We start from the raw sequence: 72,089 nt of genomic DNA, 5'->3' as shown, positions 1-72,089 counted from the left end.
ACATGTATGTTTAATATTTACATACATTTGTCGGCGTGTGTGCACAGGAACAAGGCTCCTTTCAGGTCGTTTACATTATAACACTGTTGTCGTCATTGTATTTCAAAATGGCCAAAATGGTTACCTATTCTCTTACTTCCTTTGCTTTGCCAGTCCTTTGTTTATTTCACATTACGGAGTCATTACAGCTCCGGGCACTTGGTTTTGTTGCATGTGATGCGTCATGGAAAATAAACAGATTGTTACACACCTTACCTGGCCCTGAGAGTGTGTTGTGTATGGTGACGTACATTTATTCATATATATATATATCTATATTCACTTATTCACTGAAAAATCACAGGTTTCAGGGTCGTTATAGTTAGTTGGACATTTCACTCATACAAAACCAGAGAAATTCGGCCGTTATAGTTAGTTGAGCTAACTGTAACGTGCACCTCCGCAATGCACTGCTGATGACTTCACATATTGCATCACTCATGACATGGTCAGAGACATCACTGATAACATCTCAAATGACATCACTGGTGACATCACTGATGACATCATCCAGAGACTAGGTGATTTTGAAAAGTTTAAGAATGTTATACATAGATACGCAAAGGTGTATTGAAGAATGAGTGGTTGTATGAGTGTCTGAATGGATGATTGAGTGGGTGCCTGACTGACTGTATAAGTGAGTGATTAAACATTTCTTAGTGAATGCATGGGTGAATGACTAATCTTTGTGAATGTCTGTATCAGTCTGTCAGTTGGTATGTAAGTGGCTGCATGGGTTGGTGAGTAGCTGCATGAGTGTTTATATGGGTTAATGATTGGTTGTCCGAGTACCTATATGGGTGCCTGAGTGTCTGTGTGGGTGAGTGGGGGTGTGTAACTCCCTGCATGGATGTGTGAGCGGGTGATTCAGTGGGTGTATGGGTTCATGAGTGCATCTGTGAGGGTCTGTATGGGTGAGTGAGTGTGCGTATGGCTATGTTGGTGAGTGAATGGATGTCTCAGTGGTATATGTGTGAGTAACTACATATGTGAAAGGCAGTATATGTGAGTGTTGGAGTATATAACTGACTATATGTGAGAGTGAGTGATTGTGAGTGTGGCTGTATGGATGAGTGTGTGCTTGTGTCAGTGATTGTATAAGATAGTAAGTATGTTTTAGTATATGTAAGAATAAGTGAGGTGGTGTTTATATAACTATAGTTGAGTAAAAGGCAGTGTTATTAATTCTTTGAGTGACTGACTAGGTGTGTGAGTAACTCTATGGGTGAGTGGCAGTATGTGAGTGTCTGTATGGGTGTATGAGTGCATATATTAGAGGCTGTATTGATGAGTGACTGCGTGTATGAGTGACTGTATCGGTGAGTGAGTGGATGTGTGTAGACCTATGAATCAGTGAGTGGGTATGTACTAACTGGTATTGGTGTGTCTATCGTTTCGAGAATGGTAGTCTGCATTTTAGAGTCGGTGTATGAAAGGTTATATTAGGGTGTGAGGAGGTGCATTAGATACTAAGCGGATGATGTTATCACTGATGTCATCAGTGATGTCATTTGACATGTCATCAGTGATGTCACTAACCATGTCATGAGTGATGTAATATGTGACGTCATCAGCAGTGCTTTGAGGGGGCGCAAGTTATGTTTAGCTCAACTAACTATAACAATTGCATTTCTCTGGTTTTGTATGAGTGAAATGTCCAACTAACTATAACGTCCCTGAAACCTGTGCTTTTTTCAGTGTATTTCAAAGGTTTTTTTGAATGCTAATTTCTAACTATAACGTCCCTGAAACCTCTGTTTCTTTCACTGAATTTCAAAAGTTTTTTAAATGCTAACTATAACTTCCCTGAAACCTATGGTTTTTTCCAGTGAATTTCAAAGTTTTTTTTAAAATGCTAATTACTAACTATAACGCCCCTGAAACCTATGTTTTTTTCAGTGAATTTCAAAGGTTTATTAAATGCTAATTACTAACTATAACGCTCCTGAAACCTATGTTTTTTTCAATGAATTTCCCAGGTTTTTTAAATAGTAATTACTAACTATAATGTAGTACTAGCGTTTGCAGAGTGGTGCAGAAAGGGGTCTGGGCCTCCAACCAGTGCTCAAAAATTCCGCTGCGTAGGACTCACAGGAGGTACCAGGAGGGCTTCTTGTCCCCCAAAGTCCCACAAGGAGTAAAGTGGACGATGAAGTCCCCCAACCCGTAGTGTGCCAGGAGGCGAGTTTGCAGAGTGGTGGAGAAAGGGGGCGTGGCCTTCGAAGACCTCTTAGCAATCCCACTGTGTGGGACTTACTGGAGGTAACAAGAGGAGTAATTGGCCCCCAAGGACAACCTTGGGGGGCAACTACTCCTCCTATTACCTCCAGTAAGTTCCACACAGCAGGATTGCTAAGTTCTTTTTTTTTTTTTTTTAATTTTTTTATTTGATGTTCCACATGTACATATATACAAAAACTAAAAGAACATAGAATACAGTTGACTTTTCCAACAACAGCTAAAGAAGAAAGAAGGAAAAAAACTAATCAGAAAGATAATCAATTAATGGTTGCCAAATAGCCATACCAAATTTCTTTTTACGCGTTTTTTTCAGCAAATACATACTGATTTCTAGATTATAGAGATTAAATAATTCGGCCCGCCATAAATCAAAACTCGGGGCCTCGGGTTGTAACCAAGCAGTAGCAATAGAAAGTCGCGTTACAGCCGCAATAATGAACAAAAAATATCGAAATTTACAAAGAGGTTGTCCCACAGATAAACCCCCATCGATCCCTAATAAAATCATACTTGAGGAAACAGAGATAGGTTTGCCTAAGATGTAAAACAAAAAGCTTTCAATTTGGTTAAAAAGAGGACGTAAAGAGGGACAGGAAAAGAAAATGTGTACTATATTGGTATTGCCTTCTTGACAACGAAAACATTCCCCAGATTTTGAAGCTTGTAGGGGATTGCCCCATTTCATGATAACCGCAGGAGTGTGATATAAATTAAATACAGTTTTAAAGTGCCGGGCTTTTAATGAAGCAGAATAAAAAATCTTATGAGCAATACTGATAGAATCTTCGATATGGATAGAGGGTGATGAAAGCCAAGTCCTCCATTTCGCATTTGTTTTATCGAGGTCATCTAATCTAGAATCCAATAATATGTGGTAGATGGAACCTATTCGCAGTTGAGATCTTACAGCATCTATAATACGAATAGAAACAAGGTGAGAAGTATGTTTCTGCAAGAAATCCCGAATCTGAAGGAATTTTAAAAATTGGATGTTGACTAAATCAAATTTCTTTTTAAGTTCATCAAAAGAAAGACAAACACCCTCTGTAGAAACTAAAGCCCCTAGCCGTGTAATCCCTTTGGTGCGCCATTGGCGCACTATTGAGTCACAAAATATTGGGGGTAACAAATGAGGTGCAGCAAGAGGAGTATAAACTGTGTATTTGGGAATATGAAACATCTTTTTAAGGCTTTTCCAAGCAGAAAAAGCTGAGGCAATAATTTTAAAACGTGTGCGTTTGTAATAACTGCCATCAACTTCAATTTGCAAACAATTCTTAGCAAAACAACCAAGAGCCATCTGGTAGATAGTAGGGACTTCTGCAGGGTTACCAGCTTCTTCCCCTGTAAGGAGGATGCGCATCTTTAAGAGTAAACATGACATTTGATATAACGTAAAATCAGGGACAGCCCATCCACCACGAGCAAATGGTAGCGTCATCAGACGGGAGGCTCTTCGAATCTTTCCAGGAGCCCACAGGTATTTTTCACATACTGACTGAAGCTGCCGAATCTGAGGCTTTTTGACTAGTAAGGGGACAGCATGAAAGAAATAAAGTACTCTTGGTAAAATAACCATTTTTAGCAGGTTGGATCTGCCCACAAGAGTAAGATGGAGACTCTGCCAAGAATCCAAGGTAGACTTAGTTTTATCCAAGATATCATTCCAGTTAACTGAAATCATGTTGTCCAAATTAGATCTAATCTTGATGCCAAGGTACACCACTTCCTCCACTACCCAAGGATTGGATGCTATGGCTGGATTCGTACAGAGGCATTGAGTCTTGGCAGTATTTAACTTATAACCAGAATATCTACCAAAGGAGTCGGCAAGCTGTTCGATAACCGGCAAGGCAGTATCAAGGTTGGAGGTAACCACAGTTATATCGTCCGCATGAGCAAAAACAATATAGGGCAAATTCTGAACAACAAAAGGGGGGATCTGGGTGTTTAGTTCCAGCATTTTCACAAGGGTAATAATATAAAACGCAAAAAGAAGAGGAGAGCAGGGACAGCCCTGACGAATCCCCCTACAGATCTGAACCACCTCCGATTTAATTCCCATTGCACATATCTTCGCAGTAGGAGCCTGATAGAAGACCTGAAGAGCACGGATGAAACCACCCCCAAACCCCATACGCACCATTATCTCCCAGAGAAAACTCCATGCAACCCGGTCAAAAGCCTTCTCGGCGTCGAGCAGGACGAGACCCAAGGACCGGAATTCGACCGGCGCGCCGTCGAGAAGAGCAACAACCCGGCCAACATGGTCAACTGTACCCCGGCCAGGAACAAACCCATGTTGCTGCGATGAAACCAATCCAGCGACAAGCGGGGCCATTCGATTGGCAAGGAGTTTGGCATCCAATTTACTGTCGCAATTAACCAGAGAGATGGGATGATAGGATCCCAGCTGGTCAGGAGGCTTCCCCTTTTTAGGAAATATAACGATATGCGCTTCGTCCCAAGAATGAGGTGGGGATCCCTGTCTAGCCGCCTCAAAAGTATTCAACATATCCTCTCGCAGTTCATGGAAAAATACCCTATAAACCTCCATAGGGAGGGTATCTGGCCCAGCAGCCTTACCCGAAGGCATTTTAAGTAATGCCTGATCAATTTCCTCAGAAGTGAACTGCATATCCATTTTCTCTGCATCTACAGGATCCAGCTGTTGCCAAGTCAATGCAGGTAGCCCCAGATCCAGAGGAAGGTCACCGATATTAGGTTGCTAAGTTCTAATAGCCGGCCACGCCCCCTTTGACCACCATTCTTCAAAAGCGTTCCCTGGCAAGCTCTTGGATGGGGATTAAAGTCCTCTTCGATGTTGGGGGTCCTTAGGGGCCAACTAGCCTACCCTTTACCTCCAGTAAGCCCCAGATAGTGAGATTGTTGAGAGGTGGACACAGGCAATGCCCCCTTTCTGCACCAATCTGCAAACGTGCCTCCTGGCTCACTCTTGGTTGGGGGATGAAGTCCACTTGCCTCCCGAGGGTCCCTGGGGGCCAACTAGACCTCCTGTTATCTCTAGTAAGCCCCACACTGCTGGATTGCTGAGAGTGGTCCGAGGCCACACCTCCTTTTTACACCACTCTGCAAATTTGCCTCCTGGCGCAGTGCTGCTCGGGGGATGAAGTCCACTTTACTTCTGAGGTCCTCAAGACACAAGAGGACCTCATCGCCCCACCAGCAGTGCGCCAAGAAGTGCGTTTGCAGAGTGGTGTAAAAGGGGTATGGCCTCGGACCAACCCTCAGCAATTCCACTGTGTAGGGCTTACTGGAGATACCTGGTGGGCTAGTTGGTTCATAAGAACCCTTAAGATTCTAGGGGACGCGTTTGTAGACTGGTGCAGGGAGGGGGCAGGGCCTCCAGAGAGATGCCGGCTTTAAAAAAAAAAAATAATTGGGACAGGGGGACAGTGTGGCCCCCTTCCCTTAATCATTTTTGGGCCTTGGGGACCCCATCCCCCAGGACCTGAGACATTTTTTTTTAAACCGGGAAGGGGGCAGCTCAGCCCCCCTCCCGAGTCCGATTTTGGTCCCGGGGACCCCATCCCCCAGGGCATGGACACATATTTCTATATTTTTTTAATATTCTTTTTAAAGGAGGGGGCCTCATTTAAAAAAATATATATATTTTATTGGGAGGCCACTTTTAGCCCCGAGGACCCCATCCACCAGGGCCGGCCCTCATGTTGGGGACCGTGGGGGGAGCCCCAATGCCCTGTGGTCCCTTTCAGGTCCCTGCCTCCTGTGGGAGCCAGCATTGCTTTTGGGCAAAGGGAGCTGCTGACATGCAGCTCCCTTTGCCCAAAATCAATTCCGCTTTGCTTTGTGGAAGCGAGAACAGGTTTCCTGCTCTTGCTTCCACAAAGCAAAGCAGAAGTTTGCTATGACAGGGTGGCGGTACCCAGGGCCAAGGAGGGCTCCAGTAGGGGGGCCACGCAGCCCTCCTCCCATCCTGTTTTAAGCCCTGGGGAGGTTGCGGTCTCTGGGGACAGGGGTCCGCAAGGGACCCCCGAACTTAATTTATGTAGGAGGTGATGTCCCCCCAGGCCATGTGGGGGGGGGCTCGAGCCCCCACACACTACCTTTTTTTAAAACAGAGCCTCGGGGAGGTTGAGGCCCCCGGGGCTGCCTGGGGGGGCATGAGCCCCCCCGCACCCATTTTAATAAGAAAACAACTCCAGCAGGTGGCGGTCCCCCACATGTAATCAGTATGGCCCCGGGGAGGTGGCGGTACCCCGCACTATGTTATGTGATTGCCCCTGGGACCTGGCCCACCCAGGGGCTTAATTAAACGAAGCGCAGGAGACCGCGCTTCGTTTTTAGTTTTATTTTCAGCAGGATAAGCTCACCCAGCTTGAATCCTGCTGATTGTTCTATTTTTTTAAATTATTTTTTGGGGCCCTGGGGGTCCCTGTGGGACCCCCTGAGCAGGCCTAGGGGGTCAGGGTGTTTCTACCCTGCCCCTTTTTCTTTGTTTTTATTGTTTTTTTACTGTTTTCTTGTGACTCAGTTCAGCCAAGTTACAAGATGGCTGCCAACACTTTTTGGTTTGGAGTGTTGGCAGCCAATCAGAATCAAGCCCATGAGCGGGAGGGTTTGCAGATCCACCGCGGTCACCAGATATCGATATTTTTTTAATATTGAATTTCTCAAAAACTACTGAATGGATTTACACCATTTAAAAAAAAGGTCGCTTTCTGAACTAAGAGCTACCTTTTTGCCAAATTTGGTGTAATTCTGTTCAGTAGTTCTGGCTGTAGCCTGTTCCAAACTTTCCTATGGAAATTAACATGGAGAAAACGCGTTTTGGGACCCCCCCTTTTTTCTCAGCCCCGCTTGATGAATCACCCCAAAACTTTCAAGACAGGAGCTGACTGGAGCTTGCATTAGTTTTGAAAATTTTGTGAAGCTTCGTCAAACGGCGCTAAAGATATTGCCAAATCAAAAAACGCTTTTCCTATGGAAACTAGGTCCTAAATATAACTACCTACTGGCGACCACCAGTAGGTTTCCATCACAGAGTTTCCATCACAGAGTACTGCCTAACAGATTCAGAGATCCCCTCCTGCCTGGTGGGGAGCTCCGTGCTTTCAGCGGAGCCGCCAGCTGAAGGTCAGGAAATAGGAAAAGGTATGAAGCAGTGGACCATCAGCGACAGTGGCGTAACGAAACTTATGAGGGCCCTTCTGCAGGTGCATGAAGGGGCCCCCTCCAAACTCAATCGGGAGCTCTCCCTCCAGGGTACTGTGCTGAGGGGGCCCCCTGGAGTTTGGGGGGCCTCTGCACCGCAGGGGCTACAGGGGCCTCTGTTAAGCACTGATCAGCGAGCAGGTGTATCGCACTTCATAGAGATTCACTGCAGCTTATGAAGCAAAAGGGTGAGGTTGCCCACTAGGAAGCCCTTGAAAACACTGTAAATCTTCTCATCACCCTCAAACACTGTCAAAGTGGCCATGAGGGAGATAGGGTGGCAGCAGACCAAAGGAGAAGATTAGCAGAGCAGAGGAGGCTTGGTGAAGGAGAAGAAAGGAATTAGTTAGGCTGACAGTCTAAATGAATGTAACGTAGAAACTCAATCAGGTGCGGGCATATATAATCATGTTACCTGTGGACACATATCTTGTCTTAGCCATTTCTTTCATAACTGGCATTAGGGAAACGCAAAGAAATTAATCCACCTCTTTTACCTGATCTATAAAAAGAGATGATGGGTGCAGAGTTCAATGGTGTATTTCTAAATCGTCTTCTTGTTTAGGCCTGCCAGGGTTATGATGCACATAGGACAATTCTCTTTTTTTGGGCGGGGGGTCATTTTATTAATACATTTTATGAGAATAAAAAACTTTGCAGTGCGAATGAAGAGCATTGTGAAGCAATAAATACATAGAGTCAAATCAGTAGTGGTACAGTTATAAATTAGTGCTAGCATAATCCACATCAGACGCCATTACATAGTCAGTACGGGCCTCTATCATAGACATGGACGAGTGCAGTCTCACCTTCCCCCTCTTTCTAATCTACAATTAGTGGGTGTGATTCGCTAGACTCGCCACTCATCTCCAGTCCATAATATCTCAGCCAGGGGCCCCAGATCTTGAAGAATTTCTTTGGGCACCATCTCGCTTTATATGTCACCTTTTCTGCCCCCATGTAGAGGTAAATGCCTGTTCTCCATTCATTAATTGTAGGGGTGTTTGAGGCACCCCAGTATTTAGCAATGTCCCTAGTGGCCACCACTAGCCCTAAGTTGCATAGTATGAGTGTATGTCTGGGCACATCAACTTATGAGGGTATACCCAATAGGGCATACTTGGTGTCCCTTGGTAACTGTGCCTCCACTAGGTTCCTCTAGTATTTTGGATCAGTATGACTGCATATGGGTGCATTCCCATTGACTATGAATGTATGTCCCTCTTTCCACTCTACAGCAGAGACACTTGGGGGTTACCACCCTCCCAGTTTTGCGGTGCTGGGTCCTATCAAAATATACTATGTGCACGATTTTGAATTGTATCAGCCATAATCTTAGTTTAATGGCCACCTTCCTCAGGTGCTTTAGGGCAGCTTCCCAGTCCACGTCTTCTAGTTCTCCTGTGATGGTTTCCCATTGGGTCCTAAGGCCTTTTAAATTATCTAGGATGTTACTTATTAGGGTCTTATACGTCCATGAGATGGCTTTGTCTGGTATTTATCTCAGGAGTAGTCTTCCATCCAGTGCTGCTTATTCGGGTATGTCAGATGTGTTTACACTCTCTGTCCTCCATGCGTGTTGTAGTTGCAGGTATTTATACCTCTGGGTATCGCTCAGCTGGAATTCCTGCTGAATGGAGCTGAATGTAATCAGGGACCCTTCCTCCAGGCCTCTATCGTCCTCTGGGTCACCGGTATTAGTTGTCTAAGACCCCTGCCTCTATAGAGGTCATGGTGATAAGTGTGTGATTGAAATTAGCGCCTTTCCAGGGTATATGTGTGGTGGTCCCCCAGCAGGTATCCCCGTTCGTTAGTAGCTATCAAGTGTGCTGTGCAGTAGTATGATCGTATGTCTGGGAGGGCAATCCCACCATTGTACTGACTACGCTGACGTGTCAAAAGCGCGACCCTCTGGTGGCCCCCATTCCATAATAGTGTAGGTACCTCATTATCAATTGTCCTAAGGATGTCTTCAGGTATCCCATAGTGTGTATTTTGAAGGATATTTAGCAGTTTCGGGAGTGTGATCATTTTGTACATAGTTGCCCTGCCTAGTAATGTCATGGGCAACATTCTTCATTGTTCAACGTCTCTATGGAATTCTACTACTACCCTCTGGATATTGTGAGCGAGGCTCACCAAGGTGTTAGTGGTTATGTAGAGGCCTAGGTACCTGAATCCTTCATTGTGAATGTGGAGGTGTCTGGGGAGATCTCATGCATCTATGTCTCCCCCTACTGGTTATAGACTAGATTTGTCCCAGTTAAATCTGTAACCCGCATGCAGTCCTTATTCCTCGAATATTTGAAGAAGGATTGGGAGCGTCATTGTGGGGTTGGTGACATATAGGAGGATGTCGTCAGCATAAAGTGAAATCCGTTCATCTCCACCTATCTCTCCATCGTCTGTGAATCGCCCTATATCTGGGTGGGCTCGGACTAGGCATACCAACTGTTCCTGTATTATTGCAAATAGCAGCGGGGACAGCGGGCAACCCTGTCTGGTGCCCCGTTCCACTAGGAACTCAGCTAACACTGCTCCATTGACCCGTACCCTAGCCTGCGGTGAAGTGTACAGTAGCTCTATCCATGCCAGGAAGACAGGCCCAAATCTGAACTTCCTAAGAGCCTGCCTCATAAATGGCCAGTGTACGGCATCAAATGCCTTCTCGGCACCAGGGGATAGAAATATATGTGGGTCGGTTCTGTCTTTGATCCTTTCTAGCCAGTTAGATAACCGATGAAGGTTAAACCTCGTCAACCTTTTTGGCATGAATCCTGACTGGTCGTAATGGATGAGGGAGGTAATGACTGCTAGGAGCCGAGCCGGCAGGATAGTGGCCAATATTTTAGATTCCACATTCAGTAGCGAAATTAGCCGGTAGGACCCGCACTCCATAGCAGGCTTCCTGGCTTTATGGATGACTACCACAGTAGCATTACGGCGATCTGGTGGGAGTGTGCCCTCTGCTTGTGCTTCCAGATACATCTTCAGTAGGTATGGGCTCAGTAATCCGGTATTCGCCTTAAAAAATTCTGCCGGCAGTACATTGGGTCCTGGGCTCTTCTAAACTTTTTGATTATCAATTGCTGTCGTGACTTCCTCTAGGGTAGGTACTTTTTCAAGGGCTTTTGATCCTCTGAGGACAGGGTGGGGGGAATTGATGGTGTGTAGGTAACTGTGAATCGGAGAGTCATCTGCCAGTTTTCTAGCCTGTTAGAGATCTTCATAGTAGCTCTCAGAGGTATCTCGAATGCCCTGTGCCGTCATAAACGTGACACCCTCCTGTTGAATGGCGGTCACCCATCTGGTTTCCCTCTCTTTCCTGCCTAACCATGCCAGGAGCCTCCCTGCTCTATCTCCTGCCTCCTATAGGTGGTGTTGTGTATCTAGAAGAAGTGATCTTGCCTCCTGGCAGGCCAATGCTTGGTATTTCTTGCGTGTGATGGCGATCTGGCGTAGGAGGATCTGATCAGCGTCTGGACCCATGTCTCTCTCCAGCTCTAGGAGCCTACCCTCCAGAGCTTCGATCTCCTGAACTTCTTTCTTACTTTTATGCAATATTATATTTTGTGCCCTATCTCGCAGTAGGTTTTGAAAGCTTCCTAAAGGACCACCGCTGAGGATACCGAGCCCTCATTTTCGTGGAAGTATAATTCAGAGTCTACTCTGATTTTGCAGGCAAGTTCCGCATCTCGTAGATCCCATGCGTTGAGCCTCCACCTGTTCTGTGTTTTACGGGTCGTCCTATTGTGAGCCACAAGGGGAAGTGTGCCGATAGGCCCCTAGAGAAATATTCCACTCTGTCTACCGTCCTTATTTCTCCTGCCGGGGCATGAAGGTAGTCCAGTCTGGAGAATACCTTGTGGGCACTAGAAAAGTAGTAGTATGTGTCGTCGTTAGGGTGGTGTTGGCACCAAAAGTCAGTCAGGCCTAGTGTATATATGAACCCAGACAGTGGTATTCCCTCATTGTCCGGGTATTGCACTCATGCAGTCCAAGCAGAAATCTACTACATCGTTAAAGTCCCCTCCCTCTATGTTTGACAAGGAGTCATATTCCAAAAATACCTCTGCTACCTTGTCAAGTGTTTGCTGTTGCAATTGTGGGGATGCGTAGACACTAACTAGGGTGAGTTTCCTTTGACTCCAGGTCCCTTATACCGCGACAAATGTGCCATTTGGGTCTACCCCCGTTTTGTGAGTATGAAAGAGTTCCGTCTTTCTAATAAGGATGGCGACCCCTCTGGATCCTCAGGAGAATCTGGCATGTGCGAGGGTTGTGTATGTGCCTTTCCCAAGGAAGGCGTATTGGGTACAGCGGGGGGGTGTTTTCTAAAGGAAGACTATATCAGGGTTCAATTTTTTTAGGTATTTGGCCACAAGTCCCCCTAGATCTTGTGAACAAGACCGTTGACGTTCCACGTCATTATAGTGTATCCTCCCTCACCCTGTGCATGTGGTGACACTGCTGCCGTGTCTCATGTGTGCATAGTGCCAGAAATGTGGGTTTACTTCTCTACTCGCACTTTCAATGTCCCTCCGTTCCATTTCAAACCATGAACTAACCCACCCCTGTATAATCTTATGGCTCTGCCTCCTCTCCCACCCATCACTCCCCACTCTCTCCCACTGCCGACGCACTTTTCCTCAACTGTCAACATGACAACTGTATCGCAGGTTAAGCTTGAGAGGGCTGTATCTTCCCCCACCCTTCTCCCTACCAATTACCCAACAAAATAAAAGGGTTTGTGACCTGAAACACAAAGACTTGACCCCTGCTAACTGCAGTCTATGAACCCCAAAGGCACCTGGTGCCGTCTCTCTGTCTTTTCAGCCTCTGTTGGGCCTGTGCATCTCATTCTTCCTCGCTTCCTTTGTGCATTGCTTCTAGCGGAACTTCTCGGGCGGCAATGTCTGAGCTTGGGGCCTCCAGTCGGGTAATCTTTTGCAGGAGGGGGTGGTCGCTGTCTACTTCTGCTGAGTATTCCGGCTCTGTCAGGTCTGGGGTAGCTTGTCGTCTAGTTCAGCCCTTGGGGTGATTCTTCCTGGATGTTGTCTGCATCCGTCCATCAATCGTATCTGAGGTTTGGGCCATTTCCTCTGGAATCCGATCTGGTTGTATGGGAGTGTCCCATCATGGCTTATTCGACCGGCCCGCTCGGCGTTTCGATTTTTTTTATCTCTGTGATTGGGGCCTGCTGCCTGTCAGTAGATCTGGGCAAGGGGTCCCCGCCGATTCGTTTCTATGCTTCAGAGGATGCATCCTCTGGCCTCTGGAAGAAGAATGATTTGCTCTGAAAGATAACCTTAAGTTTTGCTGGGAAGAGCAGCATGTATTGGATGTGGAGGTTTCAAACTTTTTCTTTGATGGAGTTGAAGGTTCTCCTGTGCTTCTGGACTTCCCGGGAGTAGTCTGGAAACATCATTATTTTGGTGTTGACAAGCTGGACCTTCCCAGTTTGTCTCATCTCGCAGAGTATAAAGTCCCAATCCTGGTAGTTTAAGAAGTGGGCGATTAGAGGCCGTGGAGGTGCTCCCACTGGAGGTCTGGAGCTGGGCATCCTTTGGGCACGTTCAATTACGAAGCATGATGAGAACTGAGCCTTCGGGAGGGAGTCTCTGAGCAATTTGCACCAAAAGGCTCCCACATCTGATTCTTCAATTCCCTCCAGGAAGCCTATGAAACATAGGTTATTCCTATGTGCACGATTTTCTGCATCCTTTACCTTCCAGGCGATCTCTCTCAGGGAGGTTATGAGATTTGTAACTTCCTGACGTATGGTGTGTGATACATCCTCGACCTTTAATATGCGCTGTTCCACCTGTGTAACGCTTTTGGAAACATTGCTTAGGTCTTGTCATAGTAGAGTCACGTCTGAGCGGACTTCCGCTATTCTTCTTTCCAGTGCTTCTCTGGAGGGCTGTATCGCCTGCAGGAGGGTCGCATTGTCTGGTGTGGGGGAGGTTTTTGCTCGCTGCCCCTGGAGGAGGGGCCATGACCTTCGCATACCTGTCCATTTTCCCCTGTTTCTGTGGCTTCGGCTCCTTGCCTCTGGCCATTGAAGGTGGCTATGATCAAGCGCCGCCTCATGCTGGTTGTATGTCTGGGCAATGTCTCATTGGGAACACTGTCTTTGAATATTGCCTGTTTATTTGACTGTGGACCAGTTTGGGTTCATGTAAAGGCCCGTTGTTCTCATTAGTTTCTGGAGTGGAAACCGGGGGCTTCTCCTGGGTTGGGTTTCTTTGTGGGGCTTCTGAGGTTTGTGGTACACTGCTCCTGTCCAGTCGGTGTCCGTCGTCTGGGGGTGTGTCACTCTCCTCCATGGCTCAACCCAGTTCTTGTCTCTGCCTCCCAGCTAGGGCTGTCACTTAGGGACTCTTAGTGCCTCGGATGCCTTGCTGTGGGCCTCTGGTGGGAGCCCCCTTTGCCTGAAACCATCGGGGGCGTTGTCATCCAAATCTTCAGGTCCCAACCTAGATCGGTCCAGTGCTCTTCTCTTTGGCTCCTGTGGTGTCTCACTGGCCCCTTTGGTGCCTTAGTTGAGTGTGGCTGCTGAACCAGGGGTTATTCCCCTGTTGCTGGGTCCCAGTAATGTTGAGGCCGTCTCTCTAGGTCCTTCTATCTGGCCATGAGCCCAACCTCCCGGTTTTCGCCAAGCCGGGCAAAATGGCTCCGCTCACTGGCCTCCGGGGCCCCCTGCTCTGTGTCGCAGCCTGTATTTTGTCTTGGGCTCTGTTGCGTTCTAGAGCGGAGTTCGGCTGCCCCCACTTATGGGTCTTCGGATCCTCTCCTGTGCAGACGCTCCCTCTCTGGCTTCTTCTGTGGGTGTCCAGGTCGCCCTCCCCTCTGGGTTGGTTGGGGTCCTCCTGATCCCCATGTCAGGGCTCTGGTACTACTCCACGTTGGTGTCCCCAGGTGATCCCAGCCTGTCCCCGCTCTCAGGTGACCACGTAGCTCCCTTCACCAGTGCGGACCCAGGCGGCTCCTTTGGATTCCCTGCTGTTATGGCAGCCAAAGAGAGCAGGACATCCGTCACAACTCTGACTGATGGGTCGCCCTGTACTTCTCTACTGCCTGGAGTGAGGCATAGGTATCGAATTTTGGGAGCCACTCGGAGCTTGGTTGAGGCTCCTGTCCTGCATGCAACCGGCTCTTCCCCTTCATGGGAACACCAATGGCTCCTCATACACAAGCATGCACAGTTGAAGCTCCTCACTCACACATACAAAGCACTGCACAAAAGAGACCTAGCCTGAATATATGACGCTACAACGCAACCAATTACAATGCATGCTTTTACAACGTGGTTTTTACATCGCAACACCATTACATTGCATGATTTTACAACGCATGCCATTAAAACGCATTTTAGAAAACTACCATTACAACGCATTCCATTACAACGCATACCATTACAACGCATAACTTTACAATGCATAATACTTTTAGGGCAACAGTAGGGTAAGTGTTGGATAGTGTATGGGTAAAAAGTACTATTCCCACTCCAGGGAGTGCACCAGTAGGGAAAGTGTTGGATAGTGTAGGGGTAAAAATTACTATTCCCATCTACCCCAAAACCCATACCCACCCTAAAACTAAAAAATCTCTATTACTTACCTTATAATGTGTTGTAATGGCATGCGTTGTAATGGTATGCATTGTAATGGCATGTGTTGTAGTGACATGCGTTGTAATGGCATGCGATGTAAAGGCAGTTGCGTTGTAACAGCTGCGTTGTATAAGCAGTGCGATGTAATGACTGCCTTGCAATGGATGTTTCCCACCTAGCCTACCTGAACAGCTGCATACCCTTCCACCAACTTTCCAGGCACCTCTGTTCAGCCGGACCCTTACTGGCATACATTCCACGCATACACAAAAACAGAGTCTTCTCGCACATGGCGCCTGAAGCATGGATCAACCTCCCACACCACATCAGAGACTCTTATGAATGACTACATTTTATTTGTATCACTTAATTAAAATTGATACAAATACTCACAATGAATCAGTTCAATTAAGATCAGATAAGAACATATGAACAGCAGTCCTGGAAATAGAACAAGCCTGTAAAATGTGACTCTGTAGCAACAACAGTAAAATAAATAAATGTAATTTAAAATAAACATCTTGCAGCAGTTTCGGAAATTGCGCTATTCAAGCCCTACGCTGTCTGATGGCGGTAAAAATGATGTTAACAAATTTCCTAAGGTGTGCCAAGTACATGGGGACGGTGATAGTCACACACAATTCCAGCGCATCATTACAGGTGAAGACCCCACTCAACTTAAACATTGGTTTTAATAAAGTGTGGTGTGCAGTTAGAAACTCTGGGCAACAGCATAGCAGGTGAATCATGGACTCTCTTCTGCTTCTGTACTCGCAGCATCGACAATGTCTGCTGCCGGATATTGCTGCCCCCTCCGATTGAAACTCATTGCGTGAAAGGACCATGAATCGCGTTCTAAACAAGCGGAGCCTGGTCTCCTTGCTGAGTGCTGACTTTAAGTGTGATTGCAATTGTCAGGATTTAGCCTTGGCGCCTGCCTGAACTACAATTCCCATGTACAACGGGCTTTTAACTACATTTCCCAGAAGCCATTGCGGAATGACCGGATATAGCGAGACACGGCTGTTGGGGAAGTGTTCGTGATTTTGTTGAACTCAGCGGGAGCGGCTGCTCTCGGTGCTGGAGTCTTTCCTGGCAGCGATTTTGCGGAGGAGCGTGTGCAGGATCCCAGCGTCCTGCCCTGGTATCGTTGTAGTTTTGGAGACCTAGTGCGCTTGAATCGTTCAAAGAGCGGATCGCTCTTGTATGTACTGGGGAGCCAGGCGGGAAGCCGCGGAGCTAGAGCGGCGTCCTGGCTGTTTGTTTCCGTTGGGAGGGAGACGCCTTGTTTCCTTCTTTTTTGGACTTTTGAGTTTTGTTTATGCAAGTGGCGGAGTGCTGGGGGAATCCTCCGCACTACCGTCATAAACATCTGACGTGGTAGTTGGTGGATTACAGGTGCCAAAGCGGGCGGCAGTAGTATAAGCACTACGCCCTACCGTGTTTAGTGGACCCTTGGTCTGGGAGGAGTTTTTGTTGCTATCGGTGCATATGACGTAATATACACCGGGGGCATTATGACATTACCAGGGCCGTGCATGTCTTATCATTACTAGTACTGCATTGGGTGGACTAAGGAACTAAGGATAATAGTCAAGACCTTGGCTATACGGATGAGTTCATTGAATGGAGTAGTTCCATGTTAGGGAGGGTACGTTACGTACATGAATAACACATACAGTGGCAGGAGTACGATACACACTAGGCTAGCTAACGGGTTTTCTTGTGTTGTGTAGGGGAAAGAAGACACAAGGAGAGAACCATCGCTTTGAAGCTGCTACTTAGCGTCAGCTCAGGTGACACGTCATTCCTTAGCGAGATATTACTGAGAGTAGGATGTAGTCAATGTACTAACCTATGTGTTTTGTTTTCCAGCTTCCCTTCCCTGCTGCCCCTTCCTTTCCCCTCCTGAGGTTTTTTTTCCCTTTGGGGTTTTTTCCCTCACCGTATCATTCGAATACCCTGTATAGATATATATTTCAGGGTGTTTGGAAGGTCCGGAGGTGGAGCTTATTACGGCGACTGGATCCTGCAGAGGGAAAACCTGACAGCAATCTTGTTTCAACCATATGATTTTATAATGCGGGCAGCAAATGTGATGGAATATACAGTTGCTAAATCGACCTTCTTCGAAACATGTGCGATCTGTTTCCCCAAGATTTACATTATAGACTCCTCCTCTCTTCTTGAATTCCACAAGAATCTGACAGCCTTGGGCCCTACCTACAACAAACTAACGCAGCACGGTGAATCAAGCCATTTGGCTGTGCCGCGCTGCGTTAGTTTGAAAGCAAAGGGATGCCTCATATCTACAACAATATGATGGATCCCTTTGCTCTCCCTGCGCTGGTGCACAATTGGCTGTCATGCGCCGACGCAGGCACCCTTGCACCATGGTGCAAGGATACCTGTGTCGAGGGGAAATTGTTTTGTGCGGGAAGGGACACCATCCTGCACAAAAACAATCACTGGAGGTGATTTCCTCTTTCCAGGCGTGCTGCAGAATGCTGCACGCATTGAAAAAGGGAAAAACGAGGAGAAATGTAAACATTTCTACTCATTGCACCTCACTTATTCTCCCCTGGGGTAGCGTAGCATTCTGACACATTTCCTGGTTTATGATTTATGGTAAATCTGGAAATGTGGCAGAATACATAGGTGTTGCGTGGGAACACCCACAGCAACACCCATGTCACTCACCTTTCACGCAAAGTGTTGCGTGAGAAGAGGCAATATTTGGAAGGACTCGTAAAGTAACACAGGGTGGCTTTATGTGTCCTTGTACATATTGAGCAGCAGGTTGCGCTCCGGTAAGTCACAACAAGCATTGGCATAGCCAATAGGTCTCGCCTTTGGGACCTTATAAGTGTTTAGCCATGCGACAGTTGCATAACTAAACACTTATAAGGCCCCAAAAGCGAGACCTATTGGCTATGCCAATGCTTGTTTTAACTTCTGCAATCTATTGAAGCCTTACGGAGAACATCAAAGCGGCCGTTCGGCCGCGAAAGTGTTTGCGATCGCGATCAAACATCAAAGCGGCCGCGAAAGTGAAAGTAATAGCGGTAAAGCGCGACGCGCGCACCAGCGCACATGCACTGTAGGTATAGGCTGGCCTGGTAGCACTTTTTGGAGCCCTCACAAAATGTCTCGCTAGACCAGCGCATGCGCAGGGTCAGGCGAGACCTAAAAAGTGACGTACTGGCGGCACAAGGGGCTTGTAAATATGCCCCTTAGCTCTTTGAGCAAGTGGCTAGCCTAACTCACCTGCGAAGTGCCAGGAGGCCCTCTGTGTGATAGATAGTAAGTTATAAAAATACACGTAACATGACCTACTCGTGTTACCCAGCTATGTTCACATTCTGCGTTTTCACGAGGGCGATCTACAATGCTGCTAGTGCTCAGACCCACCAGAAGGGCTTTTTTCCGTAGATCTGGCCTGGTTTGCCTCATGTGAGCTGCAGTCCTAGCGTCCGCCCGTGTTTCTTTCCTTGTGTACGCCAGTGTATCCCTGTAGCATACACGTGCCTCAGTGTTGCTAGGGGTGTGGCTGTCTGTGTCCCTCCAAGTTTATATTCATATGTTTAAATCTGGCTGTCTGTCCTTACATATTCCGATTAATATACGTGTATGTGTGGGCATGAGAATGTGTTTGTGTCTCTGCATACTCGCCCGCATTACTTCTCGGTGTTTTTACTAAATAAGTATTTTACTGTATACCTGCTGTGTGCATTGTGTACCCGTATTTATTGTGACTGTATGTGCAGTGCGTCTGTATCATGGGTGTGCGATGTCTCTATGGGCCTGCCCGCCCACCTGATGTGGTGGTTGCAGAGCAACTTCTATGTATAGGCCACCTTGACAGTCATCTATGTTTCCCCTGGTCAAGCGGGGAGGGTGAGGGTAGGGGGTTCGGGGTGGGGGGAGAAGGGCACCTACCAGCAACGCACGCCTGCTACAGACCTACAGTGTTTTGCAGCACGTTAGAGGCAACCCTTATGAGACAAAGGGGATGAAATTCATAAAAAGTGTCTTGGGGGGGGGGGGGGGGTAGTAAAATATAATTGAGGCGTCCTTGAGGCGCTAGTCAGAAATGAGGGTCCCCTGTCTAATGAAATGAAGGCGGAGAGTGGGCCCAGCGTGGCAGCCACAGCCATTGCTGTAAATGGGGAAAAATAAGTGCAAGTACTCATTAAAATGAGATAGAGGTGTAGTGAGGGGGCGGGGCTAGGGGCAAAGGGCAAGACATGATGATACTTAACAACTTCTATATTAGTTGCAGCACATACCAAAACACATGAGAAATGGGTTTATATCAACAAAGCAGATTAACTCATTACACAAAATGAAAGAGAAATGCGATTATATGTTAACATTTCCTTTTTTTGCAATAGTTGCGCCTTCTTAATGTCATACTGTTAATTGCTGTTTGGCCCTCAACCCTTTCACTCTTTTATTCCATCCACCCTTTCACTCAATCCCTCCTTTCTCTCTTCCATCATCCACCCTTTCATCCATCCACCTTTTCACTCAATCCCTCCTTTCACTCTTCCATCATCCACCCTTTCATCCATCCTCCCTACCTTTCATTCATCCATTCAATCTTTCACTTATCCACCCATCATCCGCCCTTTTATCCAATCATCCACCCTCTTTCACCCATGCATGCTTTCACTCATCCATCCATCTATTCATCCATCTATCATCTATACATCCACCCTTGCTCACTCATCCATCCACTCACTCATCCACTCACTAACTCACCCACCCACCCTCCCTTTTATATTAATAATGAATCTTTGTTGCCATGGAAACATGCACAAACAAAGTGCCACCCATTTTCTTTAAAATACCTCCTGAGAGTGTCTGGATTCTTTCTCTCAATTTTTTGTTACAAAAACAGGCATACACACAAACATAAGCAGACACACAAAATACTAGGGTATGAATAAAGCCATGCTATACTCTTCACCTACCATGGCTTTTTTAATTGCCACCAGGGCCGGGCTGGCTGTAGCCTGATGGCCACTGCCAGGGCACTGACATGATTCCTGTGCTTGCACGAACACACAGGATAGTGTGAATGTGATTGACAGCACAGGGCCTGAATGGACCGAGCTCTGTCAAGCACAGCGTGATGGTGAGTAGCCGGACATTATTCAAATGAGCCCTGCTGAATAGCTCAGCTGGGGCTCAGACCGGGGGGGCTGCAGAAGCGGTGCCTTGGCTGCCAGAGACACGTTCCACTCCTGCTCACCATCACAGGCAATGAGCCTTACTTTTCATGAGTACCGGTACTCTCCACAGCAGTAGAGAAGTGCTGGTACTCCGAACGATAAATCTAAGAAGTGCCGGTACTCAGTACCAGTGAGTACCGGCCCATTTAAAGCACTGGCCACAGCTTCTCCAAACCAGTCTCATTGGCCCATCGCCTAAACAAGCAGCACGCGCTGGCTATGACGTTCGCCCTGTATCGTCTCTTAGATTTGCCCACTGTGGAGAAATACGTTGTGTGATTAGGGACAACTCATGCATGGGGTCTTGTCTGAATGGATGTTGAATAATCAGAATGCACATTGCAATAAAATAATTACGGACCATGACCTGACCTACCTTTGCCCTGGACTCCTGGCAGCAGGCAATGTGACGTCAGAGCTCGACTGTAATAAGTTATTACAATGGAGTTCTGATGTAATTTCTTTATAATCAGCGACTGTGTGCATCACAAAGAAATAAAGAAATTAGAGACGCATTTTTAAACAGGAATTGCAGAGTCCCATGTATTGTATTGTACTTACTAACCCTGATGAAGGGTTTAAGCCCCTGTACACATTGCAATACAACAAAGATAGGTATCTGTAGCAATTCAGATTCTGCTGGAGTCTTAAACGAAGAAAACGTATTGCTTTCTTTATGTCTCGATTAAACACTTACGGGTCTATTAGGATGGCGATCCGCCCACCATTTCCGTCCGTCCGCCTAACATTTTCCCCCGCGCCATATTATGATGGCGGTGGGGACCCTCAGTTTTCCGCTGGTAGGCAATCCGCCCGATTGCCTACCGGGCAGAAAAGACCTGCATGGAAAGGCAGTCCGCCATGGAAAGGCATGCAGAGAATGCCTTTGGGGGCCTGTTGCAGGCCCCCAGGTGGTTGGGGGGTGGGTGGCTGCACTTGGGGGGTACTCATGGTACTCAATTGCTCTTCCTTGCGCTACGAATAATTGCATCAATTCAGCTTGCTCACCCGTTATATGTCCTGATGATGATCTCGAACAGTTGAGATTGAAACGCCGTTGACCCTTTACAACAAAACTCTTCCTATTCTATGTTGCTTGAGGAGTTTTCTACTATTGTTGTCAATCCGATGCCGTTATTTGAAACTTCACCATCACTCGGCACGTCACGCCTCTTTCACTTATTGTGTGAGCACCTGAATTCTATTGTTGTGGAAATAAATGTTTCACATGAACTGACTTATGTCCCTATGTACATTACTTTTTTTGCTCCTTTAAAATAATAAATCTTCAACTCTCTAACCATAAGTGCTCTCCTTAGGATCACTTTATTATTGGACCTTTTGGCCACATCCGAACCATTGTTTTTTTACCGCATATTTCACCCCAGGTTCACGTATTGGGGTACCCTTGTTTTTCTTAAAACTTTGTACAAGAGAGTCTAGTGCCCCTTGTACAAGCAAACCTAGTGCCCCTTGTACAAGAGAGCCTAGTGCCCTATGAGCAAGAGAGCCTAGTTCCCTCTGTATAAGAGACCATAGTGCCCTATGAACAAGAGAGCCAAAGGCCCTTTGTACAAGAGAGCCTAGTGCCCCTTGTACAAGAGAGCCCAGTGCCCCTTGTACAAGATAGCATGGTGCCATATGAACAAGAGAGCCTAGTGCCCCTTGTACAAGCAAGCCTAGTGCCCCTTGTACAAGAGACCCTAGTACCCTTTGTACAAGAGAGCCTAATACCCTATGGACAAGAGAGCCTAGTGCACTTTGTACAATAGAGCCCAGAGCCCCTTGTACAAGAGAGACTAGTGCCCTTTGTACAAGAGAGCCTAGTACCCGAGTGCCTTGTGCCCCTTGCACAAGAGAGCCTAGTGTCCCTTGTACAAGAGAGCATAGTGTCATATTAACAAGACAGCCTAGTGCCATATAAACAAGAGAGTCTAATGCCCTTTGTACAAGAGAGCCTAGTGCCCCTTGTACAAGCGAGCCTAGTGGCCCATATACTAGAGAGCCTAGTGCCCTTTGTACAAGAGAGCCTAGTGCGCTATGAGCAAGAGAGCCTATTTCCCTCTGTACAGGAGACCATAGTGCCCTATGAACAAGAGAGCCTAAGGCCCTTTGTACAAGAGAGCCTAGTGCCCCTTGTACGAGAGAGCCTAGTGCCCCTTGCACAAGAGAGCCTAGTGCCCCTTGTACAAGATAGCATAGTGCCATATGAACAAGAGAGCCTAGTGCCCCTTGTACAAGCAAGCCTAGTGCCCCTTGTAAAAGAGACCCTAGTACCCTTTGTACAAGAGAGCCTAATACCCCATGGACAAGAGAGCCTAGTGCCCTTTGTACAATAGAGCCCAGAGCCCCTTGTACAAGAGAGACTAGTGCCATTTGTACAAGAGAGGCTAGTACCCGAGAGCCTTGTGCCCCTTGTATAAGAGAGATTAGTGCCCTTTGTACAAGAGAGCCCAATACCCTCTGGACAAGAGAGCCTAATACCCTTTGGACAAGAGAGCCTAGTGCCCTTGGTACAAGAGAGCCTAGTACCCTTGGTACAAGAGAGCCTAGTACACTTTGTACAAGAGAGCATAATACCCTTTGGACAAGAGAGCCTAGTGCCCCTTATAAAAGAGAGCCTAGTGCCCTTTGTACAAGAGAGCATAATACCCTTTGGACAAGAGAGCCTAGTGCCCCTTGTAAAAGAGAGCCTAGTGCCCTTTGTACAAGAGAGCCTAATACCCTTTGGACAAGAGAGCCTAGTGCCCCTTGTAAAAGAGAGCCTAGTGTCCTTTGTACTAGAGAGCCTAATACCCTTTGGACAAGAGAGCCTAATACCCTTTGGACAAGAGAGCATTATACCCTTTGGACAAGAGAGCCTAGTGCCCTTTGGACAAGAGAGCCTAATACCCTTTGGACACGCGAGCCTAGTGCCCTTTGTATAAGAGAGCCTAGTGCCCTTTATACAAGAGTGCTTAGTGCCATTTGTACAAGAGAGCCTAAGATCTGAGAGCCTAGTTCCCCTTGTACAAGAGAACCTAGTGCCGTTTGTACAAGAGTGCCTAGTTCCTGAGAGCCTAGTGCCCCTTGTACAAGAGAGCCGAGTGCCCCTTGTACAAGAGAGCATAGTGTCATATGAGCAAGACAGCCTAGTGCCATATAAACAAGAGAGTCTAATGCCCTTTGTACAAGAGAGCCTAGTGCCCCTTGTACAAGCGAGCCTAGTGGCCCGTATACTAGAGAGCCTAGTGCCCTTTGTACAAGAGAGCCTAGTGCGCCATGAGCAAGAGAGCCTATTTCCCTCTGTACAGGAGACCATAGTGCCCTATGAACAAGAGAGCCTAAGGCCCTTTGTGCAAGAGAGCCTAGTGCCCCTTGTACGAGAGAGCCTAGTGCCCCTTGCACAAGAGAGCCTAGTGCCCCTTGTACAAGATAGCATAGTGCCATATGAACAAGAGAGCCTAGTGCCCTTGTACAAGCAAGCCTAGTGCCCCTTGTAAAAGAGACCCTAGTACCCTTTGTACAAGAGAGCCTAATACCCCATGGACAAGAGAGCCTAGTGCCCTTTGTACAATAGAGCCCAGAGCCCCTTGTACAAGAGAGACTAGTGCCATTTGTACAAGAGAGGCTAGTACCCGAGAGCCTTGTGCCCCTTGTATAAGAGAGCCTAGTGCCCTTTGTACAAGAGAGCCCAATACCCTCTGGACAAGAGAGCCTAATACCCTTTGGACAAGAGAGCCTAGTGCCCTTGGTACAAGAGAGCCTAGTACCCTTGGTACAAGAGAGCCTAGTACACTTTGTACAAGAGAGCATAATACCCTTTGGACAAGAGAGCCTAGTGCCCCTTGTAAAAGAGAGCCTAGTGCCCTTTGTACAAGAGAGCTTGTGGCGCCCGGGGCTATCCCTCAGATTGCCGCCCCTGGGGAGGGGGGTTGCAGGGGAAAAAGGACGGCGAGCACTTGAAAGAGGTCCGAGAGACACGTAGTATCGCCGCTAATAGTTACCTCGATCATGCAAGTTACATGCACATACATGACACGGTCCAAGGCTACACAGTTGAATACACCAGTGACTGGCAGTGACTGGCAGTACAAAAGAGAACACACAGACTGCATGATCTATCTGGGGACTCAGAAAAACCGCATGTGACATCCATCAGAGAGCTGCGTGAATAATTACATAGTAATCCCCTCAGCACAATGCAAACATGCTCATACATGACACTGTTCAGGGATCCATCATCTACAGCCGACATTAAATGACCATTCATCATGGTCCCCATATTAAAGCAGTGCACTTTGTGATCTGCATGGTACATGTTCTTTGCAGCATGCACATTAACCCTCTGTGCTACCTTTCCAGGAGTCAACCCTTCCATTAAACAAAACTCAGATCTCTCTCTAGGAAGAACATTAATCACCAAAGTTATCATGACATTTTTATTGTTTCTGAAAATTGCTGGAGGCCAGGAAGGAGGCAGCAAGTTTTTTTTAAACCATAATATACTTGCAAACACTACGCACCCACCCGAAATAGGTGCCCAGTGCGGTCACACCGTTCGCATTGCCCTAACCTGCTCAAGGTTCATGTGACCTCAGTGTTCAGAGTCACAGCGACTGGATCACTGTTGCTCTAGGGTGGGCTGCTTCGTAGGCCTGCCCGCAAGACTGGAGATGAACTTCAGTATGGATTGTGGTGGACAAGCCTTCAAGGTTAACCCACAATTGACAGCACTAGGGTACACCTGCCTGTGCTAAGACATCAAGCCTTCTTAGGTCTAGTGGGGCCTTCTAAGGTCTAGCATGGGAATGTGCTCCCTCAGTAGAGTGGTCTGGTGGACCGGTCATGAAGGCTGAATCCGGTTCCCCAGTTCCAAATTCGACAGCTCTGGCCATAGTGCCACATCCTCTCCCCCACTGAACACCATAGTTCCCCACTGAGAGAAACTTGCACTGCCTTCAGCTATAACCTAATTGTGCCCGCTATAAACACTTGGATGTGGCTCAATTCAAATTATGCACTTGATAAGAGTAATATGCTGCCTAAAAAAAAAAGTAAAAGCAACCACTCATAGGGAATGCAAGATTAAGTAAAGCATGTGAAATGTGAGCAGAAACAACATGGTTACCTTAACGATCTCTCACTCACTATTCAGAAATCAGCGAGTGGTTTTACCTGAAAAATTCAGGACATGACTAGAGGGCCCTGAAGGAAACCGTTTCAATGTCCATTTGCTTATATCCTTACAAAACATAAGCAGTATGGTTTAAAAAGACCACATCCATAAACAGAGCCATGGTACACATTTTGTTTTCCAATCCATCCATCAACCAGGTATTGCAGTACCTCCAGGAATGGCACACTTTCCCACCTGGGAACAACAATGCTGTTCAAAGAAAGACGAGAAAACAAAAGTAGCGCTTCACTGGCAAACTCTGTAAAGTGATGCTGATGTATTTGGATGTAAATAAAACCAATCTGGCCACTTTGCAACCACTCTGTCTTGCTTTATTTAGTTATGTATTTATTTGTCATATTTAAAACCTTCTATTTCTCTCCATCCCGCTGCACTTTGGAATAGAAAAATGTCAGAAAAAGGGCATTTTTCGCAAGAGTGTTTTTATTTTTTGGATCCATTTCACAGGGAAGCAACTAAATGAAAGAAGGAAAGAGAGGTTGTGAACTGTTTCTTCAAGTCACGGTTTTCAGTAAGTGAGGAGCAAGACAGAAAGAGAGGGAATAATAGGAAGAGAGGGGGGACAGCTGCCAGCACAAAAAAGAATAGGACATTGCCCGCGTCCTATTCCTTCTCTGCCCGTCCCCGAGCGTCCAGGAAAGCAAGCAGAGCCTAATCTGAATGCCTTTGTCCGCCCCCAAATTAGTGCCGCCTGGGGCGGACCGCCCCCACCGCCCCACCCTAGCTACGCCACTGGCAGCCAGGCTGGAGAAACCTAAGTGCACATGTGTGTTTTTGTCGGCCTGACACGGCCGGGCAAACATATATGTGCACTTAGGGAGTTCACATAGCACTCCTCCTCCCCCTTCCTATGCCTCGGACCCGCCCTCCAGCGCTGGCTCAGAGCTGGCATATGAAAAATAAAAGGAGGCTAGAACATCGTTTTATTTTTCATTTGCTGGCTCTGAGCCAGGTAGTGGGGTGACGATTCTCCGCCATAGTAGAGGAGCCTCCACTGTTTACAACACAAACTAACACAGCATAACTGTAATATCTGGCACAGTTAGCTTAAGCACTATATCTGTACAGCAGTAAATCGTATCTGGACTTCAGGGTTAGATGCTTGGACAACTCTCAGCCTTGCTAGCTCTGAAACCAGCCCTACTGCTCAGCGTAACTCTCTCCTGTAGGGCTAAGCCAGTGCTCTCAGACTGCAGCCACCCCAGCTAAATTGTGACCTCAAGCCCGACCTCGTGCGTCATTCTGCTCCAGTGCTTTCAATGGGAAAATAAAAGTGCTGGTATTCACTATTCAGAATACGTGTTTACTACGCGTGAGAAGTGCTGGTTCTCGCCCATTAAATGCATTACGGTTGTGCTGATAAGTGTCGGTACTCTCCCTTTCGAATTAAAGGAGTGCAGGTACTCAGTACCTGACAGTACTATTTGCCGCTAGGGTGACCAACCGTCCGTAAATTTCACGGACAGTCCGTAATTTCGGCCGTCTGTCCGTTGTCCGTGAAGGATTCTTTAACGGATGCCATTTGTCCGTAATTTTAACCGGGCACCGGTCGCACCACCCTAAAACCGGCACAGCTTCCACCCACCCCTTCTTGACTCCGATGCTGTTGAGGTCGGGTGTAATAGACTCGATGCAGTACCAAAGCTCAGATACCCATCAGCATTAGAGAGGCACAGCGGGATGGCAACCCTCACACCTTCCACCCTTGATGTGCTGTTAAGAGGTGCTTGAAGGTGACTGAGAGGGAGGGGCTGCAGCTTCAGGCGCAGGGGCATCTATTCAGATGCAAACAGCCCTGAATGCGTCATGTCTCTGCAAATTAGAGGCGCCTCACACATTCCCTTTCTGCCCAGGGCCCCAAACATCCTAGAACCGACCATGATTACACCAAGGCAGCACGTGGTTCTCTTCACATACCTTAATTACTGTCACTAAATTGTAAGCAAACCTCGGTTCTGCAAACATGCAGTCTATAATGTAATAAAATAAAGAACTGGCGCAATCGCACCCACACTGATTAACAAAGTATGGAGGACAATCAGTTAAATCAGTTCTCTTGGAGTACCTCCTTTAAGTTCTGTACATCACAGTGGGGGATGGCAAAACTAACATTTTGGAAAGAGAGCCTGTCTTCTCCTTGTCTTGTCCAGGAGGGTGTGATGAGCCCTACCCCACCCTGGAGGGGCCAAGATGAGACTTGAATACTGCATGCCCACCCCTGTGCTGTGCCCACCCTGGTGGATCCTGTTCCCCCTCCTGTGATGGCTCCTGCCCCCCTTCCCCAGTGTTGGCTCCTGTCCCCCCATGTGGTGGCTCCTGCCCCTCCCTGTGGTGGATCCTGTCTCCGCCCTGGGTGGCTTCTGCCCCAGTCCTGGAATGGCTCCTGCAGCGAGGGTGAAGTTCTTGATGGGCCTCTTCTCAAAAAGGCTCAGCTCAAAATTAATATGAAAAGGTGGACGAGTGGGAAAGTGAAGGGATGGGTGGATAGCAGTATGAATTAGTGAAAGGGTGAATGGATGAATGAAAGATTAAATAGATGGAGAATGAGAGGATGGATGGATGGATTGATGGGTGGGTGGAAGGATAGATGAGAGAAAAGGTAAATAGCTGGATGTATGGGTGGATGGGTAGCTGGATGGGTAAAAGGGTGGATGGATGAGTGAAAGGATGGATGAGTGAAAAGGTGGATGATGCCTGAGTGAGTGGGTGGATGGATGAGTGAAATAATGGATGGATTGATGAATTGATGAGTGCAAGGGTGAATGGATAGACGGATGAGTGAAAGGGTGGATGTAAGGATGGATGGGTGAGTGAAAGGGAGGGTAGATGGACAAAAGGATGAATAGATGAGTGAAGGAGTGAAAGGATAGATGGATGAGAGAAAGGATGGATGAGTGATAGGGTCAATGGATGGATTCATGAGTGGATGAGTAGATGGATGGGTGGGTGGATGGATGGAAGGAAGGATGGCTAAGTGAAAGGGTCGATGGAGAGAGAAAGGGAGGATGGATGGATGACTGAAAGGGTGGATGGGTGGAAGGATGAGTGACTGGGTGGATGGATGAGTAAGTGAAAGGATGGCTGGATGGCTGAAAGGGTAAATGGATGGATGAGTGAATGGATGGGTAGAAGAGTGGATGGATGAGTGTACAGATGGATAAGGTTAAAGGGTGGATGGATGATGGATGGATGAGTGAAAGGATGGATGAGTGAAATGATAGATGGAAGGATACATGATGGATAGGTTTGCAAATGGTTGAATATGTGGGCTTACTTATATACTATTGCGCGACTTCCTCTGATGCGTCTGTAAAACTTATCTATTGTCCTGAAGTTTTGTCCTGAATTTTGACCTCCTGTCCTGAATTTGTGTGCTGAATTTTGACCCTTTCTCCTGAATTTTTACACTCACCGTCCTGAATTTGCACCAATGCCAGTTGGTCACCCTAATCTGCCCATGTAAAGCCCTGCTCTGCTTGCTGTACAACAATGTCACGTAGATACTTTGGGTTAGGCTAGCACTGACCCGCATCCTCCTAAGCTGTGGTATCCTCAGTGCTCGGCAGGTGGCAGTCTTTCTCCGCCTTTAAGGACAAACAACGTTTGCCCTATCCTAGTTCACCCGACGTACCCTCGGACTTCTCGTAAAAAACATGGTCGTGCCCGGCATCCGTTTCAGGGCGCCATATGCGGGTCCTTCACGCACCACCGAGGCTGCGTCTGCAGGTTCCGGAATGCTTCCGGGTCATTGATAGTATTCGGGGAATTGAAAGGAATTGTCACTAGCAAAGACTGCCGAAATATGTGCCACGAGCTAAAACATCGATTGCTGCCTGCTAACGTGAAATACCAACATAAAACACAGTTTGATGGGCTCGATTCACAAAGTTTTTTCCCTAAGCAGCTATACTCCATACTCCTGGGCACTCAAGACGAAGTCAGGTCAGTCACCTCCACTCCTCAAGCTGTTCCTCATTTTGAGGGTGTCACTCTGCTTGGACTCATTTTCACCCTCCGGATAAGCGAAATATCCCCATTGACTGAAGGGTGACCCCCGACACCCCGGAAGTCTTCCTTAACCAGTGTTCATCTTCATAGATTTTTAAATAAAATCATAACATTGACATTTTAAACAACACAATTTCAGCATCACTCTCATTGAGTTTAATGAGCGATCTCTCTGAAACGACTCCATCTCACCCTCCTCAGACACTCTTAAAGGCTGACAGGTGTGCAGTCACACCTACTCAGAAAGATCTCTTATGCCTTGTGAGAGCCAGGAGCCTGAACCCACCTTCTACATTCTGATCTTTGTCCCATATGTGCGAAACTTCCATTTTGCATTTCATAAATAGCAAATCCTAAGAAATCTATATTTAGGGAATGCAGAATGCAATCTACTAAAATTGTGATTTTGTAATAGCGATTCCTATAGAGTCGCAATTTCTATTAGGAAATCCCATATTTGGAAATGCAAAACCAATGGTACCAATGGGACTAAGGCCTCCTTAAACTCCCCAAAATAAAGTGGTGCATGTGTAAAGCACGCCAATGCCCTAGGGGCGATTGTGCGTTCTATGGCCGTCCCAAAACTGCAGTTATGGGTGCCTTTTTTATTTTGCACATGGCTGCCATCAAATTGAATCCGATGGTAATTGCATTTAGGAAATGCTTTGTACATGTGCTTAGGAAATTACAAATAAGAAATCCGTATTTGCAATTTCATATTTTGGTAATCACAAAATGCAATTTCTTTAGGATAGCTATGACAATTTGCGTCTGTGATTCTACTTTTGTACATATGGAAAGCTTAGTTCGTTTTTCTTAGTGACCCGAAATAGCGATTTGGTCCATTAAGAAATTCTAAATGGCTTCGTCCATTTTTTTTCTCCATATTTTTATTAAGTTACATACAATGTGTCATTACAGACAACCGCAGACGTACACTTTTACATCCACTTTTGCGGCATCGTGAGCATACAATTCTATACAACCAGAGCACTATGAGTATTTTGTCAACTTTGCTAGTACATCCTGACAGCTAGGTTCTATACATACATTGACGTTTATCTGTATGCGCTGGATGGTCAGTCTAGATCCATAGTAAAAATGTCGTCTAAGATTACAGTGCAATGAACATTTTAATTTAACTTAACCGTCCCTCCCACCCACCACCCTCCTGGTAGGCTCACCCGAATACATTTTACTATTTGACTATTTGCACAGAGTGCTAACAATGCAATATCTCTACACCACTATTCATAACTAAAACCAGTGGATATATGGGCATTCATTCTTTAACTTTATTGGCGCGGGGAAAAAATGTAAGTGTTTTTCCATACATTTAAGACATTTTTTATATTTTGATAAACATGGTGTTACAGCTTCCAGAAATGTGACAATACAAAATGTGGTAATTGTTCATGCTAGCTTCAGCGTTCGTCTAATACTCACTCTTCTAGCTTACAAAAACACAGCTTCTGGATGTTATCCACCAATTAACTCTAAATTTGCAGTAAAGTCAAGAGTCATTATCAATTGCGGTAACTCACTCATCGTGGTTTCACCTTGATTGACCTGACTTTATGTATTTGAGACCGCTGTGTGCAAAATACTTTAGAAACTAAATAATAAAAGCTTCTTTGAATTATGACCAGGAAACTTGCAACCAGGAGGAAACGAAATTGCAAAATAACGGTTGACTAGAATTTGTCAAACGGAAGGAAGGCCATTGCGAGAACCATCAAATTATGTATTACATTAATTAGTAACAAGTGTTTTACAGTGCGGAGAAATGTCAATTGAGCGATATAAATGAATGCACTTTGTAAAAAAATGTAATTGCCTTTGAAATACCAAATTTGGCTCAAAGCCTAGTTTGCGCTCGAATCGGGACTACTAGTACTAGACAAAATTCACACTTTTTCCTCTTCACAAATTGTGCACTGAAATCCCACAAGATTCCAAGTATTTGCAGCTGAGATGAGCGAAAAGGTGAGATATTACAGCGTTATTCCACATTCTGATCTGCAAACTTATAATTGGATGATAATACAGCCCCAGGGAAAACAATGCTCCTGGGTTGTTGGTGTTTCCCAGGGTGGCTTTGCCGCACTGGAATACTTTGTAGGTTGGCATCGGGCCCAACGACTTTTGTTCCCATTGATAAAAAGGTCTGTGTCGTCATGTAATGAATCAATATTTCTTTGTGAGGGCCTGCACACCGGCAGTACTTAGTTGATACAGGCAGCTTTGTGTACTATTAGTCCTCTGGGCAGCCTGCCTATGCATGAGTAGCCATGACCTAAACTTTAAGTCGGCCATCTTGTGAGCACAAGCTTTGTAGTTTTCGAAGTGGGGAGAGAGAGGGAGAAGGAGAGGGAGAGAGGGTCATGGGGGAGAGAGAGGCAGAGAACGAACCCAGATATATAGCACAACAACTGACATACACTAAAAGCCAGCCAGCACTGATGGCTTTGTCAATGTTTGTTAGCAGTTTAACATAAATGAGTATGAACAATGATTTTGTGGTAAATAATATTGAAAATGTTTCCTTTCTGACATTGTGAGACTGTGCATTAAACACTACTTAGGCCTTTGCAAGTGGTAGTGGTATTTAGAGTGTCTCAACCATCTTTACTTCATGTTAGACATAAAGTCCCTTTTTCTCCTCATATCGCCTCAATCTGCATATCTTGCTCGTCATCTCTTTCCTCTTCAGTAACCTCCCTTTACTCGCTCCTGAATGCACTTCCTTGCATCTCTCACTTCACCACCCCAAACATACAACGTACCCTCTCATCTGTAGCACTGCATTTTCTTTTACTTTCACCCTTTCAATATTTTAACAACTGTGTACCTCCTTCACAAATAGTTGCTCAGAATCACAACTGCAACTGGAATATGTAACTATTGCTCTGTCCGCTCTGCAGAGAGGCCAAGGATCGGATGATCATATATTTTGAACACCTTTCTGACCCACTGACAGTAAATGTGAGAAACTTACACCAAGGGCAGCTCCGGTATAGCGAAGGAGCGTCGCCCCACTGCTTGAAGGCAGGAAAAGAGAAATAAAATGATAATAAAACACTTTTATTATCATTTTTTTTTTCATTGACTCAGCCGTGTTTGCTGAGTCCACTGAGTCTTGGGCGGGGCAGGTTGCAGCATCACCAGTAGGGAGAGGAGGAGTAGTGGGCACTGAAAGAGCCTATTTCGGTTTAACCGGCCGTCTACGGCTGGCCAAACCAACATGCGCACTTAGATATCGCCAGGCTATCCTTGGAGATATCTTCAGGGCTCAAAAGTACAGGCTCCCAGTCCCTGCTAGAGCATGAAACCGGCCCCCTCGCCCAATCCCAGCACTTCTCTCATGCTGGGATTAATAGCATGAGAGAAGTGCTGGGATTGCATGGTGAGCTGGGAGCATGTACACATGGGAAATGCAGTGACGGGAGCAGCGCGGCGCGGGAGCAGAAGGTAAGTGTATATCTATTGATTTATTTTCCCCCGCACTGCCTCACCACATAGAATGGGCAGCAGCCACGACTGACTTGCACTGCTTCCAGACTCAACTCCAGAGCTCTCCATTGTGCCCAGTCATACACACCTAGGGGCATCTTAGTTCACAGTACACACTATATATGCTGCAGGGGAAAAAAATACAGAAATACAGCGTCCTGAAAATAGCTAATGCTCTTTGGGACTACAAGTAAAACGTGAAATATAAACAAGAACCAAATCACTGTCATAGGTAACCTTAATGCTTTAACATTCATTGTTCAGAAACTGATCAGCGTTTTTTCCCAGTAAATATAAAGCCACAAATCTAGGGCTCGATAGGTACCCGTTTCAATGTCAATTTTTTTAATTTTGACTTGGTCTGAAGCAGCGGTGGACCGCGCCTGCTTAGAGCCCTGAAGCCAGCCCACCATGGCCATAGATACACAAGCATTTAGCCTCGAAGCGCTCAAGATTTACAGCACTATGGAACAGGGGAGGAGATGTGGCCTATTGGCCAGAGCTGCCGACTTTGGAACTAGGGAACCACATTAGAGTCTTTGCTTCAGACTCAACATCTTGTGATTCTGGGCAAATCACATACTCTCATCATACATAAATGAATCTGACCTTGTGTAATGTAATCTGGTGCTCATGTGAAGCGCTCCAATGCCCTCGGGCCGAGTTTGCGCTATATAAAACTGCAAAAAATGTTTTTAAAGCTTACAGTCACATTGTTCATCACGGGGCTGGGCCTGTCCTTTACTGGGCAGCTCTTGCTTTCTGAGACTACAGACTTTCAGCACGAGGATGCTTAGATCCACCAGCTGCTCTAGGCATGTGTAGTGTCTGCCCAAACCAAAAAGGGGACACTATTTCTACAGCAGGGTGCAGAAAAGTCACCGATGCTTAAGGGTGCAAAAAGTCACCCGTGCATAAAAAAGGGAAGAAAAGGTGATAAAGTAGAGAGAGAGAAAAGACATCCTAGGCTGAAAAAAGGACCCATTAGTGAGATGGAAGGCCACTTATTGTCCTCTGATGCCCTCACACACCCCAAGAGGTGTCATGCTTCATCATTGGGCAGTTGCTCCTCGTAGGGCCGGCGCTGCAATTCCCTACTGGTCACCCGAAGGGTCTCTTTGTCGGAGATCTTTTAAAGGACTGCCGGATGGTACATGCGGGTGTGTGGGGTGAGGGTCCAAATGAGAGTGATAAGAGTGCGTGCAATGTGATGAAAGAGATTAATAAAAGGTAAACATGCAGCTAATGTCTACCTTGTATACCCCTTGCGGATATACTGCAAAATAAAATCTGGCCCCACAGGCTCATCATGTCCGGGAGTCAAGGGTCAACGGTCGACATGTTTCGTGCCTATGTCGCCAGAAGGGTCGTTGGCGCTTCTTCAGGACCAAAACAATAAAATGTAAAGTGCACGTGAAAATTAAGTTAAAATGCCCTCTAAATCAATCAGGCTGGGGCAGTCACCTGTATACCTACAGTATGGCCACAGCTGCATGATGAAAAAGGCTCCTGATCAATACCTAGGAAAGAAAACAAACAACAGATATGAGCATCAGTAACGACTTGATGTCTCATAATGTGCCACTACTGTGTGCACTTTGAAAACAAAAGGCAATGAGAAAAATACAGGCTCAAGAGAAATATATGCATAGTCAATGAGGCCCTGGCCCAGTACGATGTCATACGTAAACCCTGTCATCTATATTTCGTATACATGATATCTCTTATGGCCCTTATATGTCCACAGGGGGTACTATCTATGAAGAATCTCAGCAGCTGCTAATATGGTCCGAGTGTTACACCCCCTAACAAAGATTCTAAAAGAGGGCTTACCTCCCACTGCTAAGAAGGTACCCACACTAGCGACGGCATGGGCGCCCGCACAATACCGGGCTGTAGAAAACAAATACAAAAATAGACAGGCAAGTGTAGGCACAGATGCAGAACACAGATTATTCTCAGTAAGTGGCTCACAATGTCCAAATCCCTTCGCAAACTAACTACTTACAATGTCACCGGGATGCAACCTCTTCTACACCTACCCCCTCGATGCGTCTGCCGAAAGTAAGCGGATATTGGCAAGAAGCGGTACTATTAAAGCGATGAAGTCAGGTGTCCGGGTGTTTACCCTTTCCGGGAAATCCTCTCGGAATCAAGCATAGAGCGCATGTGCGGGTGCAGAGATGAAATGCGCATGTGCAATCATGGAGATAACTACTTCCCAGTATCTGCGCGTTAGCTAGTTGAGTGACAATATATTTATCCGGGCAATCCTCAGGCTGAATGCGATGTCACCAGAAATGCCCCAGAGTAAAAATGCCAACAACACATTGCTAAATTTGCTCGCGCTCAATGCTAAGTTACTACATTAACACGGACCAATAGTACAAATGCAGGTCCCACGTTATTTTATACACATTATAATTCCAGGACAAATCCCCGTGCTGTATAAAGTATGGGAGGAGTCTGAGTTACTGCTGCCTGTGTTAGTGCTGCCTGTTTGCGGTAAATGTAATGAACTGAATCCTGTCAGGTGAGAAACGTTAAAGCGGTTGCAACCGTGGCATACCCCCAAGGCTAATACCTTCCCAATTTCACTATTAAAACCAGGGAAAGGGGGTTACTAACCTGGAGTCCTGCCGAGGCGGAATCCAGAGACAAACCCACAAAAATCAGTGTAATAATGCCTCTTATGCCTGTGGAAAAGAAAAAAAGGAAGAAAAACATATGTCTGGCCATACTCTACAAGACCGTGTGGTAGCTGCCCATCTATATATTTATTCTTTTTTTTGGACACCAGGATCAAACAGAAATGTTTTGCAGTAACAAGATTTCCAAGAAGGAATTGGATGCTTTCAACATTTTTCACAATGTAACAAAGGCTGTTTCGATTAATTGCACCCTTTCCGTGTTTGCGCTTGCTGATGACAAAACATAAACAAAATAGCTGACATATGATTTGCTATTTAATAATACAAACATAACATGTACGTTTTGGTAAGGTGAATGTGTAAGAACTAGAGTATCATAAGTGCCCACTCAGTAGGTGTGTATGGGGCACTGCTTAATTTGAGCAGGTTGTTTCCGTTGCTCGGCACCGGCATTTAATTGTCAGCACTGGTGCTTATGGCAGTCTGTCACATGATGGCGCTGTCTGCCTAATCTAGGTAAAATCACAACAACAGCTGTTTATTAATTCAATATACATTAACAATGACTGATTCCTGCCACCCAAGCCATTCTTATAGCTTAGGGGGCCTGGAATAATATGAATTGTCACACTTGTGAGAGTGTGACCTTAGTAGTTGTGTTGGTTCTGTCATTAGCAAGGCTTGCAGGGGCAATGGATGGTGCAAGTCTCAGTGGCCCACTGACGAGAGCCCTGGCGCTTATTCTTTTACAAATTAAGCACTGGTATGGGGTTAGGATGTCGGGCAGATAGGTAGAAGCAAGACCGTTTATTGTTTTGACTACAAGTGTCCAGCTGACCAGTTGCAAGTGGTTTCAAACTTGATCCTGTTGTTGCCATCTTACTTTGCGAGGAAGCATTGAATTTATACTGATAAAAATTCCAATTGTGCCTTGGCAGTGGGTAACTGGTGCTCATGTAAAGCACTACAATACCTTTGGGTCGAGTTTGTGCTATATAAATATGCACAAAAAAAACTGTCTAATAGTAGCTTTTGGTTCTTCCAGTACAAAACCTATGCAAGACTCTCATAGACACCCTTGCACCATGGCTCGAATGCGTCTCTTTAGCGCAATGCAGCCGATTTCAGCACTGGTGCTAGGGAAAGGGTAGGAAAGGGACAGTTTTCTGTAAATGTGACAGTCTCCCGCACTCTCCTTATATTGCGCTTTCCCCCTCTCTCCTTTTCACGCAGCGCAGCGCGGCATTTGCTACTGCTGCACTACACTGAGTGCGCCCTGCCTTACATGCCTCACAGTGATGCTGACCTGATATTCTCAATGACAATGTCTGCCCCTTTGCCTCTCAGAGGCAAGCCTGACATGGAAGTAATTTTACTCTAACACTGCATGCCTTTCTATCATATATTTCCTGTCACATCCTGTTGTGTGCCTTGTACGTGCTGTGTGTTGTGTTCAGGCGCTGTGTGTCTTCCTGTCTCTGCGCAGTTGTACTGCTATGGAGTTCCACTGTTTGCTCTTCCACCTGGGACTGTTGGAAAGGGCTCAGATGTGCCCAGGCTGAGCTGCCTTTGACACCTTAGCTCCTGTCGGGGATTACAGGTTTACCTATGACGCTGATTCACCCCGGAAGTGCTTCTCTTGTTTGTCGAATCTTCAATAAACATACGCACGTGAGCTGTTTCCACCTGGGCTCATCTTTACTGACGCAGGCGACCAGACTTTCCACAAATTTGGGCCGCTTGTGACGTGACAGCCAGAGATGACGTCAAGTCACGTTATTGGAACCTATCAATTGAAGTTCCTGGTGTAATTTAATGCGTTATTTGGCTGAGAGGACTTTTGTGGCTCTTTCACCCATCCAGTGCTTTGATGACGCTGTTCCCCCGCCTTAAGTGTCAGCCAAACAACGGACCGAACCACAGAAAATCCGAGTTTGCGCCTCCCATGCAGAAAAGCACAAATAGATTACTAGCAACATATATTTTTTTAGTTTGTTTTTGGTTTGGAGATGACGTGAACGTTAATCCAAGAAGCAGCAGAGAATTTTTATAGAAAACATTTTTATTGTAGCTGGAGCCTCTCAAAGTTCCCGTGGCTGTCACAGTGTGGTGTGCATCCCCCACCGAGAGGACATGATTCGCCCAGAAGCACACGTTTGATCAGCCAGGATCCTTGATGGGGGGGAAAACATTCTCAGCTTTCAAGGTCAGAATTTTAGCGCTCGAGAGTATCTCGTGAAGCATGCTGATAAGGAGCAAATATTGACACATTTTCCTGACATTTGTACGCATCTGTTTCTACTTAAAAGCTCCATCGCGCTGGTGAGAAGTGTTTTGCTTTACTCCCCCAAAGAAAATGTAAGTTTTTTTTAATGAAAGGGCAAAAAAGTCAAGGCCATATGATAAGAAGCAGTGACACGAGAAACCTCCCTAAAATGTGACAAAATGTGCACGTATACTGTAGAACTGTACATTTTTAAAGCACATGTTCATGCCGCGCTTTTTTGGCGCTACATAACATATATTTATTATGACCAAGCGCCCTAAGAAAAGCTGAAGGAATCCGTTAGCATTGCACCTATGACTGGAGGACAAACACAGAACCCTGAGGTGAGCGCTTTGGTCTCCGAACCACCAGGTTTATAAAACACACACACATGTAATCTTCCATCGCTGTTCTCAGCTTGGACTGGAAACAAACACGAGCTTTGTAGATAAACTGTCTCGCCTCGGGAGATATCAAACGATATCCTCATATAGACTACGGTCTTCGAAAGGCCAGTAGGGTTGGGCCAGAGTCTGTCACGTGCCAGACTGGCTGATTTAAAGGGACATTGGTCCTGCAGGGATGTAAACCTGTGGCCCGCCGCATGTTATTTATATATCATATATTTATATATATATAGCCTCTCTGAGCATTGGTCCGGACTGAAACGTGTTACCTGCAGGTTCAAAGCAACTGAACCGGATTCACAACGAAGTCCGGATTTATGCATTTGAAGACGTCACATGCACGTGCGAGTGCAGGTTTATGAATTTGAGGAATCAGCCTGGAGAACTACGCCGGGCCCAGGTTTCCATGCGGATGCCTGGAAAGGTCATTTAATTTTTTTTTTTTATTTAGTGCATTTTTATAAAGCGCGGACATTACCCGAAGGTGTCAGAGCGCTGTACAATAGAGCCAGTTTCGTTACAAGAGAAACGTGTTACATAATAAAACATTCAGTGACGGCCCGTGTAGGGCGTTTTACCAGGGCGGTGACGTGGCGCAGAGGAGGGACAGGGTGGGGGGTTGCAAAATGCGGCATACGGCTGAGTTCAGGTAAGTTACGAAAAAAATTAATAAAACGAATTTCGTTGCGCGCGCTGCATCGCCAAATGCGATGCAGCGCGCGCAACGAAATTCGTTTGATTAATTTTTTTCGTAACTTACCTGAAATCGGCCGTTTGCTGCATTTTGCACCCCCCACCCTGCCTCTCCTCTGCGCCACGTCACCGCCCCGGTAAAACGCCCTACACGGGCCGTCACTGAAAACATTACAAAGATAAACAGGAGACTTAAAATGAAGGGTACACAAACACAAAATCCAACACAGCACGCAGGGGTGAAGAATGTACAGGAAAAAGTACAAATTTGCAATGAAGAGCGAACTTCCTAGAGGGGCCTGAGAATGAAAGTATTAGTTCTGAAAGTGTCTTTGGAAGAGAAGAGTTTTGAGTTCAGCTTTGAAGATCCGGGTAGAGGAGGTGGCATGGAGCAATGGGGGAAGCGAGTTCTAGATTCTCACTGCATTGCCTGAGAAGGATTGCGCCATCAATCTTTCCCTTTTGAAGACGGGGGCTCAAACAGAAGCTTTTCCGCATTGCAAGAAGGTGGAGGATCACCGGACAATTTCAATCTATTCGCCAGGTAACGAGGAGGGGAGGACGTGTGTAAGGCTTTGTGTGTGATGCAGGCAGTTTTGTAAATAGATCTTGCCTCGATCGGAAGCCATCGAGAAGAGGACAGGGTAGGAGTGACATGGTTGCTTTGTTTAGATCCTGAAATGAAGCGAGCTGCTGAATGGAGGATGGATTTGAGAGGGGAAAGGTGGAATTTGGGTAGGCCCGTCAGAAGAGAATTGCAATAATCCAGCCTTGTGAGAACCAGAGATTGTACCAAGGTTTTTAAGCCTTTCTCCGGGAAGAACCAACGGATCCCCCATAGAAGGCGCAACTGGTAACATGTGTTCTTAGCAATAGAGTTGATGTGGGAGATTAGGTTGAGTCTTTTGTCAAGAATAACACCTAGGGATTTAGCGCTGTTGACAATGATGGGTTTGTTGTTGAGTAGGTTCAGCTGATCCATCCAAGATTGAACGGGAGGAGGTGAGAGAGAGGTAGAGAGGAGGAGGAATTCAGTTTTAGCGAGATTTAGAATGAGTTGGTGAGCTAACATCCAGTTGTGAATAGAGTTGAGAGTAGAGTTGAGTAGTGAGAGATCGTGTGCAGAATACACCTTGAGGTAGATTTGAGTGTCATCCGCATAAAGATGGTAATGGATCCCAGATTTGCTTAGGAGGTTCCCTAATGGTTCCAGGTAGAGATTAAACAGAGTCGGTGTAAGGATGGAACCTTGAGGGACGCCTTGACCAATCACCAGTGGAGACGAGAGACTGTTCGCAAACTTGATCATTTGGGATATGTCCGAGAGGAATGAGGCAAACCATTTAAGCACTGTGCCTTCCACGCCCATTCTCTGTTGAAGAGTGTTAAGGAGGGTGTTGTGATTAACAGTGTCAAAGGCTGCAGAGAGGTCTAGAAGAATCAGAAGACACGATTCCCCGGAGTCGAGTATATGCAACGCATCATCAATCACTTGCAGCAGGGCTGTTTCAGTGCTGCAATTTTGGATCAAGCCAGACTGGAAAACGTCGAGGAGATTATTGTCCATAATATGTAAGGAAAGTTGTTTAGCAACACATTTTACGGTGATTTTTGAAAGAAAAGGGAGGTTGGTGATAGGGCGGAAGTTGTTGAGTTTGTTCGCATCAGCGGAGGTTTATTTTAGAAGAGGGGTAACCTGTCCTGATTTGAGGGCAACTGGGAGGGAGCCTTGACTGAAGAAGAGATAGACTAGCCTGGTCCAGTAAGAGAGAGTATGGGTGTAGTAATCAATGGCGATGACGCTAGGGATGGGGTCAGAAGAATGGTTGGAGGGTTTAGTTTCTAGGATGCATTTGAGGAGGTCATCTTCCGAGATGACGTCAAAGTTCTGCCAGGTAACTAAGGATTTCCGCTCCTCAATGGGGGTGGGGTGGGCGACCTGATCCACCAGTGCTTTGACCTTTTCATCAAAGGATATAGCGAAATCTGCTGCTTTCTATGTGGAATCCTTAGGCTTAATGGTTAGGGGAGAACAGTTTGGGTTTTTGATGAGGTCAAAAAGTTTTTTGGGTCTGTTTTTGGCTGAGTCAAGGAGGGATCTGAAATGTGATGCTTTTTCAAGGAAGATGTGGTTGTGGTATTTGGATTTTGCTGAACGTAAAAGAGAGAGATTGGAGGTGGAAGAAGATTTTCGCCAATGTTTCTCCAGGATTCTAAGGTTTTTCCTTTCATCGTAGAGAGCTTTATTGAACCAAGGTGCTGAGGGGGTGGGTCTTTTCCTTTTGCTTTGGAGTGGAGCGACATTGTCGATTTCGACTGCTAGTGCTGAGAGGCACTGAGAAGTGAGTACGTTGACATCCACGTTAGTGTCTAGTCTAGGAAATGCCCGCATGTGACATTCCCATTGGAATCTTACTCTCAGTGGCGTAATGAAACTCGAGGGGATCCCAGCAAAGTACACTGAGGGGACCCATCATGTGCCGGACCTAGGTAGGAGTTCTCAAGCCAGGGGCCTGACGCTCATGGACAGTGCTGGAGGGGGCCCAGGGAGCTTGGGGGCCTTCCTGCACTGCATGGGCTGCAGGGGCTATTGTTACACCACTGTGTATTCCTCCTACTCCTATGTGGAGTTCACCATGACTCCACACAGGGGAGTAGGAACCTCTGAGCAAACCTACACATTTTATCTCCACAGGGAAATATATACATATATAGTCTCCCCCTCCCACCCCCACCCTGACCTAGCAAATCTAGTGTGGACCTATTCTTGATTCTAGACCGGAAAGGAGTTTACATCAGCCCGGGGATGGAGTAATAATGTGACCCTTTCCAGGGTGGAAAGAGAAAGGACATCATTATGTGAATATCAGCAAACAGGCACGTTTGTAGGTTTTTACAGACTTCCAAGACTAACCACACCTTCGAGTGCCCACCTTGTCACCCCTTGAGTAGGATTTCAAGTTGCGGAGAACTCCGCACTTGTGGCAGGATCGCCATACAGATAAGTGAGCTTACAGCTGCCGGGAATCGCTTTGTGAATTCCTGGCAGGTTTAAAACAGGCACATTTTGCCGAAAGTTACATTTATGACCACATTTCCTTTGTGAGTTGGAGCCATTAACACCACATTGAGAGGTAAGGTAAATCTTGAAGTAGCAACATTAACAACTTCACCTATGGTACAGAGATTGGGATACGTTACACACACAAAACATACCTGTTATTATGAGGACCGCCCATTGAGCGTAACTCCACGCACACTTTGATAGTAAGGTAGGACCGAGGTAAATCGAAGTTCGCTTTTAGTTTTTTGATACACTTGCTCGAAAGTACCTAAACACACTACGGGCTGGGTCCTCACAAAGACAGTGTTTGTCTGGCTCCGATAAGGTAAAAAAAAAAACAAAAACACACACACACATATACACACACACGCACGCCCGCACGCAAACACACGTTGCAATACATATCTCTGTACCGGGTGCACATCTCAAAGTACCTATCTTATTGGTATAGACGTGTGTGAAGTACAGGTTACACACAGATCTCCGCAGCATGTGCATTATTCCGATATGCTATCACAGTGGCAGGTGAATTAAGCAACCAACTAATTAGGCTGGCACTGGACCCCTCGACCTGCTGGTTACACACATATTGCTGCAGCAAGGACTGAGCCACCAGAGCTATCACACTGGAAATGAAACAAATGATATATAACTACCATACTATACACTGCATTTTATGACACATAAAATGTTAGAAGCCATTTTAACTACATTCTAAATTGGTGTACATAAACGCTTTGGGTAAACGGATGAGATAGACAGCATTTGTATAGTATCTACTGGGAAGTGTTGTGTCAAATGCCTTTTTAAGAGTCCAGTGAGTATTATAGTACTGGGCACACTGCAAGTCCGAACAGAGGGGCTGTGTGTAGGCCCCAATACAGACACATGGAAGGTTATGATGCCAAGCAGCACAGAGTGGCACTGTAAGGGTGCTCTGAGTCTGTCGGTACTCTGATGCCAGACTGTTGTTGGGAGCTCTGTACTGGTGTGTGGGGAGGGAGGAAGGGTGAGTACCCTAGTCAGTCATGGACCCCCCCCCCCTTTGCATTCTGGTACTTGTAGTTTTGTTATATCCATAAAGACTGCAGGTGCCAGAATTATTTAGTAACAAAACATGCTCAGGATGGATTAATGATGGTGCTTGCCTTAGGCCATTCTAGCAGGAAAGGGGAGCTTTGGTTTTAGAGAGGCCACAGAGACGAATGGGGAATCCTCTAATAATCTGCCCACTGTACAGGTCATACAAGGTTAAGCCCCAGAGCCTCACCCCTTCCTAGATGCAACTAATAAGGGTGAGGGGGTCACTCAACATGAGTGAGACATGATGGATTCATCATAGTAGCCTCTTTGCTGAGGGGGAGAAGTTAAAACAGAATACGAGATTGGTCTTTTTGCACCTGCAAGACACAAAAAACAGATTTGCATGCCTCTGAAAGGACAGTGCGCACCTACACATCTGGAAATGTAATTAAATATCTCCTCTGCCTGCTCCACTTATAACAGCCCCTATTCCCAGACCCTAAGCTACAGACCTGCGCCCCACCCTCCCTCCTTGTAAGTGTGGTGAATACCTGGATGAAGGGCGTCATTTAGGGGTCACAGTTGTCACCCCTGGCACAGCCTTTGTGACCCCTGGCCTCAAAGAGGTCAATATCAGAGCCAGGAACACAAGGGTCGATCGTCTTTATGGACGTCGGGTGGGGCTCCACTTTGCTTGTTTTCTGTCGTTATTTCTAATAGTAAATACTATTTCATCATTCACTATTAGTGTAATATAGAATGGACTGACCCTCCCTGGCAGCCGAGGTAAGTAAAACAATTCTTGTAAATTTATGTTGTGGGCGTGTTTGTAGGGGAGAGTGTGTTTATGGGAGAGCGAGTGTGTGCACGTGTGAATAATGCGTGTTTATGTGTAAACAACATGCGTGTGTAAGTGAATGTAACGGTTAAATGGCGTGTGATGACACTTCCGCTACCCCTGGCATTTGGGTGAATTGATGTTCATGTCCGCGACATCAATTTCAACATTGAAATCACTGATTGGACCTGGGCTCTGGTTTGGTGCAAAATGACCCAGCCTCCAGTCACATTCCTTCTTCAAATGTAACTGACTCTTTTCCAACCCTACCAGCTTTTCTGCCAGGCCAGGAATCTTCAAATGCCCCTGTAAATGAGTGAGTCACATGCCTTGGATAGCTCTGTCAGGTAGACACTATCAACCTTCAAAGAAACAGGCCTTTCAGCATTCTAAGGTCACAACATTGAATATATTTTAGGCATGGTGTTTCTGCAGAAGACAAAGTGACTACGAACCTACTTGGAGTCTAAAACATCATTATTATGCAAAAACAAACAACATTAGCAATATCAAAGCAGAGAGACAGAGCCTTGCCCCCTTGCAGGTGAGCATATGATGCTAGCTCCTCTGCAAATGTCCCTATTATTTTACAATTTCCTCGCATACGCAATTGAAGGGAGGTGCGCGTGAAAGAACGAAACCTTTAGATAGTGGTGCTGGCAAGCCATGGCTTTCTCATGAGACGAGTGCAAAAAGACCTTGAGGAAAAGATACAACAGAGGGCCGCAGACACAGCTGGTTCAATCGAGAAATCTCACTTCTCCATGCCAAGGATGAACGTGAGGGCGGGGCACGTCAGAAGCGAGAGAGCTCAGGCAGCTTGGTTTAACGTGGGAATGCAAAATGGCTGCCCATTAAACACCATGGCGTTAATTACCACCATGTGTATTGCATGATTCCTCAATTCTTACAGCTGTTTCTTGGAGTGGGAGTAAAAATGCACTCAATGCTTATCATGGGTGCTTCCTGCAAGACACTGGTGCCTCCAACAGCGGGCGCTATGTTCTCCCTAAGGGTATCTTGGTGTCCAAGGAGTACTAGCTGCATCTCATCTCTGATGGCCTGTGGTGGTTCTTTGGGGTTCTGCTTGTTCCTTGAAGTGCTTTGTGTTTCCCATAAGACAGCTGCCTTTTATTCTTCTTTACATTACAGCGATATCTGCTTTGTGGATGTTTAAAACAATCAAGACACGAGGCAGTTAGATTTCTAATGTATCATATTATTCACCGGCTTCATGTGGGGTACTCAGTAGTATGCATTGGGTGCGGCCAGGGTGCCTGCCTTGCCGGACTTCACCATTACAGCTTATCCGAGATCATGGTGGGAAAAGGGAAGCTGTGGGTGAGACACTCAAGAAGGGGATGAAAGAGAGTAAAGAGAAGTTGGAGACTAAAAGAATTGGGGAAGGGCCAAGATAGTGCAGGGTGAAGAGACAGTAGAAGAAATACAAAACAAAGGAGGAAAGAAGAGGGTTGAGAAACAGCAGAAAAAAGAGAGGGAGAGGAGAGACGAGAGGTCGGAGAGCAGAGGGGGAGAGCCATGATTGATAAGAGAGCAGAGCAGTGGCGGCCGGCTGGCATGGCTTGTGGGTGGCAGGGTAGGCGCGAGGGAGAGGTTGCAGAGGGGGAAGGCAGGGAATATAAAAAAAATAAACTTACCTTGCCACCTGGTCCCACGTCTCTGCTACTGCTCTCCTCGTGGAACTCAAGGAACGGAAAGCACAGCAGCCCCTACTGACCAATCATAATGCTGCAATGCAGCATTGTGATTGGTAAGCACTCAGGCTCCCCTAACCAATCACAATGCTGCAACGCAGCGTTGTGATTGGTTTTGAGCATCCTGGTTTGATGCTCAACCAGGGAATGAGGGCCTGGGCATGTTCTCCACACAGGCTGTAATGCAGCCTGCATGGAGAATGGGGAAAGTGCGCATGACTGGTTTGGGCGGCCTGACAGGGCCGGCCAAACAGTCATTGTGCACTTAGGAGTGGGCAAACCACTTCTCCCCTGCCCTGCTCCAAGAGCAGAGCAGCCCCGTCCACCCTCCCACCCGCAAAGCAGCACGAAGCATAAAATGGAATAAAGCAAAGTTATTATCATTTTATGTTTCTCCGATGTACACACTGCTTGAAAGCAGTGGGGCGACGCTTCCACTGGAGCAGAGAGGGAGGCATGAGAGGAGAGATTAGAAGATGGTGAGAAGGAGCAGAAAAGAAGGAGAGGTGGAGAGAGCAAAGAGTGGAGAGAAGGCTTGAGAGATCCAGTGGTGGGCAGCATGGCTCACGGGTGGCGAGCGCGGAAGGGTTAAAGGGGGGTTGCGGGGGCGAATATAAAAAAATTAACTTACCTTGCCACCGGGTCCTGCGTCTCTGCTCCTGCTCTCCTCTTGCAACTTGCGGAACGGGAAGCACAGTAGCCCCCACTGACCAATTGCAACGCTGCAATGCAGCATTGTGATTAGTTTTGAGCATCCTGACTCGAATGCAGCATGCCTCGCAGAGCAGCATGCGCTGCCCAGGCTCAACCTTAAAACATAACTAAAAGATAGTGGCATTTGCAACGCCAACTTTAACTTTCACTAATGTGAGGCCAATTCCATTGCAAATGCTTGTTTTATGATACATTTTAGTTTGGAAGAATCCCAGACTTGAATAGTCTCTTTGGAGACATTACTTGCAGGCTATGCATTTTGTTAACACGTTTGATATTCGAGAGAATATCCAGTGCTCAATCTAACTGCAGAAAAATGCCTCTTCTTAGCATTTTACTGCTGAGTGGATAAGGTTCAGGGGCTGTTCCTGACAACATTCGGGGAGTTCTCAGTAGGAACAATTTATTGCTTATGCCTGAACAGTGCGTTCAAAACCAGGGAGTAACAAGGCGTTTTGGGAACACTGTGCCTATGACATGCCCATTCTTTGACAAGAGACTTGGTCCTTGAGGTATTTACATCTGGGGCCAGATTAGCTGTACTGTCGCAGTGCCCCTGTTGAGTAGGCAATGTTTATTTTGGGAGGGAGCAAATACAGAGAGAGACAGAAACAAGCATTGGTAATGCATACAGTTTCGCCCATGTGATTCTTAATATTTTTTCGTGTTGTAATTTGTAGCAAATAATAGCAATGATTTAATCCACTCTTACGCTTGCGTCAACGCGTGATGATCAAACACAGTGCAATTCTTCACGCTGAGATATAAGTATTGGGGCGCGGCCCTCGGTAGTAGCTAGCTTGCTAAATAAACAAGCAATGACGGGGTGGGGTGGCGGGTGACAGTAATTACCAAGGTAGGGGCTGGCGGCTCGAGATGGATGCCAGCAATGTTGGGGGTCGCAATGGAGGGCAGAATGGTCTGCAAAAACATGCATTCGTTTGGAATGCTTCCGATTAAATGGAAAAAAAATAGAGTAAAGGCGCAAGACAGAGGATGTGGCCTAACGGCCAGAACTGCCAACCTTGGAGCTGGGGAGCCGGATTCAAGTCTTGGCGTGCGTTCACAAGCACGCTTGGAACGCATGCCCAAACAGTTTAAATAAAATACGAGACAAATGCATACACCTAGGAAAAGTAAAGGGCGTTAAGCAAAAGTGTGCCTTAAAAAAAAGTGCCCCAACAGCGGAAGGAAACAGTACTTTTGCTACGGGAAACTAACAGAAGCAGGTGAGGAACACGCATTGGTGAATGCAGGAAACTATGCTACAGCCAATAGAAATGGCGGAAAAGTAGGTAACAAGCACAGGAACCAATAAAAAGCAAGGTGGAGGAATGTTGCCCCTTTTAAGATTATATTCAATGCAATAGATTTCTCAAACACAACGCAAGCGCTGTGCAGGCGAAACCTAAAAAGTAAGCGTCTGGGTACAAAGATTTCTTTTGCCGCCTGCCACTGGCGCTGACTAATACCATGATTGGAAAATATCAAATCTACCTAGTCTTGATTGCACCTTATACCTCTTTCTTCACCATCATAGTCTTCCTGTCTCCTAATCTCACCCTTACAGGTTCTTTTTCATCCCTACTTTCTTCCTTTCCCATCTTCTCCATCCTCCTTCCTTCTTCCTTTTCTGTCTTTCTTTCTTGTGCACTGGGTCAAAGTCTGATGAAAAATAAGTCCAGGTCTCCAAAAATGAGTGCCGGTGACCACCACTGGCAACCACCAGCAAAAATAAGGCATTGAGTGGGCGGTGATTAACCCCCAAAGTTTCTCAATATGTTTTGGTGTAGTGGTACTTTAGCACCAAAAGGAACAGCCATAGCACCAAATGGGCTCGGTGGCAACCAGCCAAGGAACCCCTTTTCTGTCTTCATCAACATAGTGCCACTGAAGTGCCATCACATGCTGCAGCACATAGCCTGAGGGAAGATATGCCTTCCCTGCCTTGGCGGGCTGTGACCCTCAACACTATAGGGGCGTTGAGGGAACAAGAGCCAAAAAGATTTAAAAAATGTAAAAAGTACTTCCCCATGTTTGGCTCTCTTCCTTCTTTTTCTTCCTTCTTTTTGGATACGGATACCGTCAGCGCAACGGGATCTTGTGGAGCCTCAGGCAACCCCCATCTGCAAATCCAGATGCTGCTGTCACCCTGCAGATGAGCAGCATGAGAGCAGCACCAGGATTGGCTGGAGCAGGCTGCCTCGAAGCTCCAGCAGGCACAGGAGGCCAGTTCCTGCTCTCCAGACAGTTCTCGAAGACAGCGAGGTGGAGAGATTTACACTGCGCATGTCAGGCTGGCTCTCGCAAGACAGCTGACTAAAGTGACTTGCGCAGTGTAAACTGGTGGAGAAAGCACCACTCCCCTGCTGCCAGTCAGCAGCAGCCCCACCCCCAAACACTGCTTGGGCTGGGAGCAGTGAAAAATAAAACGGTAATTAATTTTATTACCGTTTTATTTTTCACTTTTGGTGCACTTGCAGCAGAGGGGTGACTCTCCTCTGCCCTTGGGGGGGTGGGAGGCGCCACTGCTTTTCTGCATAGGGTGGTATCTTCTCTGTGTATACGAGAAGCTTGTCCATTCTTTTTGCAATAGACAATTGTGCTGTGACAGTTTATGCTGTACCTAATATGTGCTTAAGGCAGCACCTGCTCTCTCTGCATGAGGAAACCATGACATTACTGCTGTCCATGCACAACATATCTTGTGTGCGAGTGAGGGAGGTGTACACTTCTGTTGCCTATAGTGCACCTGTGCTGTGTATAAGTAAATCATCAATCAATCAGGTGGTTTGTGAAGTGGAAATACTTAACTATAATGGTTACAGGGCGTGGGCAGCTAATCTGTCGAAGGCACTGTGGTTCAGTCGAAGAGCCAGGTCTTGAGATCCCTCCTGAATTGAAGCTGTAACGATGATCGCCTGAGGTGGAGAGGCAGGGTGTTCTAGGTCTTTACTGCAAGGCAAGAGAAGGACCTTCCACCGGCTGTTGTCTTGCAGATACGTGGGACTTTAGCCAGCACCAGTTGGGTGGAGCGGAGGTCTCTGGTGGGTGCGTGGAATGTGAGGCGGTGGTTGAGGTATGCAGGTCCTGAGTTATGTAGGGCTTTGAATGCATGTGTGAGGAGCTTGAAGGTGATTCTTTTGTTGACTGGGAGCAAGAGGAGGTATCTCAGGTGGCTGGTGATATGGCTGTGGCGGGGGATGTTGAGGATGAGTCTGGCAGAGGCGATCTGAATGTTCAGCAGTTTCTTAAGGTGTTTCTGGGTGATGCCGGCGTAGAGTGCGTTGTCGTAGTCGATTCTGCTACTGATGCGTGAATGGGTCACCGTCTTTCTGGACTCAGTGGGGATCCACTTGAATATCTTTTGGAGCAAGCGTAGTGTGTGGAAGCTGGGTGATGAGACAGCGTTGATCTGGCAGCTCATGGCGAGCAAGGAGTCCAGGTTGATGCTGTGGTACTGTGTGTGATCTGTGGGTGTGGGGGGGTTCTGAGTACTGCGGGTCACCAGGAGTCATCACAAGCAGAGGGGATGGAGCCCATGATGAGGACTTGGGTCCTCTCTGAATTGAGCTTGAGGCAGCTGTTCTTCATCCAGGTGGCGACAGCTTTTATCCTATCATGAAAGTTTTTTTGGGCAACTGTGGGTTCATTGGTGAGGGAGAGAATCAGCTGGGTGTCGTCAGCGTAGGAGACGATGTTGAGTCCGTGGTTCCTGGTGATGGTCATGTAGATGTTGAACAGAGTGGGGCTCAGAGAGGAGCCCTGCAGTACTCCGCAGCTGATCTCTGTGGGTTCTGAGAGGAACGGAGGAAGTCTGACTCACTGTGTTCGGCCAGTGAGGAAGGAGCGGATTAATTCCAGGGCTTTGTCGTGGATGCCAGCGTCGTGGAGTCTTGTGCATAGGGTGCGGTGAGAGACAGTATTGAAAGCATCCGAGAGGTCCAGGAGGATGAGGGCTGCCATTTCACCTCGGTCGAGGAGGGCACGGATGTCGTCTGTGGCAGTAAGGAGGGCGGTCTCAGTGCTGTGGTTGCTTTGGAAGTGGATTGGAAGAGGTCCAGGATGTGGTTTGCTTCAATGAACTCAGTAAGTTGGGCTTTGATGGCTTTCTCAATGACTTTGGCTGGGAAGGGGTGAGAGATGGGTCTGAAGTTCTTAAGGTCAGTCGGGTCAGCAGAGGGTTTTTTCAGCATGGGGTTGAACTCTGCATGTTTTCAGTCTTCCGGGTAGGTGGAGGAATTGATGGAGCAGTTAGTGGTGCAGCATAGTTTGGGAGTGATAGTGGTGCCTGCTCTGTTGAAGATGTGATGTGGGCAGGGGTCTGAGGGTGCTCCGGAGTAGATGCTCTTCATGATCTTGAGGGTGTCATCCGCGGTGAGGGGAATCAAGCTGAGTAGGGTCTGTTGGGGTCCAGCGTCGTAGGGTGTGGTGGTTGTGGGTGGGGTGGGAGGGTCTTGGGTGCTTTGGTGTACAATGGCGATGCCTCCCCCGGCCTTGTTGACACGGTTCTTGTGGATGATCTTGTGGCCATCTGGGATGGCGGTGGCGATGTCTGGGACGGAGGTGGAGTTAATCCAGATTTCCGTGAGGAAGGTGATGTAGGAGTTGACAGAGTCGAGCAGGTCCCAGACCTCCACAGCAGGTTTGTGGAGGGAGTGTGTGTTGAGCAGGATACAGTTGAGGTGGCTGGGGCTGGTATTTATCGGTTGTGCGATGGGTGGGGCTGCTGTGCGGTGACAGGCGAAGGTGCAGCTGCAGTTCCAGCAGGAAAAAGGGCCTTGGGTGTCCTTCGGCGATGTCCAGCGGTAAGCAGCGTGGTGTCCGGTGTTGAGGGGTGGATGGTCTGAGAACCATGGTCTGTGCCGCTGGGTGCGGTCCAGGCACAGGCAGGAACAGTCGGGCTAGCCTTTGGCACGCCAGTGGCCACCATAAGTAGTGTGAGGGGAGGGCTGGAAAGCTGGGAGGCGCGAAAGCGTGAATGGGAATCGGCTCTGAAGGGGGTTGGGCTGTGGGGGATAAGCAGCAGCAGAGACACAGAGGGAAAAGGCACAAAAAGAGGTAAGATAGTAAAAAAGTAAAAATAAACAGAGAAAAGCAAAGATAATGAAAAGGAGGGAAAAAGAGATCGGAAGGCAGAGAGACAGAGAGCAGAGCAGCTGCCGTGCAGAGACACTCTATCACTTGACCGCCAGGGATGAGACGCAGGCAGGAGCCTGCATGTGCAGAAGGGCCTCGAACCACTGACCAGAGGGTCAGCAGCAGCCATGGGAGCAGCAGTTACCAGGCGGAGCTGTGCCGGAAAGGGAGCAGTCCACTGACAAGATCAGTGGATTGCACCTTCAGCATGCAGTGGCCGCCATAAGTAGTGTGAGGGGGTGGGCTGCACAGCTGGGAGGCGGGAAATTGGGAATCGGCACTGGAGGGGGGTGGGTCTGTGGGCGTCGAGCGACAGCAGCAACAAAAGGCGCAAAAAGAGGCAATAGAGGGAAAAAAGAGTAAAAAGAAGCAGAGAAAAGCAAAGAAAAATAAAACGGAGGGAAAAAGAGATCAGAAGGCAGGGAGAAAGAGGGAAGAGCAGAGACACTCTACCACTGGACCACCAGGGATGAGGCGCAGGCAGGAGCCTGCGGTGGAGGAGCACCTTGAACCGGTGACCAGAGGGTCAGCAGCAGCTACGGGGGCAGCGGCTACCAGGCAGAGCTGTGCAGGGAAGGGAGCAGTCCACTGACAAGACCACTGCTCATGTGCTGTGTTCTTTGGCATCTCACATGCAAGGACTTTTAGAGACCTATGCAATATGAACATTTTCTGGTGAGACACTTTCTTGTCACTTTCAAGAAGGGCATGTTAGGCTATTTGTTGCAAACTCTGACCTTTTGTGGCCATTTGTAGTCATGCTGCAAGGCAGTTTCTACAAACGCCTGAATGGAGATTTTATGGCAAGAGAATGGGCTAGCGTTATGCATTATACCTTTATTTACCACTTCTGAGCATCAAACACTTCAAAGAAAAACTTCAGAGTAGAATTTTAAACATCAAACAATAAAAATAGAACTTTAAGGTCCCATATAATCTTGCTGCCCGCCATCTTCTCCCTCTGTTCTTTGCTCTTCTGAGCAGATCTGTATATTTTTATCTTTGGATGAGAACGGTGTGTGGTAAGATGAAAGGTTCCAATTTATGGGCCAAGTGTGTGTTATTATGGTTTGACTGATATAAGCATGTTTTTCTATATTTAAAGAAAGAGTTTTTAAAATTCATGTTGCAAATGTGTTTTTGGATAGCCTTAGTTGCCCAGGTTTAGGGAGGAATACGGGTTGCTTTGCGTTAGGAACCCGTCTTTTTTTACTAACAGGAGATATGCTTTTTTTGGTTTAAACCAAAACGGGTGAGTATTTGAGGTAAATCTGGACAGAGGTGTAACATGCTTACCATGTTGCTTCTCGGCTGTGATGCTGCTGCCATTTTAAGCATCGGGTGCATTTGTGTGCATCTCACAGTCGTGTTTCAAGCTTGCAAGTCTCATTCTGAGGAAGGAAAGTTATTTTAAAAGGAAAATTTAAGCAAAGGAATGGAACGTTGTTTTACGGCGCATTTCAGGCTAAGACAAATTTAAAATTAAAATGAATAAACAATTTTCCGATTGGAAGCGCCATTTTGAATTGGGCTTCCATGGAGATGATTCCGAAATTATTTTTAGATGAATTTGGGCATTCTGTAGCTTTGTGAGGCATTGCTAGGCAATGGTTTATGTTGTTTTAATAACAGTAAATACCTTTCACATTGTGCATTCTTTGAGAGGCGTTTGAGGTATTTGGTTGGCTCTGTTGTGGTGTTTAGCATAGGAGTAAATGTATTTGGCCATTGTTTAGTGAATGTCTAAAAGAATCTCAGTTATAATCATGACTGAGAAGGAGAGTAGTAATGGGAATGAAGACATTTTTATTAAAAAATTGTTTACTGATGAAATTAGGAATTAAGTACAGGATTCTGTGAGGTCTACTATGGCTAGTAGAACAAGCATTTACAATGCAATGGTCTCGGCATTGGTAAAGTTAGAGCTATTGGCATTGCTTATGACATTATTTTTGTTTATGTTTTTGTTTTTAAAACATTTAAAGAAACGGCATTGTTATTTACAATGTCAATAGCTTAATCACCCTCAAAAGCGAGACCTATTGCATTTGCACCCACACACAGAGCCACCTACACACACACTGATTAAGCTATTGACATTGTAAATAACAATGCCGTTTCTTTACATGTTTTAAAAACAAAAACATAAACAAAAATAATGTCATGAGCAATGCCAATAGCTCTAACTTTACCAATGCCGAGACCATTGCATTGTAAATGCTTGTTTAGATAGACGGTGACAGGCACATGCAGATTTAGAGATACGGTGAGAGGCACTATACGTTACCACACTGATTGCGATATGCGCCGTGCGCGCGCAGACATGCACACACGCGCGAACAGGGTGACACACCCGAGGGAAGAGAAGGAAGGTGTATGTGGCGGGATGGACTCTTTTTCTGACACTACTTTCTTCCTTCCAACTTAGGCTCTGTAAAAACTTTGCAGGCGAGCTAGTCTCCCAAATCACAGGATTCCCACTGACACAAAGACAGGCAGAGGAAAGAGAGAGAAAGACAGTAGCAAGAGCGGGGCGAAGAGACCGCGAAGAATGAGGAAACAGGGGCGTGGGAAGTGATCGCAGATAGAAGAGCAAAGAGAAATCAAAGAATGTGGAGAAAGAGAAGGGGAGAGAGAGAGAGGGGGGGGGGGAAGAGATGGGAAAGAAAGACAGCAGCAAGATGGACCGAGGAGAATGGAATGATAAGTGGGGATCGAGAGAAAAGGGTAGACGGGCAGCAGAACAGCAAAGAGAGAGGGGGGGGGGAGAGCGGGAATAGAACGGAGAGCAAAAGAAAGAGAGGGAGGCGGAGGAGCAACACAGACCAAGGGACACAAAGGCACACAGCAAAACAAATAAAGAAGAAAGAAAGTGCAAGGTAAGACAATGAGCGTTGGAAAGTACAGATAGACTGCGAAAGAAATGACGCAATATGCAATGGAGAAAAAAAGAGGGAAGAGGATGGAGAGGAAAGATGACAGACAGAGTGTCATAGAAGTGAGGGACAGAGAGGGTGAAAAAGGACCCCCAAAAGAAGGAGAGTGACAGAAAGAGTTAGAAAGAAGAGGACTTGCGAGAAATGAAGAGAACACGTGAGAAAGAGACGAGGAAGGAGAGTGGAGGGAGACAGCATGATGGGGGAGGTAAAGAAAGAGGTGAGAGTAACAAAGATGAGAAGAGGAGAGGGACAGAAAGTGAGAGGAAGGGAGAGAGAAAAGGAGAACGATAGGAAGCGATGAAAGTAACAGAGAGAGAAAGAATAGGAGACAGGGAGGGGGTTAAGTGCGCAGACGCCTCTCATGACCCACGCAGGGCAGGCAGCTGCCGAGCGCCCTGTTACGAGGCTGCGCTCCCGGCTGTGAAGGCAGACAAGAGGTGGGGGAGGGACAGGTGACATTTCATCGGGAGGGGGTGCGCAGTTAGCAGGGGGATTGTGAAAGCAGGCAATGAGCCCCTGTTTGTGATCACATTCCTGATCAGTGTAGTCTGTACACAAAAACACAAGAAGAAGCATACTAGGGCACATTTAACACTACAAACATGCGCAGAACATCTCACACGTTACAATAGGCGCCACAACATTACATTCAAACACACAATTACATATGAAAATAGTACAAATGACTTCTTGGACTCCAGTTTATCGTACCTCCCCACTTCCTACGCATTCATGGGATCCCCTCATGATATTGGGGAAGGAAGAGCGGAGAACTGGGAATGTTTCCCGAAGATACCATGAACTACACATTGGGATGTTCAGGGGCACCTGGGGGTCCCCGTGCACCTGTCCTCTCCCCTCCGACAGGCCCTCCAGAGCCCCTTGGAGTCAGTTTTCTCTGCTCCACCAGTGACAGCCATAAAGGGAGTGGGGGCAGCAGGTAGGTCACTGGAGAGAAAGGCACTTTAGATCCAGAAAACAAGGGGCTTTGCACGGCAGTAACTTGTACTTACCTCTGTGCCCTAGACTCCCTTACTCGAGGCGAGGAGGAGCTCCAAACATTAGGAAATGCAGATGCGGAGGCAGCTAACAAGACAGATACTGCCCTGACCATCCGATCTGGAGCGGACATCTTTTTCAAAGTGTGCTCTAAGGGCCGGGCCGTCCCCCACAGACGACATCCAGCAGAACATGCTTCCGGTTCCTCGGCCCTGGCTGCGTGAGTGCTCCTAGTGTCTTGCGGACGGAGTCCTAGGGAACAGTAGTACAGAATACAGGAACCGGGCCAAAAACAGAGTATGTATTTCGGGATCAGTTATGCCACTGTCGGGTATTACCATGGCCTATGTAATGTTTTGATTATTTTTCGAGTTTGTAATTTTTAATGTACTTAAAGTGCAGGTTTTTTAAGGTGTACGTACTATTACCATTTGCAATTTGAGTTGTTTGCTTTAATGCAATGTTGGTACTCGAATGTGAAGCAATTTATAGGTGCAGCCATGTTGGGTGTAAAACGAAATGCATGGGTCTCTAACTCAGTGGGATTTTGAGTGAAATGGCTTAGAATTCATCAGTCGGGCACGCATATTTCATTAGTGCTGTCGCATTTTCTAGATGCCATTTTGAATCTAAAAGAATTTGGGGGCATATTATCAAGGTCCGGCGTTAAAATTTTAAAACTGCCGCTAAAGCGGCGATAATGGGCTTGATAATATGCCGATGTGAATTCCCATAGAAGCCCATGTTCTGGTGTCAACATGGGCTTCTATGGGAATTCACATCGGCATATTATCAAGCCCATTATCGCCGCTTCAGCGGCAGTTTTCTGCCAATAAAGCGGCGATAATTTTAACTCCGGACCTTGATAATATGCCCAATAGTTTAATAGGCAGAAAGTAACAATTCAAGAGCATCTTGTTTCAGACACAAAGCAACAGTAGTTGAAATTGCGGCTGATTTAAGGAGGTTGTGAACATGTTTTTCAAAAACAGAGATATACTTTGCACATCTTCGGAAAATAAATTCGCCTCCGTTGCTTAGATCCGCTCTCTTCAAAAATGCTGCAGAGTGGTATAGAATGTGATAGGAATGTTATCCGCAAAACTGCACTGGTGGGTGCTCATTGTGGCTTTTCAATAGCCAAACAAACTAGCTCGCACTCCAGTCAGCTCAATGCGACGGCGCACAAAGAGCGCAGTGCATTATATTGTGCAAGGGGTATTTGTTGTCATCGCTTGAACAAAGGATGTATATATTCACTGCGTGCTGTGCCATCGGGGTGCGCATGGTTCTGTAGGAAGCAGGCCAAAGGCTATGGGTGCCGTCAGGGCTTACACCGTCACCTTTGGACGAGTGAGGGTGGAGGAAGAGCGTGCCGGGGTCGCGTTGTTCCCTTCCACCACCCGTGTTTGTTGCGCAGTCTTGCAGCACTACAACCAACAGCAAGGTTCGTATTTCGAGCCTCAGCCAGTCGGACAAATACAGGAACAGACACGATTTTGTCACAGTTAAAACTGCTCACGTGTCACACCACAAATTTCTTTGGTTGGGAGCATTTACTACCTGTTATATTTGGGCTCAGAAGCGGGAGAAGCGCCTCAAGAGCTATATCTATTTTATTATTATTACACTAAATATAAAGACAAGTCCCACAGCAAATATAGCACGCTAAAGCATGTATAAATAAATATCAAAAGATGGCGCATTTTGGACAAACAAGCGCGAACAATTGCTCTGGAACCTGGCAGAAAACCCCAGCAACAGCACCGGAAGACACCACCGCCTTTCTCCGAGGCACAGCAGAAATGCCTCGGAGAAAGGGAGCATCCTATTCGGATTCGGGGGCGTGTTTTGCTGTTGTCTCCTCCCTGAGACTTTTCGCAAAAAACACGCCCCCCCGATCCGAAAAGGACGGGGCATGATTGGAGTGACGGGACCTCTTCTCCAATGGCTGGCCAGCATTTACTAGGCCAGCCAATGGAGAACAGGGGAGAAGAGGGGCGGGTTCAAGCCCCTCTTCTCCCAAGTCATTATCTCTCGCGAGCGAGCGAGACTGCGCAAGCGCAGCCATCGCTAGCCGAGACCTAAAAAGGAGTCATGTTGATGAGGAGGATGAATATTATTCAATTTTAGAAGGGGAAGAAAGAGTTTACAAAGGACCAGGAGGCAAATGCACTGGTAAAAGAAAGCACCTGGAACATGGTGCAGATGGAAGAGGAGTCCAAAGCGGCTCACAAAGAGAGGGTGTTTGTGGTAACACCTCAGATGGGCAGGATATTCCTGCAGAAAGGTCGGGTAATGATGAATTGGATGAATATATTTTTTATATAAATTATAAGGATGATTTTGACGATGATTTTGGTGGTAGTAAGTTTAGTAGAAGCAGAGATGAGAAGATGGTGGTAGATCCACTTGGTCAGAAACGGTTTGATGTTAAGTAGGTTTTCCAGTAAAGTTGTAATAAGGCCCCACCAGGAGCAGCCTTCCTGCTGCTCAGCCCATGATCCAACTGACACTCTGACTCACAGCATCCAACACATTCCAATGACATCACCATCCACACCAACATTCTTCCCATACCATTCACACTGGCTGAGCAGCAGAGGCAGAGAAACAGGGAAGATGTAAGGTACAAAACCTTAGATATAACACAGCCCTTTTTTAATCACAGCTTACAAAAGAATGTTGGTTAGTGAAGAAGGTATAGAGCATCATTCAGTGGAGGTAGTTTCACTCATCCTTCAAGTTAGGAAGATTTCAGTCTATCCAATATATTCTCAGAGCTTTCGCAAACAGCTTCAGAGTTACTCAAAGAGTCATGGGCACCTGGAACTCGTAAGAGGCGTAGGGGTGCCTGGTTAGTTTGGCTACGTTGGTGCCTGGCAAGGGATTTGGATCCCATGGAGGTTGATGAGATGATGGTAGCTAATTTTTTGGCTGAATTGTTTGAGAAGGGTTTATCTTTTAGGATTGTAAACTGTTCTAGATCAGTGGTTTCTGCTGGTCATGCTTTTGTGTGGGCAATGTCTATAGAAAGAAGTCCTGTGGTGTGCAGGGTGATGAAAGGGACCAGGTTGAAAAGACCTCCAAAAGCAAGGTATAATTCTGTTTGGGATGTTGATTTGATTTTTAAATTGTTTGAAAGTTGGTCAGCAAATAGATTTTTGGGTTTGAGAGAATTCACTTGGAAAGTTGACACTAAGTTATGCATAATTTATTTTAGGACAGTGTCAGATGTTAGGGCTCTTGATATTAGCTCTAGGTATTATCAACCACAGGGGGATCTGTTTGAAATCTGCAAAAGAACCAAGACAATGTCAGTTTACGTTTTTTTATCCTAGGGTTGATGCAAATCCGAAGCTTTGTATTGTCAAGTACTTGAAGGAGTAAGAGAGCAGAGAGATGGAGTTTAGAGGTTATGGAGTAGATCAGTTATTGATATTGTATGTGAAACTGTATAAAGGAGTGTCTACTACTACTATAGCTAAATGGTTAAGGTCAGTTATGAAGGAAACAGGTGTGAATTTGGATCTTTTTACAGCACATTCTGTCAGAGGTGCTATGGCTACTGAGGCCTACGTTAATGGTGGAAGTCTGGAAGAAATCTTAAAGATGGCTGATTGGTCTAATGCAGAGATTTTCAGGAAGTATTATTTCAAACTATAGAGCATGTTGCAAATAGAGTAATTGAAGGTTTTGAACATGCATAATGCTAGCCTCCTGTCTTGCCATAAGATTTCAATTCTCATAGGTTTACTGCAGAGAGAATCGCGATTTTATTAAAGACAAGGAGGCAAGCATTATCCCTTCCTCCCACCCTAGTTTTGGGCTTGGGAGTTTGGAAAGTGTATTATAAGGGTATTACTGGAAAGTTCTTTTATTATAACTATGGAATTAGGATTTCTTATAGCATGTGTTAAGAAGGATTTTACCATGAGGAATGGTATTTTATTGTAATAAGATTTTTTATTCCTTATAAAGAATTAGGATCTATTTATGGACATGAGTTTTGTTCAAATATCTGGTTCGGTTAAGGTTACATTCGTTACAAGGAGAAGAATGGAGAAGAAGGAAACAAAAGAGGGAGAAGATACCGGACAGCAAGACTATATGGGACATTAAAGTTCTATTTCTATTGTTTGATGTTCAAAGTTCTATTCTGAAGTTTTGCTTTGAAGTGTTTGCTGATCAGAAGTGATAAATAAAAGTATAATGCATAATGCTAGCCTCCTTGTCTTTAATAAAATCATGATTCTCTATGCAGTAAACCTATGACAATCGACATTCTCCAATTGACATGCAAAGAGAATCTTGATATCATTAAAGACAATGGAAGCTAACATTGTGCAATAACTTTTTATTGCTGACCCAACTTCAGCCCTTTAAAGATCATCAATACACCATAAAGCATTTTAGAATATTCAAAAAGTATAAATGTCCAAGACATGTATTCATGCTCCTCTGTGAGCTATATTCTTCATGAAGACGTGGCTTAATGAGGCTTCTGCACCAGACATAACTGCCACGCTTCCCCCAAACTATATATTGTAAAACGAGCCAGACAGTATAACATGGGAGGCATATTTGCTATTATTTTTAGAGAAAAATTTTAATGTAAATTTAAGATCTTCCCATCACTGATTGGACGGTGGAATTTTTCTTATTATGCCTCACACACAATTTACCCTGATTTAACAGCCACGGGCTATGCTGAGAATTGGTGCACCACCATTTTAGATTATCTCTCTCCTTTTGCTCTTAGGTGTGCCAATTACTTTACTTGGTGACCTTAATGTTCATTTAGTGGTCCCCAAATGCAGCCAGGGCACTGCACTTATTGAAGATTTGAATGATTTAAATCTGGCTCTTTGTAATTCAACCCCCTTCTCACAAGGCTGGCCACCTCTTGGATCCTAATCTTTTTAATATGGAGGATCTTCTTACAGTGGCACCCATTCTGCTTCCTAGGTCTGACCACCTGGCAGTTCCATTTACTATCACAGCCTCGCCACTACCATCCGGTGGCCAGTGATCGAAATGGGGAAAAAAAGTCAGTGCTGTGGGCGGAAAATCAGAGGGCGGGAATAACCTGAGGATTGGTTCAGTGGGTGGAGTCAGAGGGGTGGCCAGAAAGAGCAAAACATCTCCATTTTTCGTATTTGTTTGGCATTTCACTGACCAGTTACAGCTTATTACATTATTTAATTCAGCCAATGGATACACATGTTTATTTGAGGTTTAATATGAGTTACTGACATTAAAATACATTCACAAGCGAGATATGTTTCTAATCGCAGAATGTCACAAACATGCTTAAAAGTGGAATCACAAGCCATTTATCTGCGAGCCATGCAGTTTCTGTCATCAGCACTTATCCTCCCTTTCTCCACAAGAGCAGTTCAAACATGGATGGCAAAATATCCTGGTTTGCAAATGTTTTCTACATAATTATGGTTCTGCCATATTTGCCACATATTACGTCATCTGGTGCATAATCAGATGATTTTAACAAAACAATAGTTTGTAGCTCAAACGGATGAAAAGTTACCAAAAAATGTTGTGTGTTGCTGCGAAGGGGAGGGCCCTTTGCAAAGGTTGACTAGTCACCTTTCTCACTGCTGAATTTGCATATTACACTGGTACTAATGAGGCAAAATATTTGCAGACTGTCAGTATGTGTAAAAATGTCAAAATAATAAAGTATCAGAAAATATACTGCATTACTCTGCAGCCTTTTTTTGCTGCATCATTTAGTCAACACTGTGCCATCGTTTTTTCCTCAATTGCTGCATAATTCCAGTTGTCCCAGGGCAGCACATGTTAAAAGTGCTTGTGCATAAAACAGAGAGACTGTGAAGTGTGCAAACTTAGGAACATATTCTCAAGGATCTATCGCCGAGTTATCGGCACTTTAGCGCAGCCAAAGTCACGATAATTTAACGCCTCATTCACAAGCTGGTGCTAACAGCCCATATCACTAGTTTACCTGCGATAGCAGTCGCAAAAAACCTTGCCACAGATGACCCCGGCAACTAACGCTAATGAGATGCAGAGTAGGTGTTCCGAAGCAAAAAGCCGCATCAACACCACTCCACAACATTCTCAACGACCAGCCAGATCGGCGATAAGATCTCAAAATTTGCGATAAGGCGCGTTAGCAGCAGGATTTTAACACCTGCTCTGACCTGGTGTAAAGTCGGACGACAACCTGCAGCAGCCAAGGAAGCACAGCCCAGAGCCAAACATGAAGAACAACAGATGCACCCGAGCAACTGAACAACTGAACCCATGGACGTTAGCTACGTAACACAAAACATGTACACCGCTGAAATGGGGACCTGCTTCTATGTAAGTGTCACCATCAACACCTACTCTGTCACCACCCTGTTAGACTCAGGATGTCGACAGTCGATGATCAGGAGCCACTTTGTCAGACCAGAACGAAGGATTCCTGGGGGACAGGTAGCAATACGTTGCGTCCATGGAGACGTTCGTACCTATCCCACAGCTAGGGTGCCCATTCAGTGTCAAGAAAAAGGGTGTCCATCCGAAGTTACCGTGGGGCTCATGTCTGATCTCCCTGAGGATGTCATACTGGGGACCGACAATCCCAATTTTCTTTCCCTTTTTCTACACACTGTGCGTACCTCAACCAACAGGGACACTGTTCTTGCCCTTTTGACTCAGGAACCCTGGAGAATAGATAAAAAAACTTCCGCTGGGCTCAAGTAAACAATGCCACCCTTTCTCATGCCTGGCAAGAGGCCCGGAACACCCTCCCAGGCCACATCCTGACCTATCCCGCCTTCACGGTGCAGAACGGTCTCCTCTATAGGGAACAGGTCCTATTCTTTGCCCATCCCCACCTGTTAGCCGGTCATGTGGGCTCCCAGAAAACAACAGAGAACATCCTGAGGTACTTCTATTGGCCCGGTATATATGCCCAGATAAGCAAGTATTGCCACAAATGTTCCGTCTGCCAATTGAAAAACCCCTATCGACCCCCACCGGTTCCTTTACAACCACTACCCGTCATAGGACAACCTTTTGAGCGTATAGGCATGGACCTCATAGGCCCCCTACCCCGGTCCTCAAAAGTACACCAATACGTTTTGGTGTTTGTGGATTATTGTACCCGCTTCCCCGAGGCATTCCCCTTCAGGACCCCTATGACCTCCGTCATTGCCGACAAACTACTGGGATATTTCTCCAGAGTCGGTTTTCCCCAACAAATCCTAACAGATCAAGGCACCCCGTTTGTCTCCAAATTGATGTCCCAAGTATGCAAATTATTGGGTGTCAAACACATCAAGACATCGGTTTACCACCCGCAGACAGACGGCCTAGTCGAAAGGTACAACGGCACCCTAAAATTGACCCTCAAGCAAATGTTGGTGAGCGAAGGGAAGGACTGGGACCGCTTCCTTCCCTTGGCTCTCTACGTCATCCGAGGGCAGACGCAGAGCAGTCTGGGGTGTCCTTCATTCGAACTCCTCTATGGGCGGCAACCGCGGACTCTGCTGGAAATGACAAAGAAGACCTGGGAAAAGGAGGAAAACAACTCCCGGAGCCTCCTGGAATACTCCCTCCATTTAAAATCTAGAATCGGCAAGCTACGAGAACTGGCTCACAAAAACCTGGAAAAAAGCCAGGCAAAACAGAAATACCAATAAGACAAAGGGAAAAGATGGCGTTCCTTACAGGTGGGTGACTGGGCCTTGGTTCTCTTACCATCCTCTTTGCCCAAAGTGAAACACGGGTGGAATGGCCCCTATAAAGTGGTGGGGACCATAGGGCGGACCACCTATCGTCTGCAAGTGAACCAGCATAAGACCCAGTCCTACCATATTAACCTCCTTAAAAAGTGGTTAGGGCCCCCTCCACGAAACATCCAGGTATCCCTCCCCGAGAAAGAACCGCCCTGCACCCTGGAAAACCTAGTGGTGAATGAGGACCTTCCCAAAGAGAAACTTCCTGACATATTAGATCTTTTCATACCCCATAAAGACCTCTTTTCAGACAATCCAGGAAGAACCACTCTAGTGGAACACCACATAGAAACAAAACCCGGCGAAGTGATAAAACAAAAACCCTATATGATCCCGACCGCCCGTCGGGCGGCCGTCTCAAACGAATTATATAAAATGTTACAAATGGGCGTGATTAAGCCCTCACAGAGTGAGTGGACATCCCCCATTGTCCTGGTGCCCAAAACGGATGGTTCCATCTGTTTTTGTATTGATTTTAGAAAAGCGAACGCCATCTCCAAACTTGATGCGTATCCCTTACCCTGAGTGGACGAGTTGATCGAGAAATTAGGGACTGCCCGATACATCACCACTCTGGATCTCACCAAGGGATACTGGCAGGTACCCTTGCGAGGTAGTGATCAAGAAAAGACCACCTTTTCCACCCCTGACAGCCTGTTTGAATTTACTGTATTGCCCTTCGGCTTACACAGTGCCCCAGCAACCTTTCAGCGTTTGATGAACAAGGTCTTGCGTTCCCATCAGGCGTACTCCTCTGCCTACCTAGACCACATAGTGATCTTCAGACCCACCTGGGAAGCCCACCTTGAACACTGTCGACTGGTGGTACAGGAGTTACAGGCCGCTGGTCTACACATCAACGCCCGGAAGTCACGTGTGGGGTTTCACCGTGTAAGATACCTTGGCTACCTGCTAGGGAATGGTTGCATCGAACCCCAGATAGAAAAGGTCAAGGCCATTACCGAAACACCAGTTCCCACTACTAAGAAAGAAGTCCTTGCTTTCTTGGGCCTCCTCGGATATTACAGACGCTTCATTCCCCAATACTCCGAGATAGCGGCCCCCTTAAAAGATCTTCTAAAACAGACCACCACAAAGGACGCCCTGCTACACCCCTCTCCTAGCGTCTTGACTGCCATAGAAAAACCGAAATGGGCGATCACCAGCGAGCCTGTCCTTGCATCTCCTAACTTCAACCTACCCTTCATATTCCAAACAGATGCCTCTGATCTCGGTATCGGTGCCGTCCTATCCCAAATGACACCTGATGGTGTCAAGAAACCCATCCTTTTCGTTAGTCGAAAACTGTTTCCCCGAGAACAGAATTATCCAATTATCGAAGAAGGAGTGTCTGGCAGTGAAATGGGCCATAGGAAAGCTGTGGTACTATCTGGAGGGTAAACGTTTTTTGTTATATACGGACCATGCCCCCCTGGTATGGATGAGTCGGAACAAATGTAATAACCCATGCGTTATGCGCTGGTTCCTTTCCTTGCAGCCCTTTGCTTTTGATGTATGCCATAGGAAGGGTACGGTCAACTCTAATGCGGACTTTCTCTCCCGGGTGCAGAGTGTCCCCGACCGGGACTCCTCTGGGGTGGAGGGATGTGTCAGGGTTCGCCCCTTCCCGCCCCCGGGGAACAGTCCAAGGACTCACCTGTCGCACGCCCCTCTTGTTTGCAGCTTCCGGGAGCGGAGGTTGCCATTGGCAAACCTGGAATTCCGGATATCCCGGGCTGTTGGCCCTTTAACACGGGAGCCGATCTGCGGCAAGGCCCCGCCCCCAAGGGAAACGACGAACAGGTTTCGCCCCTTCTTAGAGGCGGGATTTTCAACCAGGAAGCGGAGGAGAAAGGAAGTGGAGAGGACACGCAGGAGAAGCCCGGAGGAGCAGAACGCGGAGAGGGAAGGCCGACTGCTGCGGAGCGAGACCTCGATGCCGGGCAGGACAGCAAGGAGCCAGGAGGCACTTCCCGCCAAGCGCCCAACTACGGACCTAGAGGTTCGTGGCTCCAACAGGTGCGTGACCGATTCCGGGGGCCTGGGAGACGGGCGGGTGTCTCATTAATGGAGGGCAGCTAACGGGCGGGATCCATAGCCTTGTGGGTGTCACCGCGTGCCCACATTTCGGTGGTGGTTCCCCCCCCTTCACACCCGGTCGTACTGGTGCTCCCTCACTATCCCTTCCCCCGTAGTCACAAAACCGCCTGATATTAAGGCTGTGTTCTCCTTTTGTTTTTGTCGCTTCATACCGCTTGGGAGAGTCCGTGAGGAACAACACGACCCCAGAGGGACGAAGAGCCAATTCCCCAGTGGAGAACCTGTGAACTGTGGCGTATTTTCCTTTTGTGTGCAAAGTACCTGAATAAAACCCCCTTACAGCATAAACCCTGTCTTGCACATTCACTTGTCCCGTGACACTTACTCAGCAAAATGTTTACTTTTTTGTTTGTGACTCATAAAATCCATCTATAAATTCTCATGAGCTCAGCTCAGCACCTTGTTGTACTCTTGGTGAGAATTTAAGGGGTGATTTAAATCTAGGAGATCCGCACGCCATTCCACCATGAGAGCGGAGTAAATTACTCCATCCCCATGATGGAGGAACCGCCTGCCTAATTTATAAATGGCTGCCAAACAGGCTGTCATTTATAAAAGTATAAGCATGAGCCGCCGGCACGGTGGTTCCTCTCAATGCATTGTACTCTGTGCCATGGGACTGTGTCAGCAGAAAGCAGCCCTGTTGCACAGAGTTTTGTTTTTTCTTTACAATAAGAAAATCCTGAAATGGGATTTTCTTTTTGAATGGAAAAAAAATAATGCTCCCTCTCCATGGAAGTTTTATGCCATGGCAGGGGGTGTGTATTATTACAATTGTACTAATCCTTACCACGAACATTTACCTTGCAGTCAGAAAGAGTAAAAAAGGCCTACATGTCCACTCATGTAAATTGGGTGGGTGACCTTGCAGCCATTTCTCCGATGACCTTTACCCCACAGGGGTGTCGGAGAAGTTTGGCCACACCAGAGACAGATTAGTCTCTGCTGTGCACAAACTGAAGGTCTGCCTACATTTAAATGAGGCAGGCGGACCTTCATGGTGGCAGTATGAATACTCAGTCTCAGTTGCAATGGGGTATGCATACCACCAACATATAAATCACCCCTTAAGACATCTAATCGATCCTAGAAATGGTTTGTATAGCAGAGTATATATTTGGGTCTTCCCTTCTTTCCGAAAGCTAAGCTTTATTGCTGGTCCCCTCGGTTGTAATTCTGTGATTTACAGACAATTTTTTGTTTTTGCAATGCACACTTTACAGGCTCCCCTGAAATGGGAGATGGAACTTTCTTCAGCACATGTTTTACATGTTTTGTGAGTCAAAGGTGCACTGCTAGTGCCCATGTTGTGCCTTTTCTCTCTGTAAAGGTGAAGTGTGTAGTGTTGCTGTATCTGTTACACCTATCCTCTGTGTCGAAGAGGAAATGATGCTGTTCACGAGGCAGTATTTCTGTGCACCTTATTGAATTTTATTGAAAACTTCCCGCACTTCAAAAGCCAACATAGTTGACTTGCTGCAGCCTGTTTTTGTTGAATACTGACTATGCCAGAGTGCAGGGATAGTCCCTCTCAGGGTGTGTGCTCATCTAAAGCTATAATAAGCTCAGAAAGTCCTGAGGACAAGGAAGTGGTGGCTGAGGTAATGTACACCCATCCTCTGCCCCATGCAAATTTAAGGCAGCCATCAGAGCTACAGAGGTTCATAAATTGCCAGGTATGGTTAGTATGCGTCCATCTCTATTTTCCTAGCATTCTAGTATTTCTAGTTTAGTTTGACTTCTTTCTTTATAGGTTCAGCAGTACAGGAATGCAGAAAACACGTTTTTAGATGATCAATGCACACAGCTTTGTCCGCTAAAGGGCCCTCTTTACGAGTGACCTTTTAAGATCCCTGTTATTTTCACACCCTGGAATTACCATGACAGAGCTCATCGGAATCTACATCCGATTTATAATAAGAGCCTAAATGTACATGCTTTATGCATCTTGTGGAAGACTTAACAAGACTGGCCTACAGAGTTGTAGAGAACTGCGTTCAGCGAACATTCAGGACTTCCACACATATACTTCTTGTAGGTGTGGGGGGAAGGACTTTCTCCAAATTCAGAGCTTTTTAGGCAAGGAAGTGACAAGAATCACTGTCATTTTCCTCCATAGCTTCCTGCCCCCCTGTGAAATATGTCCTCTTACTGCAAAATGGTCCGCACTTTACTGTCATTGAAATGCATTATGCTATGGCATGCCCTGTATACATTTTCTTAAAATGTAAGGGCATATTTACAAGCGCCTATCGCCACATGAACGTCACTTTTAAAGACGTTCCTGTGGTGATAGGGGCTTTGCCTTATTTACGAGATGGTGTTAAGCCACTTCACGTGGCTTAACGCTGCCTTGTAAATAAGGCCCCCTTTCATGCTACACTTAGGGGCATACGTACAAGCCCCTATCACCGTCACAATGTCACTTTCAATTATGTTGTGACGGCGATAGAGGCCTCGCCTTATTTACAAGGCAGCGTTAAGCCATGTGGCTTAACACCATCTCGTAAATAAGGCAAAGCCCCTATCGCCACAGGAACGTCTTTAAAAGTAACGCTGCCTTGTAAATAAGGCCTCCTTTCACTCTATGCTTAGTGTGAAAGGGGAGGGCAATGGGTGTTGCGTTGGGCGTTCCACCGCAACACCCATTGATTCTGACGCTGCCTCCTATTAAAAGGGAGGCGTAAATAGGAGGCAGCGTCAGAATTAAGACTAGGGAAAACCTGGTCTTACCCTGGCGCAATGACGAGAAATGTTTAATTTCTCCTCGTTTTTGGTGTTTTCATGTGTGCTGCGTTGTGCAGCACACATGAAAAACAGCAAAAGGCCAATGATTGTTTATGTAAAGGAAGGTCTCCCTTCCTGCACATAAACAATCATTTTTAAAAATTACTGTTTTGCTACTTCTGTGTGTGCTGCCTTAAGCAGCACACACAGAAGTTAAAAAGCAGCATTTAAAGATTGTTTATGCGCAGGAAGAGGGACCTTCCTGCACATAATAAATCTTCCAATGCACGCAGACACCCTTGCACTATAGTGCAAGGGTGCCTGCGTTGGCGCTAGGCTGTAAAGTGTAGCGCCAGGGCCGGGGGAAACTCAGGGCTGCACCACAATCTTGTAAATGGGTGCAGCCCTGCGTTTCTGAAGTGGCAGAGTGAGGCGTTAAGCCATGAAGGCTAACGCCTCACTCTACCACTTCCCTTGTACATATGCCCCTTAGTGTGAAAGGGATGGGCAATGGGTGTTGTGGTGGGCGTTCCGCAGCAACACCCATTGATTTTGACATTAACCCCTATTTACAAGGGTGACATAAATAGGAGTCAGCGCCACAATTAAGATCAGGGAAAACCTGGTCTTAACATGGCAAAATGAGGAGAAATGCTTTATTTTGCCTCGTTTTTGCTGTTTCTATGTGTGCTGCATTGTGCATGAATGATTGCTTGTGTGTAGGAAGGTGTCCCTTCCTGCACATAAACAATAATTTAAAAAATGCTGATTTGCAACTTCTATGTGTGCTGCACAATGCAACACACATAGGAGTTACAAATCACCATTCTGGATTGTTTATGTGCAGGAAGGTATCCCTTCCTGCACATAATAAATCATTCCCTCCACGCAAGCACCCTTGCACTATGGTGCAAGGGTGCCTGCATTGGCGCTATACAGCTGATTTTAGCGCCAGAGAAATGCTGGGGTGAGCTGTATTATTGTAAATATTGCGCATCCCTGCGTTTCTATAGTTGCAGGTCGTTGAATTAGCAATTTTGGAGCTAACCCGCGCTCTGCCACTTGCTTGTAAATATACCCCCTACTTCCATGTTGGAATAGGATACATTGCTCTACGCTATGCATAGATTGCAGTTGTGCCCTCGCGAAACTCCAGCCCCAGGCCAATGGCACAGAACCCAGGCAAACACAGTCCGCCAATTGGGTCCTGTTCCCTACTGCATGTGTGGGCCACATTTTTTGCCTTTAGACCCGTCCGTGTGCAGTCGCTACTTCCAGTTCGCGACTTATATTCTTTTTAGAAGGTTGGGTGCTAGTTTAGGATGGCGGGTATTAGACCAGGCTTTTACAGCGAGTTAATCCCCAGATTATTTGCTCTGTGGCCTTCTGTTTCTGACCTGTGTTTGTTGGTTTTATGACTCTGGGCACTTTACCACTGCTGATCAGTGCTAAAGTGCATATGCTCTCCCTGTAAAATGTTGTTATGTATTGGTGTTTCCATAATTGTCTTATTTGGTTTACTAATCAGTCCCTAGTACAGTGCACTGCGTGTGTCCAGGGCCTGTAAATCAAATGCTGCTAGTGGCTGAAGACGGCTGAAATGCCAGAAACCGGTCCTAGGAAGCTTGTTTCCGGTCCAGGGAAGGCATGGCTTGGCAGTTCGGGCTGGACTGTTCCCATGAGGCACAGGGTCAGACTGATTTGCATATGGCCATGTCTGAACTGGGGTGGCAGAGTGGGCTAAAGAACGGTGATGGATCAAACCCAGATCTGTTGACTGGGTGTGAGTGTTTGATTGGTTCTGATGCTCCGTCCATCACCACCCCCTTTTGTACCGCTTTGTTCGCCATAAGTTGGCAGGGTATGCTCAGACGTGAGTCCCTTGCTCACTTTGCCACTTGATTCAAGCAAGCCTGGCTGAAGACGGCTGAAATGCCAGAAACCGGTCCTAGGAAGCTTGTTTCCGGTCCAGGGAAGGCATGGCTTGGCAGTTCAGGCTGGACTGCTCCCATGAGGCACAGGGTCAGACTGATTTGCATATGGCCATGTCTGAACTGGGGTGGCAGAGTGGGCTAAAGAACGGTGATGGATCAAACCCAGATCTGTTGACTGGGTGTGAGTGTTTGATTGGTTCTAATGCTCCGTCCATCACCACCCCCTTTTGTACCGCTAGTGGACCTGCAGCACTGGTTGTGCCACCCACATAAACAGCCTGTAAATGTAACTCAGACCTGCCATTGCAGTGCTTGTGTGCAGTCTAATACTGTCATGTCGACTTGGCAAGTGTACCCGTTTGCCAGGCCCTAACCTTCCCTTTTCTTAAATGTTAGTCACCCCTAAGGTAGGCCCAAGGTACACCTGTGGGCAGGGTGCAGTGTATGTGAAAGGTAGGACATTCCCTGGTGTGGGTGGCATGTCCTGATAGTGAAATACTGCCAATTTAGTTTTTCACTGTTGCAAGGCTATCTGTTTCCATGGGACAGAATTGAGAGTTTGCTTATAACATCTTATAAACATAACTACCCCTGGGACCAAGGTAGGAAAATACAGTTTAGTATGCCTGAACTCAGAATGTTAAAATGCATCTTTTAGTGAGGGTGATTTTTACATTCTGTGTTTGAATATACCACTTTTAGAAAGTAGGGATTTTCTTGCTTAGCCTTCCAGTGTGCCTCTGCTAGCATGTGTATTGACTGTCTGACTGTGGAGTAACAGGGGCTGGGGATGTGTAGTGGCTCCAGAAAGTCTGGATGAGTCAGCGCCAGGCTGAATAGACCTGGGCTGCATTTAGAGTAGGGGGAGGAGATTGCCTTTCACCCGAATGGGCCTGGTCTGTCAAGGACATTGCTGTCTCCACCCCCTGCCAGGAAGCTGCACCAGAGAGGACAGAACTTGTGTTGACCAAGCACAGGGCTTCTCTGTCACCAGAGAACAAACAATTTTGTAGTATAAATATTGGGGCTCAGACCCCAGCACTTTAGATCATTTCTGGGAATCAAGAGGACCCTTTGCCAAGGAGAAGAGCCAGAGAAGCTGAGGAGGAATACTGCCTCTGTGCTGTTTGCTGTCTGGGGTTGTCCTGCAGTGGCTACTTGCTGCCGAGGAAAGGAGAAAAGGAATTTGCTGTGTCCCCTGCTTGAAGAAGATCTCCAAGGGCTTGAACCTGAGCTTGCCCCCTGTTCTGAAGTCTCAGGGACACAAAGACTTCACCAGCAGCTCCCCTGAACTGCCTTTCTGGGAGTTCTGATCTGCAAAGAGGGGCATGCTGTTGTTTTGGATCTCTAGAGAATGTTTTCCGCTGGGACCTGGAAAAGTAACGCAACTTCAAGAAGCGAGATGCATCCGCACCTGTTTCTGATGCATCGCCGAAGAAATCGTCACAGCGCCTGCCGCAGCTCGTGGATTTGCCTCCTGCCGCATCAAGTGTACCGATTTCGATGCAAGGCCTTCTGTGTGGCTGCAAGAGTTCACGCATACTTCCAGATCGTCGCATCGAGATGGCAAGTTTGTGTCATTGTTGGGAGATGCAGTAAGAAACTGACGCATTAGTTCCTCTCAGGTATGGTACAGATGCATCACCACCTCCCCTGCGCTGCAGTAAGGAACCGACTCATCACCTCCCCCAGGGCAAGGAACCGATGCATTACCTTCCCTGAGTTAAAGGAGCCGATGCATCACCTTCTCTATGGCCCATTTTGTTTGCTTGCGTGACGCATCCAAGGTACTTTGTGTGAAAAGTGTTGGATATGCAATTTGCTTTTAACTGAACTATTTCTACCATCTGAAAGTCATATTTTTATTACTGTATTGTGGATTTTTGTCGTTTGTCTTGTTTTGGTTTAGATAAAGATTACTTATTTTTCTAAACTGGTGTGGTGTCCATTTGTAGAGTTTTCACTGTATTACTGTATGTGTTCATAAATGCTTTACACACTGCCTGAGATAAGCCTGCCTGCTCGTGCCAAGCTACCAAGGGCGTGAGCAGGGGCTATTTTAGAAGTGTATCCCCTTACCCTG

Source organism: Triturus cristatus, chromosome 12, assembly GCF_964204655.1.
Source record: "Triturus cristatus chromosome 12, aTriCri1.1, whole genome shotgun sequence".
Lineage (NCBI taxonomy): Eukaryota > Metazoa > Chordata > Amphibia > Caudata > Salamandridae > Triturus > Triturus cristatus.
Note: the sequence above shows the minus strand (reverse complement) of the source record.